General features: G+C 36.6%; 2 protein-coding genes across 3 annotated transcripts; one reads left to right on the top strand and one right to left on the bottom strand.

Annotated features, from left to right (window-relative positions):
- The first annotated feature begins 15,619 nt into the window (after positions 1–15,619).
- Positions 15,620–16,177, top strand: LOC104611364 (uncharacterized). The gene has a single exon (XM_010278384.1). The coding sequence runs from the start codon at positions 15,620–15,622 to the stop codon at positions 16,175–16,177; it is 558 nt and encodes a 185-aa protein (XP_010276686.1).
- Positions 16,178–17,903: 1,726 nt separating this feature from the next.
- LOC104611309 (Homeodomain-like superfamily protein) lies at positions 17,904–43,133 on the bottom strand. Of its 2 annotated transcripts, none has more exons than XM_010278310.3 (8): positions 42,743–43,133; positions 35,348–35,455; positions 34,568–35,236; positions 27,519–27,598; positions 19,745–20,221; positions 19,559–19,642; positions 19,378–19,478; positions 17,904–18,739 (listed from the first exon to the last, which is right to left on the bottom strand). In XM_010278310.3, the coding sequence occupies exons 1-8, from the start codon at positions 42,747–42,749 to the stop codon at positions 18,670–18,672; spliced, it is 1,596 nt and encodes a 531-aa protein (XP_010276612.1). In that variant the 5' UTR covers positions 42,750–43,133; the 3' UTR covers positions 17,904–18,669. The 2 variants fall into 2 exon arrangements, with proteins under 2 accessions (XP_010276612.1, XP_088747904.1); XM_088891778.1 differs by having other exon boundaries at positions 19,745–20,254; positions 42,743–43,087.
- Positions 43,134–63,246: the final 20,113 nt, after the last annotated feature.

Below are 63,246 nucleotides of genomic sequence, written 5' to 3' on the forward strand. Positions count from 1 at the left end.
GTTAGGCTTGAATCTTTTGGCCCAAAAGGTTTGGGTTGGGTTGGATTTGGCTCCGGTTGGATCTACCCAAGTTGCAGCCCTAGTGATAAGTGTTCCATTATACTTTATATGGTTTCATCAAGAACCATGATGTAAATAGGGGTGTCAATCGATCGGTTTTGGATTGGATCCAATCCGATCCAAACCTTATCAAATCAGATTTGGACGGTCCATTATAATTATTGGATTGGGCCAATCCAAAATAAATTGGTCCATATTCTCATTGTTTGAATTTGACCTAAACCAAATTTCCAATAATCCGATCATGAGGCCAAATCCTTGTCCAATTTGAAACCGATCAGAACTGAAGCTGACATAAAATCACTTTTATAAAAGTGCTTTTGATTTTATGAAAAGTACTTTTATGAAAGCACTTTTACAAAAGCACTTTAATAAAATCACTTTTACGGAAGTACTTTTATAAAAGCATTTTTATGGAAGTACTTTTATAATACTTTTACAAAAGCACTTTTGTAAAAGCACTTTTACGAAAACACTTCTATGAAAGTACTTTTACGAAAGTACTTCTATAAAAACACTTTTATGAAAGAACTTTTATAAAAACATTTTTACAAAAGCACTTTTATAAAAGTACTTTTATATACATTCACCAATTAGATTATGGTTGCAATAAAGGAATGATAGCTCAATGCTGTATTATCACCTAGGCTTTGCTTGTAAAAATTGCAAAAACTGAAAAACTCACGTTAATTTACTACCCTCATTTGAAAGAAACACTTTTTGACCACTCATAAGCATTATCCTTTACTATAAAACTATGTTTGGTGAAACTGAAAAATGTGGAGAGCCCAAATTGGCTGTTCAGTCCTATATTGGTTCAGTGAGTCACTTCTGCATTTCAAAACAGCTGAACCAGCTTAGCCGAATCTTCAGCTCCTCCCAAGAAGGCCTTATTGCTTTTCCAAACTCAGTTGGATTAAAAGAAAAGATCCAGTTTCTCATAGATAAGTCTTTACAAGGCGAGTTTTTATTATATACCCACATCTATTACCGAGTGCTTAACTCAGCTAGCCCATAGCACAGCATTGAGCTTTGGGCTAAAGCTCACAGTGATAGCATAATGTTTCATCTTGTGAATCTACAGGCTAATAATAAGGCCATCTTCACTTTTTGGTAAGTTATTTACCCGAGTAAATGTACTTATCCAGGTAAGTGTTTCCTAGAAAAGACTTACTTAAGTAAGTTTATTTACCCATGGTCTTTTATTTCCCATGTAAATAAGGCATTGACCATGTTAACCATAAAAATCTATTATTAATTCTCCGTTTGTTTTTTAGTAGGTCACTTACCCAGGTAGGAAAGACTTATCCGGATAAGTGCATTTACCCATGTTCTTTTATTTTCCACGTAAATAAGGCAATGACCATGTTAGCCATAAAAATTCCATTATTAAAAGGGGCATTTTTGTCCCATCAAAGTATTGGCAACTTTCCCCTAGATGGAAAAGTTAATTTACCCACTTAGGACATGGGTATCACTTACCCGTGTAAATGATACCTAGGAAAATAAATTTTGATTGATCCTCACATAAATCTGAAAAATGAACATGGGTTTCTTGGTCAATGAGAATCAAAATCCCATTAACCAACTTCCCCACCTCTCAAAATCTAAAAAGAGAACACCCCCTTAAAGGGGCATTTTTATCCCATTTAAGTATTGGCAACTTTCCCCCCATGTGGAAAAGTTATTTACCCACATAGGATAGGCAAGTGAGATACTTAGGAAAATAAACTTTATTTGATCCCCACATAAATTTGAAGAAAGAACATGGGTTTCTCTTGGTCAATGAGAATCAAAATCCCATCAACCAACTTTCCCCTTTTCAAAATCTCAAAAAAGAATTCCCCCCAAGGCCTCGTTCTCTTTTCGGTAAGTTACTTACCTAGGTAAATGCAATTACTTGGGTAAGTTTTTCTTGGGAAACACTTACCTGGATAGGTGCATTTACCCATATTCTTTTATTTCCTATGTAAATAAGGTAATGACCATTTTAGTTATAAAAATCCATTATTAAAAGGGGCATTTTTGTCCCATTCAAGTCTTAGCAACTTTCCCCCTAGGTGGGAAAGTTATTTACCCACATAGGAGATGGGGTATCACTTACCCGGGTTAATGATACCCAGGAAAGGTAAGTGATACTCAGGAAAATAAACTTTCTCAGGTCCCTACATAAATCTGAAAAATAAACATGGGATTCTTGGTCAATGGGAACCAAAATCCCATTGACTAATTTTTCCCCCTCTCAAAATCCAAAAAAAGAAGGCCCCCTAAATAGTATGACCAAGCCATTTCATCAAAGCCAACTCTTTTGTGGATATAATGACGTACTCTCTCATTCTTCCAAAATAACTTCTAAATCATAGAAAAGTGATTCGAGGAAATTAGTTGCATCCTAATTTCTAAAGGACTATTTTGCATATAACCTGTGATAGTTTTATATTTGGTTATTCTCTTCCTAAGGTTGTGTTTGGTATTGTTGATATATTAAGTATTAGCATAGACTGTTTTCAGTTAAAATTAATGCCGTTAATACTCAAAACACAAGTGCCGCTGTTTGTATTTGAATCCTGTTTGGTGAGAAATTTTTCATCAATGTCAGCAATCAGCATTACTTCAGTCAGGTCATTGAAACTTTGCCTCCCAAAACAAGAAAAATCAAATTGGTGTTTCTTGAAGCATTCCTGGTTTATGTTTCATGTAGAAACACTATGACTGTTTTAACTCAGAACAGTCTCAACCAAACAGAAAATTGACCATTAAACTTGAAATGCATAGGTGGTGCTGATGGGGCATGTTTCAATTAGACACAGCATGGTTCCAAACAAACATTCCCTAAATCTGGTATTTCAATTTTGACCAAGGAAATGAGATATTTAAATATCATTTAATAATATAATTAATTATTTTCTTAAATTTTATACTACAACTTTTCCCTTGTGGACAGTTCATTTTGATTTATCTGTTTTGATTTAACTTAGAAAAAACATTTCATTAAAATAGTTTCTATGGTACAAAATTGATAAAAGGATTAATGAATAACATTAAGAACTGGATCACTTAATTGGTCCTTTACTTTTTAGAACAAATTGATCCTGATTAGGTATTCTCCTATAGAAGTTTAGCTCCATGAATCATTTACACAAGAATGTTGGCTAATGAGGGAGCATAGCATGCCTTGACAAATTAAGTCAATCAAGATGTTCTTATGATCCACAAACGCAGCCTTAACCTGGCTGAGTGATCAATCACGATGCTGGCCGTGATGACATTAGCTGTTCAGAAGGCTGTGAACAGGGAATCACAACCATTCAACCTCTCAATGTAGGTCTCATGTATTTTGTCACGAGTGTGAAACATTATTATTGGTTTCACAATCTGTTACACAGTTAAAGCGTTTAACTAATCCGATTTCCTGTTATTAGCCCCTAAATAGTATTATTGGTTCTACAGTCTGTTACACGGTTAAAGCATTTAACTAATCCGATTTCCTGTTATTACCCCCTAAGTAGCAGGGGAAAGGTTCTGCACTGTTGTGGCAATTGGAAGTTTTGTTTGGAATTCATAGAGCACCATGTGATATAGCTTGAAAATATTAGACTTAGAAATCTGATAGAAATGAACTGGGTTTTCAAATTGCAAATATTATGTTTACATACAAGCAAGGTTCAAAAAATCGATATGATACGCCCCATATTTAACCCATAGTCAGACCATTTGCCATGACCCCGGACCTAATATTTCCATTTGCTTAAATAGAAACTAGTCGAGGCACGTCTAATCCAATTCTCTATTCAGAGCTTGGGCCTTCTCTCCTCCACTATAAACCAATAAATATCCCGAGTTATCTCTTCCTTTCTAAAGCAGTAAAGTCCTCTTTCTTTCTCAAGCAATGGCTGCAGCTAGGGTTGATGATAGCAGTTTCAAAGATGACCAGCTGGCGCCAGTCTGTACAAGTGTACAACATCACTAGGGCAGGAGAAAAGGGTCAAGGTGGATTGGGTTAAGGGAATCCAATGGATCACCTAAAATGATACATGTTTAAAGCAACACTTACCTCATAAAAGAGAAATAATTGAATCCTCTTTTTATCAGTTTCCTCCACCATCTCAATGCCACATTTAACCCTTTTTTCCCTGAATCTTTAATGAAAAAGAAGTAAGAAATAATTTTGTAAAAACATGATAACTAGAAATGTTGTTCTTCTGAAGGCATAGAGACAATACCTAAAATTTCTTCTGATGTTATTCATTTGATCAGACATGTTGGAAAACGACCAGGGAAATGAAGATTACTCCATTTTTGGCTTGTAGTCTCATTAGAGGAGAATGGTATCGCCTTAGAACTTCTGATTGTATGATAATGTTTTTACCTGTTCTTCAAAAGATTATATAAATTATAACCGTCCAAGGGCATTGAATGATAAATCCGTGTTAGAAGCATGAAATATTCATCTAGGTTGCATGAATGAAGATCTCAAGAAATGTTATTAGCCCGTTGAATCAGTTTTGTTGGCAAACATTGTATGGGTAAATTTCTTATACCTCCCTTGAAGTTTCTGGTTATTGCTGAAACTTTCCTTGAAGTTTGATAATTGCAATAACTTTCCCTTTATTTTTTTATATTGTTGCAAGTAGATCCCCTTTGATAGAATCTTTTAAAAAGAGACATAAAAATGTTCAAAATACCCATGCAGTTACTTTGACAAAAATGTTTATTTTTCATATTTTCTATTCATATAAATCACTACCTCAAATCCTTCTAATCTCTTTTCTGAAATTGATTTTTTTCCAAATTTGCCCTTCATATCAATCACTCAAAGGTAAGATGCAACTTTAGATTCTCTTTTTTTTTTGTTCATAAAATTTGCATTGTTTTTTCTCTAGAAACTAGCCTCAATAGTAACTTCATGGGTATTTTAGACATTTTCATCATTTTTTTAGAAGATTCAACCGGAGAGGGTTTACTTGCAACTGTATCAGAAATCTTAGGGGAGGTGATTGCAACTACTAAACTCTAGGGATGTTTCAGCAACGGTAAGAAACATCAAACATCAAGAGAGGTTTCAGCAATTTACCCAAATTGTATTTATACCCATGTTCATAACATGTCTGTTTTCTTTATTTCTTTATTTCTTTTTCTTGGGGGAGAGTTAGAAAGATGTATAGCAGTAGGGGTGTCAATGGATCGGCCGGTCAGGTTTGGATCAACCCAAACTGACCGACCAAACGAAATGGGTTACCAAACCCAATCCAACCCATTCAATGAATAGGCTATTCATCAAAGAAAGGGAAAAATTCTCCCCTGAGGTTTTTAACAAATTTAAGGAATACTAAAACTTCTGCCAGTTTTATTCTAATCCTCAAGCATTCCCCATTAAAGGATTATAGATTCTACTGTTAATCTTGGCACTTTGACAGAATGGGAGAGATAAAAAAGGAAAAAAAGAAAAAAAGCCTTATGGGGGTTTTGGATGGTTGAAGCTAATTCTCAAGCATTCCCCATTAAAGAATTATAGATTCTACTGTTAATCTTGGCACTTTGGCAGAATGGGAGAGACAATTAAAAAAAAAAAGCCTTGGGGTTTTGGATGGTTGAATCTAATAACAAAAATGTCCTACTTGCAGATGAATCACTAGGTTTCAGGCATGGTCAAATTAATAGCTTCATGGCTAATCAAAACTACATGAAAGTCTTTCCTCTAAACAGGTGGCCTATGAAGTTTGGGCCAGGATGGGCTGGGTTTAAGATCAACCCAGGCCCAACCCTAAGAATTAGGTTTAAATATTGAATTCGATGTTAAGTTTGATCTGTCTAATCCAGAGCCAACTAGCGCTGAAATATAATGCACTCAGGTTGGACTTGGGCCATGGCTAGGCTCAGGTTGATCAATCAGCCGCACTAAAATTTGACATCCGTGTGTTTATGTGTGTAGATATTAACCCCGTTCATTCCAAAATCAATTTAGACTGATTGGACAGACCAATAAGACATTGGATTGGACCAGTCTAACCCAAAATATTTATTAGATTGGATTGGACCTGCTCCATTCGTAACAAATTTATATTGGATTGGGTTGGATTAAACCAATGTCTGGTCCATTGATATAAGATAAGAATATATGTGTCAATGGACTGGATTTGGGTTAAAACCAATTTAAATCAAAATGAATTTGAACAGATTGGATGGTCCAAACATTCAATTGAATCGGTCCAATTGATCTAAAACATTCATCGGATTGGATTGGACCTGATCCATTTATAATAGATTCACATTGGATTAGATCGGATTGGACCAAATCCGGTCCAATTGACACCCCTGCACGCGATGTTGCTCCCAACTACAGGGGGTGGGCAGTGGACTGGATGCCAATCTAATCTTTGGCTTTCTTTTTTGCACAAAGTGATTGGCTGTTTTTCCTTGATCCGCGTTATTAAGATTGTCAATCCTAGATTCTACCATTGCACCAATAAATGACCTCTTGTTCGAATATTGAATACAACTAATAAATTAAATTAAAAATGATGATAAATGAACAAAAAATGACTTCCATATTGTATTATCATGAATAAGATTACTTGAAAATAGTTTCCATGAGACTTCCATATTCTAAATAATAGTTATTTACAGCAATGTATTTTAGTTCGTTTCCTCCCTGTCTGAAACTTGAACAAAAAGACATGTCCAAAGATAGGTATCACCCAAATGGCCAAATACTAATTCTATCATCTTGTGTAATAAATATCATTCCCACCATTCTCAGTTGCATTGAGTGGATGATCTTCAAAGTCAGTCAGATTCATCTGAAAGATAAAATTATAAACCAGTAAGTGACCATGACAATAGAACAAACATAAACATAGAACAAGGAGAGCAGAGAAGCTAGGACTCACCAGAAAAATCCTACTCTGAAAAAAAGACGGCAAACTTGTCGAGGAAACAAGATGCCGGATTTGTATAAGAAAATTTGTTTAGGATATTCATCAGGAATCACAGATTTGTATCCACAGAAGTAGTCACTCCCATTTTTCCAGTTGTGAGAAAGCTCAAACTCTTTATCCAAGGTTTTTCTGTTTCAGTTTTGAGCTTCAAACTAGGTTTTGGCCTGATTCCAAACAAAAATATGGACTAAGTTTTTAAGTGTTTCAATCCATAGACGCAGAGATGATTCCCATTAATCCCCAAGAGACCGTTTGGCAGGTATATTTTCTATAGTGAAGATATGATACAGTTCAAACAAAGTAGAGATTCTACAGTCTCTTTTCCTTCCCCCAATGGAGAGGGGGTTCTTGTTTGTCACTTACCATAATGTATCTGTGGAGGTGGCAATACAAACATGGGAGTTGATGTTCAAGATACATTGTTGCTGTTTCTTAATAGAAGATAACAAGACAAGGGTGGGTAGAAAGTGAGAAAATGAAGAGAAAAATCCTCTTACAAACACCATCTTATATGTTAGGCTTGACACCGTCAAAACACCATCTTGTTTGATGGCATGTAAAATCCAAACCGTGGGGTTTGATCTACATCCAAAATGGACCGTTGGATTCAAATCTGGGTACTTATTGACATGAAAATAAATAGAATTTATCATGTAAAAGGTAGCACTGAATCACAATTATAAGAAATAAAAAATAGTATAAATAAACGGTTAACAAACAGAAGCTTTGGGGAAACGCCTCCTTCAATGCCAATATGGCACAAACAATACCAAACAAAAAAATGCAATATCTATTAGCGTGGACGTTTGTTTTTTTGTAAATAACTCCAATAAACGGCCATACCATCAAACACCGTTTTAGTATATGTTTGACATAGATGCTGCAGAAAACAGTGTTGTGTATGTATGGGTTGAAAGCACCATTTTTTGAGAAAATGGTGTCTTTTTTTTTTTTTGTTTCGAAATGTTACTGCCAGTGCCAAGTAGGACGTTTCCTGGAACAACAACAACACTTTCTGTTTGGTACCAGTGCTCTATATCTGTTTTCAGCACTGGTACCCATTATAGGAAGTCCACGTTACTGCCACATCATGTCCTCATTGGCAACAAGAAGCTCTAATCTAAGAAAACGTCGAATTTGGCGTTGCTTCAAACCACACCTTCTTGATTTCCAAGGCGTGGCTTGGAGTACCGTTTTTTATGAAAAAATGATTCCAAACATATTAATATTTTCTGGAGCAACGACATCGATGCCAAATAGACGCTTAGGCTATGTTTGGTTTGAAGGAAAAGGTAGGGAAAGAAAGGGAAAGACAGGGAAAACAATACAAGGGTTGTAAAGGCTTCCCTACCTTTCCCTACATTTTCCTTCAAATCAAACATAGTATTAGTGTTAGAAGCTTTACCAGCTCTACCTCCCCCATAGTGCTCTTCAGCCCATACCATTTCTTGTAATATTCTGTGAACATAATCAACTGTCACTATTTAGAACTGAGTTCAAATCAGCCCCCAACAACGTCCCACAGCACATCCCCGCCGTGTATTGAGAACTCCTGATAATGACATCAATCATCATTCCGGATATTATCATTAGGAGATATTTCCAATACATGACAGAGATGTGCTATGGGGGGCTGATTCGGTGGTATCTTTAGAGCTAGGGTCTATAAATTTTAATTGCATGATACATATTTAAAGAAACACTTACCTCACAGAAGAGAAAACCAAATTGAATCTCTTTTTATCAGTTTCCTCCACCATCTCAATGCCACATTTAACCCTTTCTCGACTTCTTCCCTAAATCTGCAATGAAAAAGAAGTAAGAAATTCTTTTGTAACAACATGATAACTAGAGACAAATACCTGAAATTTCTTCTGATGTTATTCATTTGATCACACATATTGGAAACCGATTAGAATTTTTGGCTTGTGGTCTCAAACTTTGATTGATTATATAAATTATAACCGAACAGGGGCATTGAATGATAAATCCGTTTTAAAAGCATGAAATATCCATCTAGGTTGTATGAACGAATACCTCAGGAAATGTTAATAGGCTGTTGAATCAGTTATGTTGGCAAAAATTGTATTTATGTCCATCTTTATAACATTTTCATTTCCTTCATTTATTTTTCTTGGAAGAGACTTAGAAAGATGTATGGCAGTAGGGATGTCAATGGATCAGCCGGTCAGGTTTGAATCAACCCAAACTGACCGACTGACCAAATGAAATGGGTTAGCAAACTAGTCCCACCCATCCAATGAATAGGCTATTGTTAATCAAAGAAAGGGAAAATTTCTTAAACCCCCGGAGGTTTTTAACAAATTTAAAGAATACCAAAACTTCTGCCACTTTTATTCTAAGCCTTAATCATTCCCTATTAACAATAAGCCTTAAAACCTGATGGGGTTTTGGATGATTGAATCTAATAATAAAAATGTCTTAATTTGCAGACGAATCACTAAGTTTCTGACATGGTCAAATTAATAGTTTTATGGCTAATCAAAACCGTTAATATGAAGTCTTTCCTTAAACAGGCCGCCTATAAAATTTGGGTCAATCAAAGGTTAGCATATAATCCAAAACTTAACGTCTATTTTTAGAGGTGGCAATCCGACAGGATGGATTGGATTTAAGATCAACCCATGCCCAATCCTAAGAATTAGGCTAAAAGATGTTAGCTTTGATCTGTTCAATTGCATTCAAGTTAGGTTTGAGCCCAAGTTTGGATCAGATTGGTCAATCAACTACATTATATGTATATTAGGTATTTAAGTACATATCTAAGATGTAGGCCTGAGCACAGCCTAAAAAATAAAAAACCAAAAGTATTGGGCCAACATCCAACCCACATGTGAAAATGCGGGCTGGGTCAGTCTGATTTGATTTGGACTTGTCCAAGTTGAAAGACTACTAATTTAACAAAATTTCAATGACAGAATTCATTGGTTGAGACATACATGGATTGGTTACACATACTGTAAAGGCCATTATTATAACAAAAAATGTTTTTGACTTCCATATATATCATGAATAAGATTACATGAAAATAGCTTCCATGAGACTTCGATCTATGACACTTTTAGGAGGTGGTTGCCAATATGCATCAAATAAGCAGTCTTACCAAAAGAACATATACAAACACCATCATATTATTATAAATATTTTATAATAAAATACAGTTATCATAATCATAATCATCATCATCCACTCTCATTCTCTCACAAACAAGTTTGTCATTTTAATCTTTCTAAGTGTTTTGACATTTATTAAGACTAGTAAATTTGTACGTGCTTTGCATGTGGCAATTTTAGATGGTGAAGATAGTAATATACATTCAAATTCTTTTAAATTTTGTATATATTTCTATATGTATAAAATAATTATATATTAGAGATGTTCCAAATGTTTTCTACAAATATTTTGTATTTTTTGTGTTCTATTTCTTTAATTTTTATTATTTAATTATGAAATCATGGCTTGACCCATTTGACCCAGATGGTTGACCTTACCCATCACCTAGACAAAAGGACAATTTCATTTTTTGGTTCAATTTAAAAAAAAAACGTGATCTATATTTTTAAAAGTGTTGGATATAGATCTAATAACATAATTTATTGGTGAGAAAATATCTTAAATATATCATTTAATGGGAGAGAATGGACGTTAGCACCTCAAATATATGACTTAATGAGAGGGATTTGAATGAGGTTAAAAATAATAGTTCAAATTACAATTTTTATCCTCACAATTAGCAAGAGACTAAATTCAAATTATATTTTTAACATTTTTTATATTTCCATGTGTATAAAAATAATCCTTATTTATGACACTTGTTTTTGTTTAATATGATGAATATACAATATTAGAGATGCGCCCAAATGATTTTTTTTTTTGCAAAATTTATGTATTTTTTTCATTTTTTCATTTCTATCATGTTTTTTAATTTTTATTATTTAATTATGATGTCAAATATTGACACATTTGACCTAAAAGTTGAACTGTTGACCTAGACCAAATAGGAAATCAATTTCATTTTTTTGTTGGTTTTAAAATTTGTATTTCATTTGGATTATCAATGAAAATAATTTTTGTTTATGACACTTTTTTCTTTAATATGATTAATATAAAATATTAGAGAAATTAACAATTTTATCTACATTTTTTATTTAGCTATGATATCATGGATTCACCCAATTGGCCCTAAAGGTTGAATTGGCTTACCCACCACTTAGATGGAAGAATGGTTTTGGTTTTTTTTTTTTTTGTTAATTTGAAAAAAGGTAACTTACTGAAACCTCCCCTAAAGTTTCTAACCGTTGCTGAAATCTCTCCAGAAGTTTGGTAATTTCAATCGCCTCCCTTAAATTTTCTAATATAGTTGCAAGTAGACCCCCTCTTAGAATCCTCTAACAAGAGGCACACAAATGTCCAAAATACCCATGTAGTTATTATTGAGTCTAATTTTTGCATAGCAAACAATACAAAATTTAAACAACAAAAAAAGTTTAAAATTGCAACTTTACCTTTGAGTGATTCATATGAAAGTAAAATTTATACAATAAATCAATTTTGGAAAATATTGGAAGGGTTTGGGGTAGTAATTGATATTAAGGGAAAACTTGGAAAATAAACATTTTAGTCAAAGTAACTACATGGTTATTTTGGACATTTACATGCCTCATGTTAGAGTATTATAAGAGGAAGATTATACTTGCAACTATGTTTAAGTTCAAGAGAGGTGATTGCAATTACCAAACTTTAGGGGAGGCTTTCAGCAATGGTTAGAAACTTCAGGGGACGTTTTAGCATTTTACCCTTTAAAAACATGGGTTTCTTATTGTTAAAAATTATTTTTGTATTTGATAAAGATCTAATTATTAGAATTATTAGATAAAAAATATCTTAAATACAAGATTTAATGGAGAGAATTTGAGTTAATACCTTAAATATAAGACATAATGAGAGTGAACTAAATAAGGTGAAAAATTATAAATGATATTACATTATTAGCTCTTAGAGTTAAAGAGGGACTAAATTAAAAAATAGGGGTAGTTTAGTAAAGTTCCACGCCCTCATTGGTACTTTTAATAGTATAAATAAATATACTATATGCACATATATGTATGTATGTATGTATGTATGTATGTATGTATGTATGTATGTATGTATGTATGTATGTATGTATGTATGTATGTATGTATGTATGTATGTATGTATGTATGTATGTATGTATGTATGAAATAAAAGTAAAATATACACGAAAAATTCTGACTTCATGTGGAAATTTTAAATTACAATAAAAATTATTATTTATTAAATTTTGTATTCTATTTCCATCATAAATAAAAATTAACAATTATTTTTATTTGACATGATGAATATATAACATATAACATTAGAAATGTTCCCAAATGTTTTAGACAAAATTCTATACTATTTCATTTTTTGTGTTTTATCTTTTTTTTTAATTATTTATTATTCAATTATGACACCATGAGTTAATTTGAAAAGTTGGATAATTGACCCACCATCTAGGTAGGAAAATAGCTTTGCTTTTAGATCAATTTTAAATTATATATTTCATCTACATTATATAAATAATTTTTACTTATTGCACTTAATCTTTGTTTGATATAATTAATATATTAGAGATGTGCACACATTTTTTATAATTTTATATTCTTTTCATTATTTGTACTTTTTTTACTTTTAGAGATTTATTATTTAACTATGACATCATCAGTTAATCCATTTGACCCAACTGACGATCCAAAAAGGAAAATAGTTTGGTTTTTCGATTTTCTCTAGTTTATTATTTTTGTGATTATTTTTATTTTCTATTTTTAAAATTTTATTATTTTGACTATGATGCCATTTCATTTCTAGGTTGGTTTTAGATTTGACATTCTATTTTCATCATTAATAAAAATACTTCTTATCTTTTATACTTATTTTGTTTAGTATAATGAATATAAAATATTAGAGATATGCCCAATTATTTTCATTTTTTCTATATTTTATATTCTATTTATTTTAATTTTTTATTATTAAATTATGGCATTGTTGATTAACTCATTTAACCCCGGCCAAATGGTTGAATTTCTTGCCCACCATCGAGAGGGAAGAAAATGGTTTTGTTTTCAAATTATTTTTCAAAATATTTATTTTTATACTATTAAAATTAATATTGTGGATTTAATTTATAGATTTTAATGATGAGAAAAATATATCTCGAATATAGAATTTAATGAGATAATATAATTTAGATATGAGATTTAATGAGAGAGAAGGGAATAGAAAAACAGTTTTATTTCCAATTGGTTTTAAATTTTATATTCCATTTCCATAATTAATAAAATTATTTCTTATTTATCATAATTATTATTGTTTAATATGTTGAATATATGATATTAAAAATGTTCCTAAATTTTTCTTTAATTTCTATATATATATATATATATATATTTTTTTTTTGAATTTTTTATTATTTAATTGTGGCAACATGAGTTGGCCCATTTGACCCAAAATGGTTTAATTTCTTACCACCACCTAGATAAAAACATTATTTTTTTCATATAGATTTTAAAAGTATAAGTTTTTGTTATTGAAATTATTAATTTATTATGTATGGATTTAACTAGTGGAATTTAGTGATGAGAATAAATAAAAATGATTTAAATATATGATTCAATGAGGGTGAATGGGAGTTAATACCTTAAATTTAGGATTGAATGAGGGAATTGAATGCATTGAATAATTGTATTCAATTTACATTTTTACCCTCACAATAAAGGGACCATATTTCAAAAAAGGGGATATTTTAGTCAAGAAAAATTCCGAAAATTTTAGAGGCTATTTGTACTTTTTATAGTAGTATAGATATTTGCTATACATTTTTCTAAGATATAATTTTAATATTGATTTTGTATTTATGTGATTTTGCTTGCAAGTTGAACTTGCATGACTGGACGGATCATACATAAATGGATACATTGGAGTTGTGTTTTCTATTTTGACCCTTTGACCCTATGCAATTAAACCTACAAAATTAAAATTAGGGTAAATTATAGATAGGTGCCCTATACTTTGGGGTAGTGATAGATAGGCACTTTGAACTTTCAATTGCAATACTTGAGTACCCTAAACTCTCAAAAATAGACACTTACAACCATCCGTTAGTATTTCGTCAATTAAACATTATATAATGTCAAAAATACCCTTCTCATGGATAACAAATAACATATTCAAATTTCCAATAGCAACATTTTTTGGTGATGATTTTACTCCGTAGAATGATCTAAAAAATACACAATAAGGGTATTTTTGATATTATGTAATGTTTAACTGGCAAAATATTAACGGATGGACCCAGGTGTATATTTTTGAGAGTTTCGGGTACTCAAGCATTGCAATTGAAAGTTCAAGGTACCTATCTATCACTACCCCCAAAGTATAAGCTACCTATATGTAATTTACCCTTAAAATTAACACAATTATAACAATGTTTTGAACCCACTGCTGACCTAACTCCTAATTGGTTGGACCAATTGAGCCAACATCTGGCTAGGATTCTAGGTAGAGATGGCAAATTGACTCATCCCTGTGGGGCTCTACCCCAATTGAGGTGGGGTTTTTTTTACCACAAATTGGGGTTCAGTGCGGGTTCAGGAAAAACCCAAAACTCTAGGGTTGGGGACGGGGCAATGGCGGTATTTGTCCACCCCACCCTGACTATATTATATAACATATATTATAATATTATATATTATATTATATTATACATAAAATAATTCTAGGTATATTTAAAAAAATTAATAAATATACAAGTAAAAATGACCAAAATAGGGCGAGGCAAAGTCGGGGAATTTGAATCCGGGGTCGGGTACGGGAAGGCAAAACCCGGCCCCGCCGTTGCCATTCTTAATTCCAGGTCTTGACTAGCCCCTAAACCGAGTATTCACAAAATAGTATAACTAAGTCAACAATCCAATAACCTGGTCTGTCAGTCAAACGGTTTAACTGTTTAATATGGCAACAATAATTTTCATTTATCACATTTTTTAATATAACAAATATATTATTATTATTATTATTGTTGTTGTTGTTATTAGAGACATATTTTTATTTTTACAATTTTTTATTTTTCTATATGTTAATTAATTTTTAGTATTTTTTAAAAAATTACAATTAACCCATTTCACCTAAACAGTTAAAAAACTGACCTGCCACACGGAGTCACAGGATAAAAGTAATTCCATTTCCGGGTGCTTTTCTATAACACCGACATAATCTTTTTCTTTTTATTTTAATTTAGTAATTTTAAATTGTTTACTATTACAATTTTCTCTTGATTCATGATAATTAAATTTTTTAATATTTATTTTATTGATACATAGTTTCTAAAATTAAAAGTAGCAGGAATTAGAATTCAAATATAACACCTGAAATTCTAATTTTCTTGCATCCAGTGACTTGCGTGTTAAACTTAGTAACTCTGTTTCTAAATCCTCTCAACTCCTATTCATAGTAGAAGTGTAGAACTAAGATCACAAATAAAATTACAGAACCCATCACCTCAAAACCATCCATTAATTCAGTCTGATTAATCTGTGTCCATTATGGTTTCTTGTTGTTCTTCTTCAGCAGAGAGAATTGATGTATCGAGTTTCGACGAATTCCAGATAGCAAAAGCCATGGCAGAACTTCTGGAGAGCTTGGAAAATGGCGGAGGTAAACTTAGTGCGACCTCAAGCTGGAGAAGCAGAAGCAGGCTTGAACGGAAACATCACCCCCAGCCAGGAGTCCCGTGGAAACTGGGTCCAGAAGAAGTGTTGTTTGCAGCGTTGAGTGCAAGAACGGTGGAGCTGGCGAGGCTGAGAGCAGGCCCAGGTGGGGACTACAGAGGAGCTTTAATGGCGGTGGAGTTGAAGATTGCGGTTGAGTTGGGGAAGCTTTTGGAGAAGACTTCCGACCCGATATTTGAAGGGCTGAGCAAGGTGGCGATTGAGGAGGCTGGGCTGGTTTGTGGAGTATGCCATGAAGAGATGGAGGTTGGAAGCCATGGGAGGATGATGGAGTGCAAGAACACGTTTCGTCTCCACTGCATTGTGAAGTGGCTTGAGCGGAAGATGACTTGTCCTCTCTGCAGATATAATATGCCCATCATCATTGATTAAGGGAGAGAGCAGAGATTCGAGTGTTTTTACTGTAAATCGATCACCATTTTCTGTTTTTCTTTCTTATTTGGTTTGCGTTTGTAGTTGTACATTGTAATCATCAACTGTGTATTTTTAATACATACATAAAAGTGAAAGAAACTCTGCTTTTAAATCAATTTGTCAATGCTCTTCACTGAAATCTCTCTCTCTCTCTCTCCAACTCAATGTGGTTCATTCAACAAGATCATTGCCTTGTTAATAAGCTTCTGGGTTTTGGGTTTGAGCCACTAAACGTTCTGTTGGTAGACTAGATATCGTTTCCTTGTCAAGATGGGAAACCATGAATGTCCTACCAGCATCAGCATGTATTATCTCCCATCATATATAGGGTTCTGAAAGGACCAGCAGGGCCATTCCTCAGAGCCTGATGGTCATGATGCATGAGAGGATAGCTGAAGTTGTTTCAACACAGCTTCTACATTCTTGAATGCAAAAAGAAAGAGGATTAATGTCATCAAAGTAGACTTAATTCAGAGGCTCATTTAGATTCTGGTACAACGCCGTTTGATCTTCTCAGTGCCTAACGGAGAGCCTCCGATTAGAGTGTATGACCTCGAATAATAATGGCTCCATAAATATCAAAAGCGACGATCTCAAAAGAAGGCCTTAATTCGGGCTGAGAGCAGTTTATAGAACGAGCATGAAGCAGCAATAATGACACTCTGGTTCTACTTCAAGTTGCAGATAAAGGCGAAGAAAGCTGAAGAGATCGAAAGGCAAGGATGTTGTAGACTGTAGAGTAATAAGTGAATTAAGAGTGTGCATCATCTGACCAATCGCAGAGCACAACTAGAAATTCTTCGACGACCAGAAGCGGTGATTTTGTTGAGACCTTTTGTTGATGAGTCATGGGTGTGCTGACGTGATGGGGTTGGTCAGTTTGCCACGGTGTATAGTTTACATAGGCATCTATCTCACAGGCGCCCTATATGCGCATCTCCAGCACTTATCATTGGAACAGATCTAGTCCTGTCCGGATTTGCTATTCACACTCACACCAAATGTTCCCAATAGGCATGCTCTGTGAAGACAGGAGCAGATCCCAATTCATTGGAACTTGGAAGATGCTTCCAATACAGGGTCGGGATGTGCTGTGATTGTGAGGCCCCCATGGGGTGTACTCTGTGGGGTGCACTGTGCACATGCCAATTCGGCATATAAGATGCACATTTAGATTTGGGTGACACTACGACCGAGGAAGCAGTTTGGAGTGGTGCAAACTGCAAAGCAAGATCTATCCTCTTTATTCCATTGTCATGGCTTACAGCATTGGGATTTGGGACTGCTTTGGTTGTGCATTTCTTGGTAATGGTTACTGTTTTTCATGCATTCCCATTACATTGTTGGGGCTAAGGATTGACCGAGTAATATATATAATTCAGACAATACAAATTTTGCGAATGAAAACTTGGGTGTTTAGGGTTTAGTCGTTTAGAAATAAAAAGAGAAAAAGTGTTTGCACATCTCTATATCTCAAATCTCAATTACATTTACATAATGGATATATAAGCCGAAACACAAATCTGGTTTTTTTTTGGTTTCTCTATTTCCATTATTTTTTCTAGTTTTTTCCATTGTTTGCATTTTTCATGGGGGGGGGGGGTATTTGAAAGTTGAAACTATTTATAGTTGCAGTTGGGTAGTAAAGTGACACCCCTCAGTTAAAATAAAATCCGAGTAAGAATGAGAATCAAAGCTAACGGGAAAGTTTCAAAGCTTCTGTTGATGACACTTCATATGCTTTCTGTTACAAGATGATATTCTAACACTTACTCATAAACATTAACAATAAATCTACAAAAAACAGCAGTAACTCTGCATTTGAACATCCCTTACAATTTGGTGGAACATCTACCAACGTCAGTAAATCAAGTCCTTGAAAAAACAAATGCAATCTTCTGGCAGGCCAAATGCCTGCATCTTCTCTGGCTGCTGGTTAGATGAAATTTACATGCAGAAATGGCATGATAAAACTCAATTTACACTTCAGTGGATCTGAACTACATCTGCTAAAGCATTCTGTACCGCTTTCCACAGTAAAAACATATGCACATACATCAACAAGGAGAAAGCCAAGCATGAGTTGAAACCTCAAGTCACAGTTCTCTCCCATAAACGTTGTTTTTGACACCTGCCAAAAAATAGTGGGTATGAAGAGAAGACTCCCAACTCACCAGAGGGTCAACTATAAGTTGCTGTCTTGATGCTTCAGGCCAATGGTATCGTATACAAATACAATGTGCCAAGGTCCCATTTGTGTGACATGCATATGACATACTTTTCCACTACAACAAATTGCAATCCAATAAATACCATTGTGTTTTCTCTTCAGACCTTTTGGATCTCCCTTGGTTCTATTCCAGAGAAATTTTCTAGGTTTCAACTACCCAACTTCCAACAGTTGCTACCTAGTGTAAATCCTGTACAATTAATCAGCCGCTGAATTCCTCTCAATCCATGGAAGAACTGGTTGCTGCAGTTTCATCTTCACTGAAACTAGTTGGCATCTCCCCAGCAGACCTAGATGATTAACCATGCTATGTCAGAAAAATGCAGAATAATTTCCAGGTAATATGTCACGGAATGCCAGTTTAGCCTTGGGGTTGAAATTTGAAACTCTCATAGTATAAACTAAATGAAGTAAATAGTTATGTCAGGAGATACTTGGCAGAGGGCATCAACCAAACTGCAATAAGTTTAAAAATTAAATATTCTTTGTTGTGCAACAACCATGACCCGAGTTATTTTATTTTATTTTTTTGATCCATTTATAATCAGCAAAAAGAATAGGAACATTCTTCAAGTCTCAAGACAATTTCTAGTTAAAAGAAGACAGCTGAAACGTAGAAAGCCTGGTCTTCCACCATTCAATAGGACCTCCCATCCTCAGCACGTCCAACAACTCAAGTCTTAAGACTTGAACAAAATACAGAGGATGGACAGACACCACAGTGGGCCAGTACCATGACCCGAGTTTCTTTCCATGTTCTTAACCATAACGCCTTATTATTTGATTAACTAAATCTACATCTAGCATACTTCCAAGAGTAACAGATGAAAAAAGATGGACATATTACAAGCATGGTGATATTGCAACTACTTGTATTCATATAATCATATGATGAGGCCAGCTTAGCGCCTTTGGTTTGGATACTAACCCTTTCATGTGGTTTGTCCATGACAGTAATTCCTGAGGAGATGGTGTTTTAGATGCATAATCCCGTGGAATAAGTTCATGACCTCTCATTCTCCTCCCGATCTTCAAATAATCAAAGCAAACATCAGAAAAAGAGAAAAGAAATTCAGAATCCTGGAATACTAACAATAGCAGAAACTCACTCTTATTTCATTTTCTGGTTGCATCCTGACTTTAACTGGATTGGCATACTCCTTACTTGTTCTCTCCCTATAAAGCTTCTCACCCTACACATAGAACACCATAGATTCAATTATAAACCAGCTTTCCAATCCGGAATTGATTACAAGTAGACATACTGCATAGCATAAATTGTCAAGTACTCAAACCTTTGCCATCCTTCCAGACTTTCCTCTTTCCTCTGTATCAAGAGACCCACTGTGCGTAAGTACCAAATTAGAAGATTTAGACCCAATGTAATCATTCCTCTGGAACAAATGTGGGTTAGTAGAGTCATCACATTTATGTAACTGAGGATAGAAAGGTTCACTGGCAATAAGTTTTCCACCATAAACATGTGGTAGATCATTGGCAAGGGCATCTGATCTTATCCCTTGAACAGAATGCTTAGACCTTGCTCCACAGTTCCTGCTGATGTTAAGCATAGAGGTTTCCTCAATGGAATCTCCATCCATATACATGGAGTTCTTATCAGGGGCACGATTGCTGCAACTGGTGAATGAAGACTTTCGCTTTGATGGGAAACTAGAAAATTCATCCCGATGGTCTAACATGGTTCTTCTAAGACATGCTCCTTCTGGATATGAGCCTTGAGTATGCATCATGGAGTTGTATCTGTCATACCTCTGAAAGGAGGGGAGGGGTGAGACATCAGTCATCTACATATGTGAAGAAAAACAAAATCATAAAACAAGAAAATATGAACAATGTATCAAGATGGTTTATGATACAATTGAAAAGAAGATAAGACCAGTACAGATGACAAAAGTTTACTTCCATAACATAAAAAAATTAATGAAACATTTAATTTGCTTCCATAAAATCCACAAGTAGCTCCATTAGTTAGTCTTTCTGACAAGAGAACCTCTTGTCAACAACACAACTTACTTCTATACAGTCCAACAGAAGCAGCATCCAGCAATACTTTACTATCAGATTATTAAAGTGTATCCTGAATACCTAAATAGGACTAGTCTAATCACTTCTATTTCAATCATCCCACCCAGCTAACGGACACAAGAAAGAGATAGATACCCCTTTACAAGCACGAAGATGTGTTTTTCTTTCTTTTTTTTTTTTTTTTTTTTAGGGGGGGGGGGGGGGGGAAATCTTTTCTGTTACAGTAGGGATGCCACGTGCCCTATTAGTTGCAAAGAGAAAAGAATGGACTTCTGCTCTAACACTGATGTATGAACAAATGAGCAGAGTAGCCTGTACTAGTCTATTACTTAATTGGAGGAGTCGTCCTATGATCTTAGCTACGTTGGCATGTTGCTAGGCAGAGACCTCTTCTCTGTAGTCTGTCTCATGTATTCTTTATTTGTAACTGAGAGAAATTGTCTCCATGTAATACTTGGACAAGATTAAGGTAATAATGATGCATCATTCTTCTCTTTTATAATGGCTGCAAAACTAACATGATAAGATGAGGGCCCTACATGTTTGTCTCTACTCTTGTAAAAGCATGGAAACTACATGTCTACAACTGGTAAGCCTTGTCTTATAAAATTGGCCTTGCATGGAGAAAATAACATGGGTACACTTGATGATTGTGTGTGTGTTTATGCTTCTCTGCAAGTACATTACGCAATCTGGGTCTTTGGATGTTTTACCCTTGCATCAGTATCCATGCTCCTCTACCTATGTTGATAACAGGCATAGTTGTCAAGGCAACACCTAGGCGACAAGGCGCCCTTGGAGGCTCACCTCGCCCAGTCGCCAAACAGTTTTGTGCACTGGGTTATAAAATACTTTTATATTTTTAATTTTTTGACATTATAATTATAAAATAGACATTATTAAACTAGAATATTCATTTTATATGTTTATATACTAACTTCTTTTTATTATTTTCTTATTTTGTTAGGGTTTAATCAACGCAAACATTGCTAACTGCTGTATTGAACCCATGGTTCAAAGTATCGATACACTTCTGTGTATTGGCAGATGTATATCAGTACTTATAATGATACTCCCCCTATTTTTTTTATTTCTTTGGTTTTCAATTTCATTTTAATATATATATATATATTATTTAAAAAAATGGGTCCCCAAAAACACCTGTAAACAGGTATCGGGACCCCAAATATACAATACAATACACCTGATACGGAGCGTATCGAATCGGAATTTTGATCCTTGATTGAACCCTCAAAGTTTTCAAAACCTGAACCAATAAGCAAGGGAGGAACTTAAACATTTTCTTCTTCCACATCTTCTTCTTTCTCCACCTTTTCTTCTTCTTTCCTATAACAAAAGTAGGGGTTCAGCCCCTATATTTTTTGATTTTTCTTTACTTTGTTCTTTTTCTTCTCATAAAATGTTGACTTTCTAGACTTGAACATGAAATTTATACTTCTCTTATGAAAATTATGAATAATTATTAAGGAAAGATGGTTATGGAACCTAGGGAACTACCCTAGGATATATGGTTTTATTTAAAAAAAATCCATCGCCTAGGCGCCCGCCGCCTTGGCACCTTGAAAACTATGATAACAGGTAACTAAAACAGATCCATCTAAGTAGAGAAGAAAAATAATCGCAATGATAAAACAAGTTCTAAATATAAATACCAAAAATTTTGTTAAGTATGACCCTTGATAGAGTGGAATGGAAAAACAGGACTCATGTAGCTGACTCCATACAGTTTGGGATAAGGCTTTATTGAGTTGAATTCAGTCCAAGCATCCTTGTTTTCAGGGCTTGCCAAGTCATACTCCAAGAGAGACAAGCATCTAAATCTGATTCCTGTGCCCAAGTCCATGCAACACTGCTCTAATGTCTAAAGAGGGAATGAGGAGTTCAAAAAGCTTGTCAGTTCAAGTAATACTAATAAGAGAATAAAGCAAGGGCTTTAAGAGAACATTTGTTTTGGGCAAATTTATAAACTCTTTCTACTGCTAGGGTGAATTTTACACCCACCCTTTTGTAATTTTCAAGTTACATTAATAAAATTTCATTCTACTGATAAATAATTCAAGGACTTGCAGTTTGGTGGAAGATAGAGACCTTATTGACTGGAATGGAAAAATAGGGTTCCTTTAGCTGACCTCACGTAAGTTGGGTAAAGCTTAGTTCAGTTGGTGAAAATGGTCTGGTGGCCAGGTCCAATTCAAGTTGAGTTACTTTTTCACATTACTTCTTTCAAAAGAAGACCATTTAGAATCCCACCAAATTTAAACTGACTATTCTTCTTCATCTTCTGTTTCTACTTGGAAACAGCACACATATTTTTATGAATCACAAGGCAACGAAAAAAATAGCATACATAACAAGCAGGACCTCCCAAGTAGAAGGACCAAGCCCCAAATCTGAAACCAGAACTATGAACAAAATACAATCACAAATTTGAGCCCCAAAATAAAAGTAAGATGGGATAGATATCAACCAACACAAATCATGAAAAGCTGTGCACTAATATATCGATTCCCATACATTGGAAAGGGAGTAGCAACTGATTGAGAAAAGTCTAACCTGTACCCGTTGATACCTAGATACCTGTAACATGATCATTTGGAAAATTATTCTAGAATTGATTTGAAATTATACTTTTTGCCAGCTGAACAATCTGGGGAAAAACCCAGAAAGGACATGAAAGTTCAAGTTCATAATAAAAATGATCAGGGTAATGACTGAATTGTTATCTAAAATTCTAAATGTAATATTTTATTTTAAAACATACAGCAAAATACAAGAGGGATTGAGGGGAAGAGAGATTAAAAATAGGAGGAAAAAACATTACTCATAAAAAAAAGGAAGAAGAAACATTGGCGGAAACAGTAGCAGAATCTATGCATAATGTGATAGTAAAAATTGAAAGAAGATATGCTTGGATGTCAATAAAAAGGAACACAAGAAATAAATAAACACTTGTAGTTCCAGCCGTCTTCCATAAAAAAAAAAACTGTAAATTAAATAAAACAATTTAAACAATGTATACGTTTCATTCAGTGACTTTCTTTTCTTGAAGAGTAAAAACCAACGACTACAACAAAAAAAGGCCACTATAGACTGATATATATCTGAAACTCCATCACACGCCAAAAATTCCCCACAACTGTCCTGCTTATCTTCTCAACTCAGGAATCGGAATAATCCACTCCAAGACATGATGATCTACTGAAGCCACCAGCAGCTCAAACTTTTGGAATAGCCTTCCAGACAACGGACTGACTCAGGATCACTGCGACTGAGCACAAACCTGACCACTTCTAATCTGATTCTTCTATCTCAAACCCCTAAAACTCCAACTCACCACCCTCGTCCTGAAGATCCTGCCTACCTTTATATCAGACTAAAACCCTACTCCTCACATTCCTCCCCCAGAAACTCCTCCTCTCCCCCCCTTCTTTGTCCCAGTCACTGTTCTTAGGACGGTCTTCCTCTTTCTTCCTCTCCTCTCTTCTGTTTTTTCTCGAACTTTTCAAAAGCATTCCTTGCGAACTCTTCCCCTCCACAGAAAAACAAACCCAGCGACTTCCCCACTGACAACTCCTTTTCTACCAAGGTACTTATCATCCCCACCTCACCCTTATTTTCCCTTATTTTTATTTTTTATTTTTTTTATCATCAAAGGAAACTTTCATTTGAAATTAGATTTAAGAAGTTTTACAACTTTGTGTATGGGACTAGAAGTCCCATACGATTACATATTTCCGTCCCTTTTACAATGCAGCCCAAAACAATTGTTGCCTCAAAGCCCCTTGTTTAGCAAGATGATCAGCTAAGCTCATTTGCACTCCTTCTAACCCATTTGAATTCTGCCACTACCTCCCTTGCAACCTTTTCCACTTCCCTTATCACTTGTTTGAAGGTCCACGGAGTAGTTCTATTGTTATTAGCCCAAGAGATGATCACCTTGGAATCCCTTTCAACCTCAATTTGCCTCATTCCAAGTTGCTTGACTATCTTCAATCCTTGTAGCAAAGCCATTACCTCAGCTTTTAGAGAGTTGCCCATGCCAAATAGGTCCAGAGAATAATGCTAATATCCTCCCTTCAGAATTTCTGATTACTCCCCCAAGACCTGACAATCCTAGATTTCCAAATGAACTTCCATCAAAATTCAGTTTAATTTTGTTACCATCTGGGGGTTTCCATTCCGTCCTTACTCTCTCTTTCACTCTTGAAGATTGTGCTACTTCTGTCCAGGATCATATAATGTCTGTAACTGAGAACTCCTGGAAGATATGCAAAGAGCTTACCCAATGGGCTACTTTAGGGGTGTTCACGGGTTGGGTTGGGTCGGTTTATTGGGGTTTTCCCAACCGACCCAACCTGGTCGGATTACCTGAGGTGGAAACTGAAACCGACCCACTGATAGGCCAAACCGACCTAGTCGGTTTGAGTCGGGTTGGGTCGGTTTCGGTTTTGCTCCTGTACAAAAGGACACCTAATTGAATTCTAATTGTAATTGCCTAATGGGTTGCCTATTTGGTGTAAAAGACTATAGAAAGTTAGAAACTATGATAGATTGCCTATTCTAATTGTAATTGCCTAATGGGCCTTCTATTCTAGTAGAAGACTAGTTATAGTTAAGTAGGAAACTACTCAAACTAGGAACTACCGAACTAGTAGAATACTAGTTCGGTTCGGGTCGGGTTGGTTTCGGTTTTCACACAAGAAAACCGAAACCGACTGGTACTGATGAAAACCCGGCCAACTCGGGTTGGGTTGGTCCGGGTTGGTCGGTTTGGTCGGGTTGGGCATTCTTATGAACAGCCCTAGGCTACTTTAATTTTGATTGTGTCAATCACCTCCTCCGTGGTTCTACTCTTTTCCCCTTTTTTTTATCCCCTTGCCTTTTTGCCCCTCCTGTCACTCTTTCCCCTCCCTGTTTGTCCTCTACCTCCCTCTCTTTCCCTTCCACACCAGAGTCAATGTCCCCAACCCTTCTTTTCCTTTTATAGGCCAAATTCTTCTCACTGTCTCTCCCTAGTCCCTACCTCCTCTACAGCTTTCCTCTTCCTCTTTTCCACCCCCACTTCACCAATCTGGCTACAGGAAGGAAACTCTGGACGAGCCCCATTCGCCGCCCTCTCCAACGGAGATCCCTTATAGTTGAGGATACTAACCTCTCCACTGGGTCCAATACAGTCATGTACCTGTGTAGACTTTGTACCATCAGCTGTATCTGCCTGACCTGCAAACGCCTGCTGTTGTGGTGAAGCGGATTGTGCGCTTACAGAGATGGGAAGAAACAGCGTTGGACTCAGCTTTTCACTTGTAATTGGTACCTTCAACTCCCTCCCTTTGGTTGTTTTTAGATTCCTTACATGATCCACTGCCTGAGTAGCCATCTTTTGCTTTGCCAGCAATCGCTGTCAAACCATTTCTTGACCGGAACTCCACCTTCTTCGTATCTCCCCCTGCATCTTGCTATTACCCATAACCAATCATCACTTCCCCTTTTCAAATTCCTCAACCTTTTAATCGAGTTTTTCAGTCTATCCCTTTTTAATGACATTTTTCCTATTCTGCCCCTCCCCCTCCTGACCCCCAGCCCAATCGATGCATGGCTATGTCAAAATTTTCCCTCCCCTTGGACTCTTACTGCAGGTCCCAATAGCACCTAAATTGGCTGAGGTTTCTTTTGCCCTCCCTGATAAACCTTCTTCCTTTTCTATGTCCCGCATCGATTGAGTTTCTACTCTCCCCTCCAACTCCCCTCCCATGTGTCCCTTCTTGTTCCAAATTCCTTCTCTTAGTTCTTGTGAAATCTCAAAACTACCCCCCATCCCCTCCACCTCTGCATCTTTGCCAACCTTTGAACGACTCTTCGTCTCCTAATTACCACTCTCGCTGTGGGCTCCGTCTCTGCTGTCAATCCCGTTCTCTGGACTTCCAGCCTCGTCTCTGCTCCCATTATTCTCTTTGAGCGATTCCAGGTAGGTTCCATCTTCTCCTTCCACAATTAATCTGAGGTTGTAGCGTTCCTCAGCAAAGATTAACTTCATCCTGTCTGGAACCCCTGCGACCTCCACTTCTACTAAAATCCTGGCCATGTCAAACCTCTCCCAACTTCTGTTTTAGTCATCTATTTTCAGGAACCTTCCGCAACGACCACCTATCTCATCGAGAGTGACTATACTCAATGCATGAAGGGGTATTTCAACCACGCTATCTATACTGCCCTTTTCCTCCTCTTCCTTTCTTCGCTCAGAGCTCCAGTTGCAAGAAACCACCATCCCCGTCTGAGATCAAAGCTTCTCCTTAACCTTCTCTCTGCTTCTAGCATATTCTCAGCCCACTCCCTACAGTGAAACATGAAGAGGTAAAGCCCAACGTGCATCTTTCTAACCCCCATAATCTTATTGTGAGTTCGTGACCCCATTCAAGTCTTGCCCAGGCTTCCACTTTCTCTGTATCCATTTCCTGCCCAACAAAACCTCCCCACCGGGCTGGCACATAACATCATCATTCTCTCCATCTTTCCCACCTTGCTGACATCAACTCTCAACACCACTTCTTTCCTTCTCCCAGCCCCTCTCCCATTCCCTTAGTGGATCATCGGAGCACCGACTCATTATCCTTCAATGACTCACTTCTTATTTCCCAAGGACACTGTGAATCTGACTCCTCCCTTTTACTCCCCACTATTGTATCCTGGTGATTAAATTATTAACAACCTCCTTAATCCAATTATCTGTCAAATGCCATGGCTGCCTCCACACGAGGTACTGTATTAGTTTGGTTTTACATATTTAGTAAAGTTTATTATATGATATGCTTGATCATAGCATACAGTTAATAAGCCCAAACAAATTCACCTCCATATAGCATGACTGACATTCAAAATAAAGAGAAGTTGTAGTACCATTCTTAATTTGTGCATAACATAGGCATAAATATAACATTGAAAAATACTTATACATCATATCAGCGGAGATGAAGAATTTGATTCAAACTTCAAAGTCACACTTACCGTTCCAAGAGTAGGATCCTTGCAAACACTTGGTATGCTGTGAGAACTCTGCACTATAGGATCACCCACATAGTATGGTTCTGCCAAATTGGAAGAAAAGAAATATGAGATACTGCAAGTCCAAACAATTATGGTTCATATATCAGGACTTTACATTTGAGACCAAAATCCAGAAAATAGTTAAAAAAATGCCCTATGCAAACAAAAAAAATGTTAAAAGAGGAGGAATACATTTGTAGATCCCTGACCAATTTGGCATGGAGAAGTAAAATATGATGCAACATATGCAGAGGCAAAGGCAAAATAATAAAATTATTATAAGGTTTTTACACAGATATCCCTTCCATGCACACACACAAATCATGCACAAAGAAGTAATGTAAATGTGTACATATACATAGTTTTTTTAAAAACAAAGTACAAGGAAGGTGATAAGAAATCACCCAAAGGAAAAAAGAAGCAACGCCCCAACAAAACCCCAATTCCAATCCAACAAAATACAACACTTGCCCTAAGAAACAAGACAACATCAATCCAAAAAAGATAGAAAACAAACACCTCACAACCCAAAATCTTATAACCACCACCCACTCACTCCTAAATCGCCAATCTGAAACCCCAGGACAACCAACCAAACACCTTGTTAACAGCTGTTATTTTTTCCTACGTATAGTACCGCAGGGGTACTATTGTACTTTTACTCCTTTTTATTTTAGTTGTTGTTGCCCTGGTATATATATTAAAAAGCTGCACCGCCAGCAGTAATCTTTTTGCTCTCAGTTCTCTCTTCTCTCTTCTTCTCTCTCCTGCATAGCAGGACTACCAGATCTGAAAGGAGAAGTCGAGCGAGCAGTCTTTTTTTTTCTTCTTTGCACCAGATTTCCAGATCTGCCGCCCTCATCTGCTGTTCGGCTGATTGAAGATCTCACACATTGAAATAACCTTTCTCTCTCTCTCTTACCTTTTTTCTGGTCGTGTGCCAGGGCAGAACCTGTACTAGGTCTGCCGATTGGATGTGAGGTGATCAGCACCTCTTTCTTTCCTTTTTTGTGGGGTCGACTGATCATTGTGAAACTATAGGTCGTGAGGACCTTTTTGTGTGCTGCAACAGCAGTTTTTATGGTGAATTGTGGGTCAGAAAGTGACTAGTACTTGCTGTAACAGTAGTCCTGTTGATGCGTATGTCAAGAGATGACCTGTATGCACTGTAGCAACACTTGTGTTGAACTTGTAAGTCAAGGGATGACCTGTTAGTGCTGTAACAGCACCTGTAACAACACTTTAAGGCTGTGTGCCCCATTTAAGAGTTGTTTTTTGAATCAGAAATCACGAGTGGTGAAGATTCTGCTACATCTGGTGTTTCCTCAATGCTGAATGGAATAAGTGGGGGTGTGGACCTATCCTTTCCCATGGCTGTTATCCCCTCTTGATGGTTTAAATTATTTAGAGTGGTCAAGAGGGATCAAGTTGTACATCACTGCAAGGGGAAAAATAGGTTATATTAATGGGAGAATCAAAGAACCACATTCTGGGAGTTCTGAATATGACAGATGGAACCAGGAAAACAGCACGGTCATGTCTTGGCTTTTAGTTTCTATGCAACCTCAAATAAGAAGGAATTTCATGTGGGCTGAAACGACAAATGAGATCTGGGAACAAGCAATATCAACATATTCGGAATTGCGACACTATGCAAAAATCTACCAACTACAGGCAGAATCGTCTACTTGTAAACAGGGGGAGAGGTGTCTATCTGTGTACTACTCAAACTTGACCTCTGTCTGGAAGGAGTTAGATCATTATTAGAGTGTAGACTGGAAGTGTGATGAAGATGCAAAACTGTACAAAAAACTCGTCTCCTAGCAGAGAATGATTGCATTCTTACATGGTTTGAACCCTACATATGAATCTATCAGAGTCCAGATCCTAGGTAGCAAGGATCTTCCATCAGTTCAGGAAGTTTATGCTCTTGTACAATCAGAAGAAAGCAGAAGGAATTTGATGAACAGTTCTGGAGGAGATGCAGTTGTGTTGGCAGCGAAAGGGAGTGTTACTACCGGTGGGGGAAATACTTCTAGGAAGGGAGATCTTCAGAAAAAGATGGATGACAAGGACAAATTGTGGTGTACTCATTGCCAGAAACCCCGACACACCCGAGACACATGCTGGAATCTTCATGGGAAGCCAAAATGGGCTCAAGATCTGAATAAGAAGCAAGGTTCAGATATGAATAAAAAGTCAGGACAGCAAGGTACAAGAAAACACACTATGGCAAACATGGCTACTCGGGAGAATCAGCTCCCCATTCATACTGTGACTCAGACACATTCATTTGGATCTAACGCAAGGGAGGATATTATAAATTCCTTCCGTGACCATTTAGAGCTCTATGGTAGAGCAATTCGTCAGATGGATGCTCCTCCCTCAATTTCATTTGCGTCTACATCAGGTAACTCTGCCACATCTTTCCATGTTGCTTCTCATAACCCTGGCACTCCCTGTATCATTGATTCTGGAGCATCAAAACACATGACTGGTACGTCCTCTTACTTTCAAACCTATCACCTTCTTTCTAGAAGAGACAAGGTGAGACTAGCTGATGGATCATATACTACCATAGCTGGTCAAGGAACCATTTCTCTCCCTCTCGGCCTTACCCTCTTTGAGGTTTTACATGTTCCGAAATTTCCCATTAATTTGTTCTCTGTTAGTAGTATTACTAATTCCATAAACTTCTTAGTGACCTTTCTCCCTTCTTATTGTGTGATCCAGGATTTGGCCTCGGGGAGGACAATTGGTAGAGGATGTAATGGTTAATGGACTTTACATGCTGGAGAATAAGGTTGGTCTTCAAGTCACAAAGTCTAAGAGTCAGTCCTGTAAGAGTCAAGTTTATTTATGGCATTGTCGTCTTGGTCATTTATCTTTTGAGTCTTTGAAAGTGGTGTTTCCAGAATTGTTTAAGTCGGTGTCCGTTTCAGATTTCTCTTGTCAAACTTGTCAATTGAGTAAATAGTGTTGAACTCATTTTCTTTCAAAAAATAATAAATCTGAATTTCCTTTTCACATTGTTCATTCTGATGTGTGAGGCCCTGTTACTTTACCATCTGAGAGTGGCTACAAGTATTTTATTACCATTATTGATGATTATTCTAGATATACATGGGTATATCCCATGCGGACCAGGGATGAAGAAACAAAAATTATCCAAGATTTTCAGCGGATGGTCTTCACCCAATTTCAAACTGAAATCCAAATTTTTCAGTCAGATAATGCCAAAGAGTATTTTCATAGTGATCTCACGGAATTTTTTGCGTCACGTGGTTCACTTCACCATAGCTCTTGTGCCCGAACACCACAACAAAATGGTGTTGCTGAAAGAAAGAACCGACACCTCCTTGAAGTGGCCCGGGATTTACTACTCCATATGAATGTCCCAAAACGCTTTTGGCTTGAGGTTGTCCTTTGTGCTACCTACCTCGTCAACCGTATGCCCTCTCGTTGGTTAGAGTGCAAAGCCCCACATTAGCTTCTCTTTCCTAAGGCCCCCCTTCTTCCCATTCCTCGTGTGTTTGGTTGCCATTGCTTTGTCAAAAATTTGCCCCCCACTCGTGGGAAATTGGATCCCCGTGCTATTCCTTGCATATTCCTGGGGTACTCCTTCACTCAGAAGAGATACCGTTGTTTTGATCCTGTTTCTTGGAAATTCTATGTTTCCATGGATGTCTCTTTCCTTGAGAGTGAGCCTTTTTTCCCTGTTTCTCCTCAGGGGGAGAGTAGGAATGAGGAGAAACTAGTTCAGCTCCCTCCTCTTCCTGATCCTCCTCATTTTCGTGTCTTCTTCTGTCGTCACAAAGGCCAACCAAATTCAAGAGTTGTGGAGAATCCAGAAGTTGTACCTCCAGTGCCATTAAACTCTTTGGGGGAAAATCATACTCACTCAGGTATCTTGGTTCCCATTGATGTCCCTGACCCCATTGCAATTGATACCTCTATTGATAATGACCTTGACCTTCCTATTGTTCACAGGAAATGTGTTAGATCGTGCACCACTAAACACCCCATTTCCCACTTTGTTTCCTATGAAAACATTTCACCCTCTTTTCGAGCCTTTCTCACATCCATTGACAATGTCCCTATCCCTAAGAATGTGGCAGAAGCTCTTTCAGTACCTGAATGGATAGATGCTATGAAGGAAGAAATTAATGCCCTTCATAAAATGGCACATGCGAACTTGTAGATCTTCCTAAGGGAAAGGATCCAGTTGGATGTAAATGGGTGTTCACAGTCAAACATAGGGTTGATGGCACAGTGGAGAGGTATAAAGCTCGTTTAGTGGCAAAGGGGTTTACACAAGTGTACGGAGTTGATTATGCAGAGACTTTTGCACTCGTTGCCAAGATGAACTCCATTAGAGTTCTATTCTCTCTTGCTGCTAATCTTGACTGGGATCTACATCAGCTTGATATCAAGAATGCATTCTTGAATGGTGACCTTGAAGAGGAAGTTTACATGATACAACCCCCTGGTTTTCAGGCTCAAGGCAATGATCAAAAGGTGTGCAGGTTGAAGAAGTCTTTATACGGCTGAAACAATCACCGATAGCCTGGTTCAGCAGATTCCATGCAGCGGTTCAACAGAAATGATACAAGCAATGTCAATTTGATCAGACATTGTTTGTGAAAAGAGGAGAAGGTAAAATTGTTGCTTTGATAGTATATGTTGATGATATAATTATCACTAGCGACTGGAAGGATGAAATCCAAAAGTTGAAGAGTTTTCTTGCCACACAGTTTGAAATAAAAGATCTAGGTCCTCTAAGATACTTCCTAGGAATTGAAGTTGCCCGCTCAAAAGGGGTATCTTCATTTCCCAAAGGAAGTATGTCCTAGAGTTACTCCAAGATACAAGAAAAATGGAAGTGAAGCCAGTTGATTCCCCCATTGATCCTAACCATAAATTAGGTGACAGCCAAGGTGAACCTATCAAGGATGTGAAACAGTTTCAGAGACTTATAGGGAGATTGTTATATCTTTCTATGACCCGCCCAAACATTGCTTATGCAGTTGGTGTCCTTAGCCAGTTCATGCATGCCCCTATGACCACTCATCTTGAAGCAGCAGAAAGAATCCTCCGATACCTTAAAAGGTTTCCAGGTGCTGGCTTGTTGTTTCAAAGGCACGGACATTTGAAAGTTGAAGTGTATACTTATGCAGATTGGGCAGGATCCCTAAATGACAAAAAGTCAACTAGTGGCTATTGTACCTTCATAGGAGAAAATCTAGTTACCTGGAGAAGCAAAAAGCAAAGTGTGGTACTAGATCCAGTGCTGAAGCTGAATATTGAGCAATGGCTCATGGAGTGGCTGAAATTATGTGGATAAAGAATCTGTTGAGTGAGTTGGATTTTCCAGTGGACAGACCTATGACCCTATTCTGTGATAACAAAGCAGCCATAAACATTGCTGCTAACCCTGTGCTACATGATAGAACTAAACACATCGAAGTCGACAAGCATTTTATCAGAGAGAAAGTTATCACAGGGGAAGTGTGTACTCCCTATGTCAGCTCTGAGGATCAACTTGCAGACATCTTTACAAAAGGACTACACCACTCAAGACATCATGATTTATGTGATAAGTTGGGCATGATTGACATCTATGTCCCAACTTGAAGGGGAGTGTTAATAGCTGTTATTTTTTCCTATGTATAGTACCGCAAGGGTACTATTGTACTTTTACTCCTTTTTATTTTAGTTGTTGTCGCCCTAGCATATATATTAAAAAGCTGCGCTGCCAGCAGTAACCTTTTTGCTCTTCTTCTCTCTCTTTTCTCTCTTCTTCCATTCTTCTCTCCTGCATAACACACCTCTATATATACCAACTTGACTCACTGACCACACCACTTAATATACAGAATCAGCTTCTGCATAGGCTTGTTTGTGGTCACCTCTACTTCTCAAATTAATCTTCCTAGATTTCTTCACCTTCTCATTACGTCCAACATCAAACAATCCCCCTTTCACCCTGGCAAAAACTTTTGAGGCTTGAATTAGCTCTTTGATTTTGTTGACTTCTGAACCTTCTTACAATGCATAGATGAATCCATGTATAAGACACTCGAGCTAATTCATTCTGCTCAATGCTCCTAAACCACCAAAAAATATCTGTTCTTATTATCCAATAAAAGAAGAAAAGAAGTATGATGCTGTAGATTATGAATGAGTCTATAGGAATTGAATCTTTTTTTTATCAGCAACAGGTATTCTTTTTTTTTTTTATAAGTTTGATCAGCAACAGGTATTGAATCTGTCATCTCAATGATTGTGACTCCCTGACATATAACAGTGGATGATCAAATCCATATCATTTGTGCCACAAGCACAAAGATTTTTTATTACCGCAGGAAGTCTTTGTGGTATTTTTCCTGTTTTCTAAATCATTATTTAACCATAATACCTCAAAATTTTATAACTACTACTGCTGATCTTTATTCTTAATTAGTTAATTTGTTTTTTTAGTTTCTCATTTGGCTAATCAATATTTAAGCCATGAATTTTTCTTTATGCAATCTTGTTATTCTTATTTCTTAATATGCGAGTTTGCATGAAAACATGTGATCAAATAATTAATAATTTTACTCAATATATGTCGATATATTAATTATCAAAAAAAAATATGTCGATATATTCCAATTTCTAAGATTTATATAATGTAAGAAAAATGACAGCCACTTAGGTTACTAATCTTCAATTTGCAGAACAAATAGCTCTCTAGATCCCAGTTTAGAACACAGATATACTATCACCAATGATCTTTAACTAGGCCTAAGACAGGTCCTTCTTGCTTTTAAACTACACCCCGCCTATAAAAAAGGAACAAAATAGATAAACAGAAGCAATGTAATGGTACAGTACCACTAATAACAGCTAGACAGTGATGATACTGTAAGATAACGAAATTCAACTTAATTAAAATGAATAAAGGAATCAGATTTCCCTATCTAGTGGAATATTTATATGAAACTCAGTGACATCTATATAGTTATTACCATGGTTTGGATTAGTAACCGGTGAATCAAATGCACCCGGAGGAAGTGGCTGAAATTCAACACCAAGTGGTGGACCATCTTCCCGATAATGCCTCCCTAGTTGCCTCTTAACAGCAGTAATAGCAGCATTTTCAACCTCATCCTGCACGTTCAAATATCCTGATGACATCATATGCCCCCTGTTCTTGATGCCCTTGGAATTCATCAACAAATAGCTGCCATTCTGAGATGAGTACCTCAAAGATTCCATATCATAGGGATCCTCACTCTGAGCAAACAACCTGTCCTGTGAAGCTGAGCTACTTCCTGAAGATGAATTCTCCATGGCATTATAATTCCCAGTATGAATATATTGACCCCTACTCATGAGAATCATATCTCCACTTGGATATTCTTGGCCATAAAGCCTTCGACTTTCCACCTCCTTAGGATCAAAATGCTTGTATTCCCCTTGCTTGGTGCTGCTACATGAGTCCTGCCTATGTCCACTGCCCCGATCCTGTATAACACCACTAGAAAGATCTTGCCTTGCACTTGCATATGCTTCATCTTTAGATAGCTTTTTGTCCTTCAACCTTCTATGGCAAAACCATCCAGATACCTGCTTTTCCGACAATCCTATCTCCTCTGCAAGCTGTAATTTCATTGACTCTGTGGGGTACTTGTGTTCTGGGTAAAATAAAGTTTTTGGTAAGAGACGCTTCTTACAAGAGTTCAAGTGAACTTAACAGCAAGTCAGAACAGTAAAATATGTTAAAAGGAGCAGCAATACAGCAATACCATTATAAAATTTCTCTAAGGCCTCAACTTGGAATGGTGTCTTTAGCCTCCTTTTCTTGTTCTTCTCAGGAACAGCTTTGTCCTCTTCAGAATGAATATCACAGGATTCTGAAATGTTGACATATGAAAAAATAGCATTAATTTTATTAATGATGACTGTGACAGGTGAAATGGCATTAAGTACCAAGCAATATATTTTACTTCATCACTTGTTAATAACTTATTAGTGATTGTACCTCAAAGGCGTAAATAAGCAATGCACAGGAACAGGAACATGAAGCCTATCTTTAAATTAGGAAATAACATGCATAACAGAAATTGTGACAATAAAATAAAATAAATAGTAGCCAATAGAAGAGCCCACACTTAAATTGGCTTTCTCTGTTAACAAAGGGATTTCAATAGGAGGACGCCAAGTGTTATAGCAGAGATATTAGAAGATTTCTTGTGCCATGACACGGGAGAGTCGCAGCTATGAATGCACAAATGGATAAAAAGAGTCCCTTCTATTTGTTTCCCAGTTCATGATTATCCCTTTATTTATCAGTAACCTTAACTTTATCATCCATGTTTTTTTTATCAGTAACTTTATCATCAATGTTAAGGGACAATGCTTCTTGTGAACTCAATATGAAATTTGGCTAAGAGGAGCATGATTTTGTAAAATTAGAATACTGAAACAGATGTAACACGTAGAACCACTTTCTATTTCAAAGTCCATTGTTAGGTACATACTAGCTGATCTAGAAGAAAAGAAATTACACATATTCCATAAAATAGAGAAATAAAAACCACATTCTTAGTTCCTTCAGAGAAAAAGAGACAGAGAGAGAGAGAGAGGCTTTGACTAAATAACATAGAAAAAATTTCTTCTTCCAATATGGACTGAAACCCCATTTTTAAGTACTACTATCAGACTCATGTTTGGGTTATTGCAGCTTCTTGTTTAATAAGTCACTTCATCGTTTTGTTATTGTTACCGATACTTCAAATTTCAAATTACTAGCCACCACCAACAAAGCACTTTTCTGGATATCTACATTGTCATCAAAACCAATGCCTTTTTGTGATCATTAATAAAATCTTTCATTAAAAAGGGCGTAAAGTGCAATATGAGAGTCATAAGCATAGCAGGTACAGCGCAAAAAATGGTCCATCATTAGACCAAAACCCTGTCTGCCCTGAAGGCTACCAAATAGGAAACATTACAGCCCCCCTATGGCATGGAACTTCCCAAAAACAATTTATTCCTGTTTACTCCTGCTCTGTCTATGTTACCAGACAACTCATTTGCTGTTCTCCTGATCCAAGTGAACAAGAATATTTTTTTTCAATCAGCAAATAAGACTTTTATTAAGATCAGAGAAATATTGAATTACAAGAGTTAGGTTTCAGCACTGCATTGACCCAAGCTGCAAACGCATACAAAGACATACAAACAGTTACAGTTCTGCCCAGAACAAGGTAGATCGATTTGCCCCCTGTTTTGCTAGGGTATCTACAAACCATTTGCAGTCCTTTTAACCCAACCAAACCGAGAGTTGAACCTCCTTGCAAGTATGTCAATTTCCCTATAGATAAATTTGAGCTTCCAAGGTGCTGATGTGAGTTGTTTAGCCCAAGAAATGACCAGTAGTGAGTCTCCTTCAATTTCTAAATCTGTTGCTCCAATCTGCTCAGCCAGCTTTAATCCTTGTAGGAGAGCCAGAGTTTCAGCCTGAATTGAGTCACCAAAACCTATTGGTCTTGAGAAAAGTGCCACAACTTCTCCTTGATGATTTCTAAGCACACCCCCTATACCTTCCCTTCCCGGGTTGCCAAAGGAGCTCCAATCAAAGTTTAGTTTTAGTTTATTTAGTGCAGGTGGCTTCCACTCCACTCTCACAATTTCTTTGGGTACATCTGTTTGTGCCACTTCAGTCCAGTTCCTTAGAATGCCATTCGTGGAGAAGTATTTGAATAGTTTCATGGTCATCACCCAATGTGCAGTTCTGATTTTTATGGCTTCAATAACTTCCTCCTTTTATTTGCTTTTTTCAAAGAAAATTCTTTGGTTTCTTTCCTCCCATATAGTCCATACCACAGCAGCTCTTGCTGCTTTCCATAAACACTTTCTTTTGTTGCCTCAAGAAAGAGGCATTGAAGAAAGCAAATAAAAGGTTTCTTTCCTCTTTCTTTTGTTGCCTCAAGAAAGAGGGGCTAAAGAGACTTACTACATCCTATGGGGGAGCCCATTTGCATCCAAAGAGAGAACAAACAATTTCTCAAATTCAAGAAACAAAAGAGCAGGATAAGAGTAAATGGGGGTAGGGTTTCACCACAAGCCTTACAAAGGACACACACATGAGGAGAGAGGCATTTGTTTGGCCTTCTTTTCTGTAGCACATCACAATGTTTACCTTCCCTAGAAACACCTCCCAACAGAAGACTTGTACTTTAGGAGGGATCGGGTTGCAATAGATTTCTCTCACTGGGAAGTTTACCCCCAAAAATTCAGAATGAGTGAGCAGACTGAAGAAAGGTATTTTGGGGACCAAATTCTACTATCAGTTGTATTTTGGTCTAAGTGGACATTCTCTAAGGTTGCAATCAAGATCAATAGGGAAGCACATTCATTTTCCCTTAGACTCCTTCTGAAGCCAAAGTCCCAAGAGAGGCCCAAGTCGGAAAGCACGCCAACCCTAGCAACAAGTTCATTTTTGAGGTTTGACAAGGAGTAGAGGTCAAGGAATTAAACACTAAAGGGCAAATCCCCTACCCATAGGTCTTCCCAGAATAACACTTTATTGCCACACCACACCCAACATCAAAGTAGATAAAGTTAAGAAAGGTTGGCAGTACCTCAAAGATTGCCTTCTAGGGGGAGTTTGGAGCTGCATTGGAGGCTAGTTTTGCATCCCAGCCGTTTTCTACTTCACCACGAATGCTTTTAATGACCCTATGCCACAACCTATCTTCTTCACAAGGGAATCTCCACAGCCATTTCCTAGGAGGGGCATATTCTTCTTTAAAATGTTCCTTATACCTAGGCCACCTTGCTCCTTAGGTTTGCAGACTTGTTCCCACTTCACTAACTGATCCCTCTTTTCATCACCGGGTTCCCACAAAAATCCCTTATTATCTTTTCCAACTTCCTAGCTATTTTCATCAGGATCCTAAAGGTGGAGAGGACATAAGTGGGCAAATTTGCTAGGGTGGATTTTATCAAGGTTATTCTTCCCCACAAGGAAATATAACTTCTCTTCCACATTGCCAACTTCTTAGTGGATCTCTCTAAAACTGGTTTCCAGAAGCTTTCAGCTTTCGGGTTCCCCCCCAAGGGCATACCTAGGTATTCTAGAGGCCAGCTTTTCACTTCACAGCCTAGTAAATCTTCCATGGCTTAGATGTCACCCTCTTCTAAGGTTATTCCAGCTACACAAGTTTTTCCCCAATTCATTTTTAGTTTTGAGGCCTGCTGAAACTTACCCACCAAAATTTTCAGATTCCTCAAACTAGGTTCATCACAACTCTCACAGAAAATGATAGTATCATCTGCAAATTGCAAGTGAGACACCACTACCGCTGATCTACCAATCCTCTAACCTTTAAACTGATTTTCTTGGTCAGCCTTAATGATTTGTCTACTCAAAACCTAAGAAACAAAGGTAAACAAGAAGGGGGATAAGGGGTCACCTTGTCTCAGTCCTCTTTTAGCCAGGAAGTGCTACCCCATTTAAAAGAACAGAAAAATGTGCTGAGCTAAATACATCCTTTTATCCACAGTCTCCATCTTTCACCTAGACCCATCTTTTCCATGAGATTCAACAAGAAAGACCAACCCACCATACCGTAGGCTTTCTCTAGGTCCAATTTACAAATCAAGCCTTTGCCACCTTGTTTTTTCTTCGCTGTCACACATTCATTTGCCACTAAGATTTGATCCACTATTTGTCTCCTTTCTACAAAAGCTCCTTGATTTTGAAAAATGACGAAGGGCAAGACAGTGTTCAGCCGACCAGCCAAAACTTTTGCATTGATCTTATACATACTACCCACAAGACTTATCGGTTTGTAGTCCTTAGGGGTTTTGGCCTCTTTCTTTTTAGGCACTAGAGCAAGAAAAGTTGCATTTACTTCTAAAGAGATTTCCCCTTTTTTTATGGAACCCAACAAAGACATCCATTTAAATCATCTTTTAAGATTTCCCAGCAATCTTGATAGAAAGCCATTGAGAAACCATCTAGCCTTGGAGATTTAGATCTATCCATCGAGAAAACTGCTTCATGGACCTCCTCTACACTAAAAACTCTTTCTAAGAGGGTGGCTTTGGATTCCGGCACTCTATCCCAATGTAATTCTCCCAATTCCAAATTGCTTTCAACTGAGGAGGCAAGGATTGACTTGAAATGATCCACAAAGCACCTTTCAGTTTCCTCCTTGGAGATTATTACTCTTCCCTCCACCTCAATGCTAGAGATTTGATATTTTTCTTCTCCCATTTGCTAGTGAGTGGAAAAATTTGATGTTTCCATCCCCAAAAGCCATTTACACCTTGATTTTTGTCTCCAAGAAATTTCTTCCTTCCTCAGGATCTCCTCTAGTTGCACTTTTAAGTTCCATCTTTCTGATCTATCCTTAGACCCTCACTCTTTATAGGCTTCCTTTAGGTTCAATTCCTCTATTTTCCTAGCTAATTCTTCCTTTATGACCTCGAGTTTTCCAAATTCTTCTCTGTTCCACTCCTTAACCTTTTCCTTTAATCTTTTCAACTTCTTTGTGAATCTCACCCCTTTTTCTCTAGCCCATATTCCACCTTCTAACCACCAATCTTTTACCTTTTGCAAAAAGTTTGGGACTTCCAGCCACATATTCTCAAATCTAAAGGGTGTAGGGCCTCCAATAAGGTTTCCTTGGTAAAGACTTAGGGGGCAGTGGTTCGAGGTTACTCTAGGAAGGGCTTTCAGTGTTAAGTTTCCCCACAATCCCTCCCAATCAATGGAGAAGAGGAACTTGTCCAACTTTGAGCACACTTGACTTTCCTGAAGATTTGACCAGGTGAAAGAGGCTTGTGACAAGGTGGGTTCTCTTAGTTATAGGGACTCAATCAAGGAGTTGAACTGTCTCATACTTGTTGTTATAGACCGGTTAGGGTTGTTTGTCTCATTTGTGTACCTTATCACATTGAAAAATCCTCCAACCACCATGGTCCCTCCCAAAGGCCCCTAACTGTGGCTAGCTCTTCCCATAAGGTATCACTTTCTCTATATGAGTTAGGGCCATACACATTGGTCAGCACCCAGTGCCTCTCATCATTCATCCTCTTGATTATTGACACTGAGTATTGTCCTATCAACTCCTCCTGACAATCTACTTCCTCGTTCTTCCAAATTGTAAGGATACCACCCGAAGCGCCCCAAGATGGGGCAAAAGACCAGATGGCTTCCCATCCATATATTCATAATTGAGGTCTCGCAATTCAACACTTATCAAACTTAAGAAACATAATATTCACACTTCAATAACAGAACCAAACCTTCAAGTTGAAAATATTGATTATTTCACTAGATAATACCATAGACACCATCCATCAATGACTCCGATAGGTCCAATGTAGGCAGATCCTCGTCTGAAAGTAATAAAAAATAATGGCCCCTACGGTCCAATGTAGGCAGATCATTGTAGCCACTGGACAGCTTTCTATTAAAGATGTTTCCTTTCCTTCCATAGGTTCCAACAGATTGAGAAAGACATTAGGTTCCACAAGATAATCTCATCTTAGGACTTGGTAGACAAGATGACACCAAAGCTGCAAAGTCTTCTATGATAATCCATTTAGAAAAAACTGCTGGAAAATGGGTCCAGACCTCATTGATGGGAAATTGCTCATCTAGTGCTACTGACTGCAGGGGAGGTAATTGCTACATTATATAAAACTAAAACAATTGATAAAGCTATAACATAGTAATAACATAAGGCAATAGACATATGATGCAAATCACCAACAGCTCCAGTGTTCTACCAGCCTCTCTACTACTTTCTTTTTTTGATAATTCATCCTCCCTACTACTTTGTGCATGTATCATTATCATCGTTTGCCTTATCCACCTAAAAATGGTCAACAACACAAATTGTCTCCCTCCATTTGCACTATTTAAGGTCATACATTCCATTAAAGAACAAACCAACAAATCTTTTCTCACTACTTGAAGTAAAGTTCTTTTTGTCCCTCCCCTTGTCCTTTTAGAATCTTTGACTGGACACTGGAACCAAAATCATTCCTCCTCGATATTATATTCCAAGTATTGCTATACAGCCATCATAGTCTACTTTCGCCTTATTCTGTAACTGGTACTACCACTACATTATAGCCAACTTCTCCTGCCTCTAATACTTGTCTATCTCAACATCCTCATTTAGGCTATACCATTAACTGGATGTCTTATTTCTTTATTTTCTTTTCTTCTTTTTTTTTTCAGACAGGGGGTTCAATAACAGAAGGTTTGTTGCCAAGGCAAACGAAATGGAGTAAAATCATCAATTCTTCTCAAAAAGGAAAAGACAAGACAAAGAAGTTTAAATGATAGGAGATGAGATTGAAAATAGTAATAGCAAATTCGAAAAAGAGAACGGCACTAGTTTAGTTATGTTTTCTTCCTCAATATAACAATTAACAACGTTAGTTATATCAAAAATGCTTTCTAATCAAATTGTAATAAGTTACCAATAATCATAAGTTTTTCAAGTAACTGAAACTCCCATGCTAGAAAATTTACATATGGCTTATATGTTGGGGAAAACCTCTGAATCTTCAGAAGTCACAAACTCATTTCAACAAAAAATGACGAGTTATCATGTAAGTTTCCATTCAGCTACATGTGTACAAGCATAAAACAAACACCATTCCCCACACTGAAAAAAGACTGCACTGATAAAAACAAGATAGCTTTTCTATCATACAAATGATGGGTCCTTTTGTAAATGAAACTAAGAATATTCATTATTTTCTTAGAAAAGTCATAGTAAAACCACCATAAACCCTAAGAAATACTCCACGCAACAGAAAACATAACTTCCCTTTACACATTTTAAACACAAAAAGTCAGAACGGGATCTTATGTGCTAATCCTGAAACAATTCGCCCATTCTTATCATCAAACCAACCCACAAATCAACCAAAAAAGGAACAAAAAAGTCGGAAATAAATGCTACCCAAAACATAATATGATTCCAAACGAAAGCATGACGAGCCAGACATTCCAAGTCTCCAATTACATACGTCAAAGCAGAGATTAAACAGAAAAGAGACATAATGCCAGAACTAAAATTCTTCGCAGTCATTCACAGGGAAAAAAAAAAAAAAAAAACTAAATAAAAAAGGGGATCGCTGATTCTGAAGATTGTAAACAAAAATACCTCCCATTTGGGAAATCTTCTAGGGTTCCCTCCTCCTTCCTGTTCTCTGGGGATCTGTATTCCTTTCTCTCCTCCAACAAGCAAACGCCAGTAGACCAAGATTGAAGAAGATAAGAATGCAATAACCGATGCCAAAGATCTCAGGCGTTACATCTTAACTCTTAAAAGAAAAAACAATGCGGAGAGAGAGAGAGAGAGAGAAGAGAGGGAAAGAGAGAGAGAGAGAGAGAGAGAGAGAGATTAACAAAATGAGAAAACTGGGAAATCCTTTCTTGTTGCCATTTACTTCCCTCCTTCCTCCTTTGCATCATTCTCATTTGTTTTTTATTTTTTTTTCAGTTGATTAATCATTAATTCTTCTGCTTGTCCATTTTGTTCTTGTTGTTAGAGGAAGTTATTGGGGGCTTATCGCCCTTTGAAGTTTAAACCCACCCACGGACCTACCCGGCTACCCATCAAAATAAAAAAACAAACCCACCTATAGGATTAGGGCCCACCACTTTCTTTAGGGACCTTCTGATCTGATGACAGTGAAAGAAGACCACACGGCAATGATGATATGATCTTCTTCTTCATGTAGTGCCCTTATATGGTCCTGGTATGATCGACCATCTCTTATAAGGAAGCTATGGGCTTATGGCCCTTTAAACCCACCTATAAGATTAGGACCCACCACTTTGTTAAAGACCTTTTTGATCTGATGACATTGAAAGAAGATCAGAAGGCAATGAAGATAGGGTCTTATCAACTTCTTCATGTAGAGCCCTTATATGGTCCTGATCTGAACTATATATTATGGTGACTTGTGAGGAAGTTATGGTGGGCTTATGACCCTTTAAACCCACCTATTAACCTATAGACCTGCCCATCAAAAAAAAAAAAGTAAACCCACCACTTTCTTTAGGACCTTTTGATCTGATGGCATTGAAAGATCAGACGGCAATGACGTAGGGTCTATCATCTTCTTCATGTAGAGCCCTTAGGCCTATACAAATGGTTAAATGATCCAAGTCAACGTAAGAGTCGAGAGATATCTTAGTGTAGGAAATTGAAAATTTCCTTTATTAGAAATTAGATTTTTGTTTGAATGATCTAAGACAATCAAAAGGTTCCATATTAATGGCTTATTTCTTTATTTTTTTCATTCTTTTGAGTGAATAATTTGATTCCATTGGAGTTTTCATTTTTTTTTGTCTAGGGTTCTTAGATTTTTTTCTTTTTGTCTAGCGTTGATGTAGGATTTCATGTAAAATGTTACTATTTTATGGATGGGCTACATTTACAAAGAATCAATGCATGCATCATCCATGATCCACCCATGCATATCAAACCGTTGATTTGAAATATTGACATTAATTTTGTTAAAATTAACAAATCACATGGGACCCATTGCAATTAGTGGACCGTTTTTCCAAACCATATGGGACCCACATGCATTAGATAGGGGTAGTATTGACAATTTTGATATCCAGATGGGAGGGAAAGGTTAAAAGGTTTTCCAAATGGGCTGCTCACAAATTTGGCTAAAATCTTTCCGGTTGGTGGTGGCTTTTGGAATGCTGCTGGTAAGGTCTTTTAATGCAAAGAGTAAAGAGTTGAGATGGAAACCCACCACATTCACCCTAGAGCATGCATCGGCAAGAATTAAGGCCTCTTTTAGACTGTCAACAACTGCTTTTATTATCTCTTTATTGGCCAAGTCTCCCACCACCACCACCATTACAAGGACAACCTCACCAATCAAAACACCTTTATAAAATTTGATGAACACCATGGATTGGTCAACTCCTTTATGATTGACTGTAATTTTCTGTCATCTTAGTCGAATCCTATTTTAAATTGATGATTGGTATCATTGTTCTATTTTAAATTAATGTTTTTAAAATCGGACCGGACTGAATGATTAGACCAGAAAAACCAGGAACTGATCATATGATCGGTTCTATTTTACCCCAAAACTATTATTTGGCCAAAAACATTGATTTGATCTACAAATCATTAATTTGGGCGGTCAAACTGTTGAATCGTTTTATCTAGGAACAGTTTTTGGCCATTTTTTTGGTTTTATTTATTTATTTATTTATGTTGTCAGAACAGGCCATCCATTTGGACTGGGCAGTCGAACCATTCAACTTAGAAACTGAACCCCAGAACAGTTCTGTCCAGTCCGATTTTAAGAAACTTGATTTTAAACATGATAGATTGATTAATGCAAATTTATGAGAGAGATTTTTATTTCTACATAAAATGTTTTGTCAATCAATACAAAAGTGTTGTTTTACATGAAAGATCAATTTCACATTTCAAGTATAAATGTCAATGATCCCAAACATATATTTTTCTAGCTAAAGTGATTCACAATTGTTCTAACCCCAAACTTTACTCTGGATGAAGGGGCAGTCACCTTAAAATTTTATTACCCATTATTAAATGGAAGAAGAAAGATTGCCGCAAGCCCTAGATCAGCGTTTTATTGCTTTGGTGTAACTCCAATTGTAAACATGTCTGTACCTTTTTCAATACCTGTATTAGCAAGATTATCAGCAGGTATATTAGCCTCTCTCTGTAAACTTGAACAAACCTGATATTAAGGGTATTACAGAAAGATAATCTGTTGGACATGTGATTGACAATACATATTTCTCACCAATTTGAATTAATCAATTAATCAACCCAAAAGGTTTCACGTAGAAACATCAATAATTGTATCAATTACCAAATACAGCCTCAATTAGTGTGTTCATTTTAGGGGGCTTTAGCTATTCAGAATGATTTTACTTTTCAAAATAAAACAAGGGTAATTTGAATTCAGTACACCTCAGAATTCATAATGCAATCAAATAGTTCGGGTTAGTGCCAATGGGGGAAAGATTCCCAATTCACAGGGATATTGTTTATAGGGGTGGATTCGAGCCGAGCCGAGTCGAATAGTATGAGGCTCGAGCTCAGTTCACCAAGGTAGTATAAGGCTCGAGTTCGGTTCGAGCCAGAACCTTGAGCTCGAGCTCGGCTTGAGTCAAAACTCGTAAGCTCGAGCTCAATTTGAGAAAAAATATATCTATTTGATATTTAAAAAATTAAGAATTATAATATTTTTATTATATATATATATATATATATATATATATATATATATATTCGAGCTCAGCTCGCAAGTCGCAAGCTCTATTAGGCTCGAGCTCGGCTTGTTTATTAATCGATCCTATAAATTGGACTCCAACTCAGCTCGAAGCTCGGTTGAAACCGAGCCGAGCCGAGCTCAAGTAGCTCATGAAGAGCTTAGCTCGTGGCCACCCCTAGTTGTTTATAGGGGTGGGGATAAATACATAAAACATGGGGAATTAATAAATGTATCCTGAGGTAAAGTGGACTATAAAATGGCCACAAAACAACTGCCATATGACTCATATCAACAAAATAAAACCATGCATGTAGACCTTTCAATGGACTCGGAAAGGCGGAAATCCAATCTGATGAAGATCCAAGACCTATTGAATTTTACGTTATATAATTACATATTATTTCTAATAATAAACTCAATGTTCAATATTTATATAAATTTATTAGGTATAAGTTAAATAGTAATTAGCATTTTTTATATTTTATATTTTTTTAAGTTTCTTCTTTACTTTCAAGAGTTATAAAACTAGCTTGGGTTAAATCTGAGTCTGATCGGAGTTTGATAGGAATTTCTAATCTACCAATCACATTTGCATTCTAATGTTTAATAATCAGATAAAAAAACCCAGCTTAGGCCTCGTTTGATAACACTTTTTAGAGGTCTGGTGTATGAAAAACTTGCTTTTTAGACACCAAGCTCGTTTGGTGTTGCGTTTCAAAATCATTCAGAAATCTTTTTTCATATCTTAAATTTTAAGTTAGTAGCCTGACAGTTATGCGTTCAGACGTGATTGAGATGTGTGTAAAAGACATAAATGCCCTCAAAGAAATTTTAATATTACATGTTTTTGTCCTTCATGTAACTCGAACCGAACCCTCACTACGACCTACGAAGCTCCACCGCCACAACCGCCGCTGCACTCTCTCTCTCTCTCTCTCTCTCGTATTCCCGCCACCGCCGTTGTAAGGTGGTTCCTTCTCTCTCACTCTCACTTTTCTCTCTCCCCTGTCGCGGTTCCTTCTCTCTCTCTCTCTCTCCCATGTCTTCCCACCACCGTTGCTGCAAGTTGCAACAGTGACAATTCCTTCCTCTCTCTCTCTCTCTCTCTCTCTCTCTCCCTTATCTTCCCGCCACTGTCGCTGCAAGTTGTAGTGGCGGCAATTCCTTGTCTCTCTCTCTCGTTCTCTCACTTTCACTCTCACTCTTCTCGCTCTCTCTTTCTCTCTCTCTCTCTCTCTTATCTTCTCGCCACTGCCCGATGAGTAGAAATAATAATAATATTATTAATTATAAATTTTAATATTTTTATTAATTATTAATTATTTTTATTTTTTATTAATTTATTAATTATTAATATTTAATAATTATTTTTATTAAATAGTAATATTTAATTATTTCATTTATTTTTAAAATTTATTTTATTTTTATTTGTGTAAATTATTAATTATTTTAATATTTTTATAGTCATTAATTATTTATTATTTATTTGTATTATTTCAATGTTATTTTGAGGTTGAAAATTATTTTTAACATTTACAAATAGTATATTCTAGGGGTAAAATAGTAAATTTTAGATGGTAAAGGGTTGATCCAACACAAACAAACTTATGGATTCAGAGCCTCTAAAAAGTAGAAAAGCATTTATGCCTCTTTTCAGATTTCAGACACTTTTAATATCTTTTTAACTTTTCAGATTTATCAAACACCACCTTACTTGCATGCTGCTAAAGCATCCTTGAATAAGTTTTAGAATTTTTAGACAAAAACAAGCTTCAAAATATCGACACTCCTGACACCTCAACACTTGAACCTTACAATTTTTTTAGTTTTTTTTTTTTTTTTTTTTAATTTTACAGGTTCAGTCTTAGCCGAGCCTATCCTTAGTTATATCATCAAAACTTATAAAAAAACCTAATATTTCACGTATAGAAGCGGGGCCAATACTTCTATAAGATTGGATAAGTACTTTTTCCTCAATCAACGCTGACAGAAATTGCTAAAATTTGGTGCAAAAAGCATTTGTCCAAATAAAGACATGTGGAAACCTATGATATAAGTCATGTGGACTATGGCTCTTTGTGTAGATTAGGGCTGTTCATAAGAAGGCCCAACCTGACTAACCCGAACCGACCCAATCCGAGTCGGCCGGGTTTTCATCAGCACCGGTCGGTTTCGGGTTGAGCAAAATCATAAACCGATATATCGGGTCAGTTTCGGTTTTCTTATGTGAAAACCAAAACTAACTCGAACCAAACCGAACCAATTAGTTTTCTAGTTCGATAGTTCCTAGTTTCCTACTTAACTAGTCTTCTACTAGAACTAGAACAGCCCTATCTTCTAGTTCTTACTTAACTAAATTGTATCTATCCTAATTTCTATAGTCTTTTACACCAAATAGACAACCCATTAAGCAATTACAATTAGAATTAGGTGTCCTTCTAGTTCTAGGCTTCTCTATCATTTTTGTACAGGAGCAAAACCAAAACCGACCCAAACCAACTCAAACCGACCTGGTCGGTTTTGCCTATCAGTGGATCGGTTTCAGTTTCCACCTCATGTAACCCGACCAGGTCGGGTTGATTGGGAAAACCCCTGTAAACCGACCCAACCCGACCCGTGAACAGCCCTAGTGTAGATCATGGGTGAAATGAAAACAGATGTCAGATGCAATGATAGAGTGTAATTGAATGTGCATTGAAATTCATCAAATATCCATGACCTATCTTGAACATTTCATTAGGCTCCATTTGTTTGCAATGCAAAAGTTTGAACCAGCTACAAATTTTGCATCTATTTGTTTGTAATGCTGTGTTTGGTTGCAGTGCAATTTTATTTTAATCAATACAAATGCAAGAGAATGTAAATGAAAGGAATATAAATTCTGGTTTAATTTTGTTTTGGGTTTACTTTATTCGGCTTCAGATTTTATTTTACTTTGTTAGTACTACAAGCTAAATTTTGAAACAAAAATAAATCAAAATTTGAATCTAAATCATTTGCACTGTCATGGTTTTGCATCAATGCTAATAAATGTGCACTGCAACTAAATGCAACTATCATTGCAGCTCTAGCTGATGAAAAGTTTGCACTTCTTGTGTCCTTTGCACTTATTGGCTGTGCAGATTTTACATCTAAGAAAATGGTGCAAAAGTTGCACCTCCTTTCATCCTACCTCAATTTTCCCTCCTATAAAGATGGGACCACACCAAATTTGCTTCCTACCTTACTCCTAAACAAATAACAACCTTCTTCCCACTTCCATTCTCTTTCATATAAAGTGGGGGTCACATTATTTTACTTCTTGCTAACAAACAAAAACCAACCGAGGGCTGGCTCGTTGATGCGTTAGCTAATTTGTTCTAACATTGATGCGGAATCAAATCTTACAACTATCACTTTGAGGAAAAAGAGGTCAGGGGGAAGTTATTAATGATGCATATCACCCAATACCAAACAAAACAAAATCAAATACAACATAAAAATAAACTAGAATTTACATTCAGCCCATTTGCACTCCTATTTATTTACACCAGTGCAAATGAAAATTTTCACTGCAGACAAAATTGTCTTAGTTTCAACTTTCAACTCTAACAAAACACAGAGTCCCAGACCCACCCCATCTATTATTAATGAAGCCCAACTAACACCAAGCCTCAGCTGCAAGCAAATAAGACGGTTGAGAGCTCTTGCATAATGACTTGTTTTGCAAAAGTGCTCCTAGCAACATTACTGCTTTTGCTGCAGAAAGCACTTCTGTGTATATATCATTGAATAACAAAGTAGTACAAGAAGACCCTCAAAGTTAACTACATTCAGAATTTAACCATATGAAGACCCCTTTTTACATTGCATAGTGCATAGTAAAAGGTGGGGATAGAACAGGATGTACTTGAAGCCCACATGAAAGCCTGTAATTCTTCAGGTTTCCTGTGCCTCCATCTATGGATACCTAGTGACCATCTCAACTATTGGATTATTTGTAGAAAAAAAACTCAATTCTTTTAAATTGTAGGTATAATCGATTTGTATTGTTGATGACAAGGCTGCGCTTCATTGTTTTTATAAAAAAATTTTGAATATTGGGTGAGGTGGCTTTAACATCTACCGTCAAAAAAAGTAATTATGCATACAATTAAATTTAATAGGAGCCAAAGTTCTCTAAAAATAAAGACCCTAAGGCTGTGTTTGGTTTAAAGGAAAAGATAGGGAAAGAAAGAAAAATGTAAGAAAATCTTTACAAACCTTGTATGAATTTCCTACCTTTTCCTTCAAACCAAAGATAGCCTAAATAACATCAGAATCCTCATTGTCTTCAATTCTAATAGCACCCAAACCCACCCTATGTGTTCTCAATGGAGCCCACCTAACATCAAGCCTCAGTCTTAAAAGCAAAGTAGTGAGTTGGGAGCTTTCATGGACAATTGCTCTTAGCAACATGGCTCATTTTAATACGACACTGCCCAAACTTTTTGCCACAAGGCAGTAGGCAGTAGGTGTTGGGTTAAAACTTGACCCATGTAGGGAGGAAGGCAAGCACATTGCAGCAGCTTTCTTGGCCTCCATATCAGCTACTTCATTAAAGATTCTTTGGTTCTCTCTCTCTTATATTTATCATGTACACAACCTGTCGCCTTTGAATAGTATTGAACTATTGTCCAATATTGATTCCAGCTATCTGAAGTCTTAGAACATGTAAGATGGATATAGACCTAACCTTTGATTTCTTTTTCCCTTTTTCTCTTTTAGTACAATGTGACTGTTAACCTGCATTTTTACCCTTATCAGCCCGAAATTTTACTATTACACCAAGCAATGGATCATGTGTGGAATTATCAACATGATTATGATGATATTCAAATTATCATATCATATGCTGAGACTCCATTTCCTTACACAGAGTTGACTGTTACTACATTGATTATGATGGTACTTAGACTATCAAAGTGTTGAGATATTGATTAATAATGTCAATGTCTTAACTACAGACCGCCCCTTGTGAGGTGATCTTATCTTGGGCCATGTTTAAGCCTAAAGAGAACTATTGATAAATGATTCAATTATGAGGTGTCATAAAATCACATGGTACAACTTTTTCTTGATATTATACATTCATAATCCGAGATGGGTTCATTGGATGAATGCTAATCATGAATCCATTTTACGATTCCAAGAAAAGAACTTTATCAACTCATAAACAGTCCATTTTAGGTGTATGTTATAATCATCATCATCAGCATCCAAGTGTTGCCCTAACTGTATGGGTCAGCTACATGCATAAATCATGTTCAGCTACGTGCATAAATCATGTTCTATCCTATTCTATTCAGTGTCATATCTATCGTTAAATTATAGGTCTTTAAATCATCTCTTATTACATCCACCCAACTCCTTTTCAATATGTTCCTAGTTCTCCTACGTCCTTCAATTTATAATAGATCATTTTTTCTAATACATGTCATGGATGGTCTTCTATGCAAGTTCAGCTTTAGTCGGGGCAAAGCCCTTCGAGCAATCTTTACTGTTATGCATTGAGAACATCTTCATATTTGTGTACTTTATTTCATGGAGAGATATTCTCAATGCAAGGTTGCAAAAAGCTGTTAGAATGGTGTGAGCACAGATTTGCCCTGATAGAAGCTGATCTCCTTCTATGCATGCGTCCAAAGCCATCTTAATCAACTTTCTCAAATTCCTTTAGGCCCCGTTTGGTTTGCAGGAATAGGGGTCTGGAATCGGAATCGGAATTAGAATGGGCTATTCCGATTCCAACTGTTCGGTTGGGTGGAATCGGAATTCCATTTCCATTCCTACTAGAATGGCATTCCCCCATATAAGGGAATGACCATTCCCTGCCCCTCCCTTGGGAATAAAACTTCATTCCTTCTAGTTCCAATTCTCATTCGCATTCCTGTTTGAACCAAACACACTATGAGAATAGATAATTCTGATTCTGATTCCGAAGGATTTCAATTCCGATTCCGACTGCAAACCAAACGGACCCTTATATGATTTCATTTCTAAGCATGCCCTTTCTAGTTGTACTACTCATCCATTAGGTTTAAATAGGGGTGTAACTTGGGAACTCGAGCCTGAACTGACCCAGCCCACAATATTGTAAGGGATGGGCTTAGATTTTTGGTCCTTGGACCGGGCCTAGGCCCAAAGTTCAGGCTTTTTAATTTTTTGGGTTGGGCTCGGGCCTATCCCTTAGGTAGCCCAAACCTAGCCGGACCTTATACTAACTTGAGTCCCACTTGATTATATACATGTATGTATGCATATATAGACACATATTTGCATACATACATGCATATATACATAATTTCTTTAATAAATCATACATATACGTATACATGGATACATATACACATACATAGGGGTGTAAGTTGGGAGCTCGAGCCTGAACCGACCCAGCCCACAATATTGTAAGGGCTGGGCTTGGGCCTATCCCTTAGGTAGCCTGAACCTGGCCCGGCCTTATACTAACCTGAGCCCTCGCTTGATTATATACATGCATGTATGCATATATAGACACATATTTCCATACATACATGCATATATACATAATTTCTTTAATAAATCATACACATATGGATACATATACACATACATGTATATCAACTTTTAGTGTGGATTAATTGACCAACCCAAGCCCAGCATGCACCGGAACCCAATCTAAGTGCATCAAATTTTTGTGCAAGCTGGACTTGACTTGGATAATGCAGACTTAACCTCGAGCCCAGGCCAGGGAACTCGGGTTTTAAGCTCAATTTTTAGTGTTGGGCCTGGATTGAGCTAAAACCTAGCCTAGTCTGCCCAACTTGCACCCTTAGGTGTAAAGGTGCAATTTGGGTGGGTTTGGGTTGGACCTTTTATTAACATTTGAATGGACCTAAGCCAAGAATAGTGTAAAATATTAACTTGGGCCAACCTGAGTTGCATATCTAGTCAGGTGCACATGTTCTAAAGAAAATAATTGAACATTATGATTACATTTAATTGCATGTAAAATGAAAAGAAAACAGATGGTTTCTTTAGAAAAAAATTATAAGAAAATAAATAATTTTGTTAATTTTCCTAATGTTTGGCTTAAGTTGGAGAATAGATCTGAATGGTGGGAAATAAACATGAAAATCATGCAATTTCAATTAAGAGATGGTCGTAGAATTAATTATGAATCAGAAAGAATGTCATTTCCTTACAATTATAAGGGTCCATTTGGTTTACAGTCAGAATCAGAATCGGAATCGAAATCTTTCAGAATCGGAATTAGATAGTCTATTCCCATAATCTGTTTGGTTCAGACAGGAATGAGAATGAAAATTGAAATCAGCAGGAATGAGATTTCATTCTCAAGGGAGGGGCAGGGAATGGGCATTCCCTTAAATGGGAGAATGCCATTCAAGAGAATATGATTCTGATTCTGCCCAATCAAACAGTTGGAATCAGAATAACCCATTCCGATTCCGATTTCATACCCCTATTCCTGCAAACCAAACGGGGCCTAAATATTTTGAAAAACATTTATATTAATTCTACAACCATTTCTAACAAATTACTAGCTTATTTCCGGTTACAATTTTACATGCAAACTAACAAAAGTTAGCATAACCCCGCAATTAGAACTACAAGAACACAAATTACATAACTCTAGACCTTAACCTGAAGCATCAAATTATAATTTCTTACTCTATTCTCTCTCAACGTATGCAATCTGATCACCTTTATACCCAAAGTAGAAAAGAAAAAAATATCTCACATATATGTTCTATTTGCTTGCAGTGGAAAGTTCTTGCATATAAGGAAAAAAATCAGAAAAAAGAAATTACCAAAATGTTTATTAAAGGAAAAAAGTGCAAATCGTAATATTGCATTATTAAGATAAATGAAAATATACATAAAAGAACAACTATTTTTCTTAGAGGATATGAAAATGTAGAAATTATAAGAGTTTCTTTCTCCTTCACTTACTAATTTTTGTTTGCTTCAATGTAGAACTGTAGAAGGAACATAATCCAATTTCATGCTGAAGTAATTAACTATATATTTTAATCAATGTTTTAATATAAAGTATTATTTTTGCACCCATTTGGCACGAAATATGCAGCTATAAGAACATTTATGACGGTACCATAAAAATCAATATTCATAAAATCTAGCTTACCCAAGAAAACAAAAACTATTCATGAAAACAGAAACTACAAGCAAAAAAAAATAAAAAATAAAAACATAGGAAATATGTAACTAAACCCATCCAGAGGGGAATTTGCAACAATGCCAAATAAATTTGAAGATTCAGAATTGGAAAAACAAATAATTAGAAGAAGAAGAGGAAGAAGAAGAAGAGGGGGGGGGAAGAAGAGAAACAAGATGAGAGAAATGAAGCTTGAGGCTTACATAATCACTTGATAGTAGGTCAGTTCATGGGCCGGGGTTGGACTTAATTTTTACCAAAATTTGAATGGGCCCGGACTAAAAGACTGAGACCAAAATAGTGTAAAATGTCTATGGGCAAATCATACGCCGGCCCATGAACAGATCTATTTGATAGTCAGAAATCTGCTTTTTGATTTTTATGGATGATGACTGATGAGGTATAGCAATATTCTATGGGTTTGAAACCGTGCCTCCTCAACTCAAAGGGAGGGATGCAGACTTGCAGAGTGACCAACTAAACTACTTTGATTGGAAAACACACAGAAAAGAATGACATGAAAAATTAGAAAGAATGCCCTTCTCCATTTTTATATGCAACCAAACGGAGCCTTATCGTTGAATGTGAATCCTTTGATGTGATTAACTGTAAAGTGCTCAAAAAGACGACATTGTCTCTGAATGCAAGTGGCTAGCGTGTCTCCCTCCTTTTTTGTTGATTCAGTCCTAATGGAGCAGCCCATCCACTTGCATGGAGGGCTTACCATCTTATCAGGAGATTAATTGGACGGGCCCCCATCTTGGTCCAGAGTGAGCCCAGTCTGGCCATTCTTCCTTCCAAATAAAATATAAGAAGAGAAAAAGAGGGCAACGTGCTAAGGGCTTCTGTCATGTTGACAGTTGACACTTGCTCAACTCCTCTGTAACAATGTAGAGAGAGAGAGAGTATTCATGTGCAATGGATTCATAGGTCTGCAAGTTGGTCCAACAGGCTTTGATCAGCTTTAAGGAATGGTTTCCTTTTGGTGGCACTCAGACCGAGGTACTATGCTTGCGATGCAAGAATGGACCTCAGCAAAAAGCTCAAGTTAAAACAGAAGACCTTTAGATCAAGTAGATCAAGACCTAATCTATATTTAGGTATATAACATAGGCCCAGATATCCATAAAAAGACCATCAATAAACAAAAGGAAAAAAAAAAAAAGATGTATAATAGTGGATCTGGGTCCATTACTAAATGGGTCAGGGCTGAGAGATCATCTGGGCCAAAATTGAAGTTGGTTGGATGACTGCACCACGTAAAACTACATCACAGTTTTTGCTCAAGAGGTCCAAATCCAACCATGCTAGTTTCTTGGACAGTTAATCTCTTAACTGGGCCCAGTCCTAAACATCTGTTGGTCTATTGCTTGGTCTACAGTTCATTTCTTGAGCTAAAAGTCTCCTATTGTAGCTCTTGCTTTGTGTAACAGTAATCTTTTCAGGCCCACTTTTTTGTCGGACCAAGCTTGGACTGTAGGGGACATATAGAGCAGGCTATAGTAACAGAACCTCCAATAGGCCCAGTCTAGCATGTGTTTCTGTCACTGGTTTTTTTGATCAGATGAAATATCAGACCTTGTAAGCTCCTTGAGTCTTTGTACTCACTAGTCACTAGTGGGCTAGGTTGGACTGGGCCTGGGCCTACATAAAGACTGAGGCCCCGTTTGGTTTGTGGGAGCTATTCCGATTCCAACTGTTTGGTTGGATGGAATTGAAATTCCATTCCCATTCTTGTTAGAATGACATTCTCCCATTTGAGGGAATGGCCATTCCTTGCCTCTCCTTTGGGAATGAAGTCTCATTCCTACTGATTTCAATTCCCATTTTCATTCCTGTCTGAACCAAACAGACTATGGGAATGAACCATTCTGATTCCGATTCCAAAGGATTTTAATTCCGATTACAATTCCAAATCTAATTGCAAACCAAATGGACCCTGGGTTTGTTTAGAGGTTTCCACTTTCCACACCCGAGGTGGCCCTGACCAGGCTGCTTGGGGTACTCGGTTAAATTGGGCCAAAACCCAATTCACTGCATCTCAACCCATTTGCAATTTTGTATCCTAGCTCATGTAAAATTTGAACTAGAAATCACAACTGGGTATTCACCCATTAACGCATCTGTTTGTTTGAAGTGTAAATCTGAAGTAAATACAAATTTTGCACCCAGTTCAATTTCACATCTGTTTGTTTATAAATTGTAACTCTGATTCACACCGGATCCTATGTATCCCAAAAATTGATTCATAATTTGCACCACTTTCCTGTTACCTAAATTCTCCCTCATATAATGTGGGGACCAAGTCATTTGGATTCCTATCTTACTTCTTATAAACAAATAATATAAAATCAAATCTGAAGCAAAAGTAAACTAGAATTTACATTCAACATATATGCATTCCCATGCATTTACACCAGTGCAAATGAAATTCACACTGCAAAACAAACTGAGGCTTAGTTTGGAAAGAGTGCAAATACAATTAGTTAATGGCAAAAACTTCTAGACGGTGTTTCTAAACCTTGGATGTGCACTATTACCGAACTTGGAAGGAGTACAAATACAAATATGTACCATACAAAATAATATAAAATACAAAATTTTGCATTCTACAAATTTGTATTTGTACTCCTTCCAAACTGAGCCTTAGGGATGAACAGGCAAAGTAGTGAGCACCGAGGCGTGAACATGGTTTTCACTCTGTCTGCTTGAGGTATTGCTTCAACATGATTGTGAAATACTAGGGTTGATCTTGGAAAGACCTTAGGCTGAATGAGTGCATGATGCCAAAGTATATTATAAAGTAGAGTCTAAAGAGGGCAAAGTTTAGGGCTTCTCCGAGTCATCATGGGGACATTGTGGCATTATAATATGGGGTAGTTGAAAAATAAACTAAGTATCTCCTAATAAAGCATTCCACTTTTCCCAATTTATGAACATGAGAGGCACCCCAGATGGATGTCAACTTAGCAGAGTTCTACAGCACCAAATGTGAACAAATGCACTTGGGTTAGGTTCTAGGTTGCTTAAGCACAAGCTAAGGGTCCTAATTTCTACTTGGCATGATTCTAGCATTGATTCTAGAGGCAAGAGAAGGCAAGAGCAGGCCAGAGGCAGACATTGCTTTTGCATCAGAATAAACTAGTGCTAGCAGTCATCATTAAGCTGCTTGACCTAAAGCACATTGTAATAGGATTAAAAAAGCCTACAGAAAAGATTTTCATGTTGCAAAGCCATGCTAATGAGCATCACTTTCCTCAATGGATAGAAGAAAGCTGAGATGACGACTCTTTCTGATGAATCATTAGCTTTTATGGGTGTCTCAGCTTTCTTTGATAATATGCTTATAGAGGCTAATGACCTATAGCTCCATTGGCCAAGTGTGGCCTCCTTCTACCGACAAAACCCAATATCAAACACATAGAACTATATGTAAAAAGTGTTAGTGCTTCAAGTGATCTCCCTCACAGAGAAAACCATGAACTGTATCTTAGAAAGTGTTCACTGTGTGGGTCCTGTTTGAATTCTTGTCTGCTAGTTCAATGAGCATGTTAAGCTTTCTGCTTCATTGACCCTAAGTTAAGGGCCCTGCTCCAGTTGCAAACTGGGGAAGGGGGTCATTATTAAAAGCAAAAAAGAAAGGAAAAAAGAAAGAGTGATTGATGTTATAGTATTGTTATCAATGCTCACTTATTATAAACAAATTAGGATCAAGGAATTAATTATTTTGTGAGCAGATAGACAGAGATTGGATCTGTACAAAATAAAACCCTTGATGAAGCTCACCTTTTTGGCTGCAGAAACCTATCATTCTTATGTGACTCAGGCTGTCTCTGGAGCATTTAAGCAACAACCTGTAAAGGGGTTTGCATGTGGTGATACAAATCTAGTTCATCTGCTTAGATTCTTAGTTCAAGGTCTTGTTCACCAAAATTCTCCATTAACTTTGAGTCTTTGACTAATTTGCAGAAAGTGAAGGTTTAAAGTTCAGAGAAATATTCATTTAAGCAAATTCTCTAATACCCAAGAACTTTTATTTTGTAAACAAGAAACAAGTGGGGGAGCTTTGATGCAACTTTCTTAAATGCCCACGAATTTGTTTTTGTTAGTGAATTTTAAAAAAGTGGATGAGTTTTCAATATGTTTCCAAAACAGTGAGTAGTTTAGTTTAAGCATCAAACATAAAATAGGTCTGCTTTCTCATGGGGTTGCTTAAAGCCATCAATTGAGTAAAGTCCCACCTTATATGGGAAGGGGGTCATGGAACTTCTAATAAAACAAACAGAGACGAGAGACTACTCTACAATCTTTCGATCACAACTGGTCAGTTGTTTTTTTTTTTGGTATTTTAATGCAACTCACTAATAACTCCCAAGGTAGGTAGTAACAGGTAACAGGACTCGAAGCCACATCTCCGCTGGGACTGTCCAGCTAACAACTAGGGGTGGCCATGAGCTGAGTTCGAGCCTAATAAAACTCGGCTCGTGAGGCTCGCGAGCCAAGCTCGAATACATACATACATACAATAATAATAATAATAATAATAATAATAATAATAATAATAATAATAATAATAATAATAATAATAATAATAATAGAATTATAGAAAATAATATATATAATAAAAATATTATATATATAATATTTTTATTTTTATATATAGTAATAACTAATCATTATAATTCTTAATTTTTTAAATGTCAAATAAAAAATATTATATATATATATTTATTTATTTTTATAAAACATTTTTCTCAAGTTGAGCTCGAGCCTACTTTAACAGCTCGAATCCACCCCTAGGACCAACTGAACCACCACTCAGTTAGTCTATTGGGTGCTTTTGTTTTAGAAAACAAAACCATTCACATTGACAAACATTCCTAAATCTAATAACTCTTCCCAATAGTCTCCTTGAAGCCTTTAGCCCTAGGGCTATAAGTCATGCCAGGCTAGGCCAAGATGAGGCCAATCCTAACCTTAACCCAACTCAACTTTTTTGGGTAGGGTTGAGATCAGGTTGGCCTGGTTTCTTCACTTAATATTGGCACATTAAGGTCAGTAAAGGACAATGACATGATGCTTTAAGGGTACTAAGCTGATATTAGACAAAAAAAGTGCTCTTAATTTGCCTACATGAATGCACTCCAATATAAATAAATGCATATTTATAAAATATTTATACAAACAAATATGAAGACTTGTCTAATCGGTCTTATATAATAGTTAATATTTTTAAGTTTTTATATGTATAATAATAAATAATTTTTATATGTATAATTTTTAATTTTTTATATCAAAATTGGCACGCTGTCAAATTTGAGCTGAGTGGAACTCAAATTTATGAGACTTTGAGTTGAGTTGAACTTGAGCTCCTGTATCTAGTTTAAATCGAGCTCAAGCCTGGACTCAAGCCTAAGCTTGAATAACCAAATATTCGGTTCGGATTGACTTAGACCCACTCCTAACCCATTCTAATTCACTGTGAAACAGAACCAAACTAAATTAACCCATTCCAATGACCAACCCAGGTCACCAAATAATAATGAGGCAAGGGTAGACTAGAGGTTGATAGTTGGTCATCCCTAATTATAGGTAGGTTCCAGAAATCATATATATTCATTCTCTCAAAAGATAGGGTTCCTTCTTCTCTCTCTCAGGTTTTAGGGTTGCTGTTAGAGATTACTTCCCTTCCTCTCTCTCTCTCTCTCAATTTCTCTCATATTACAGATAAAACCATAGGAACTATGTCAGCCCGATCCCTTTCCAAAGGCTACGTAGTTCAGCCCCTTCAAGGGGTCCGCCTACCGTTCATCTTCCCCAACCCAACCATCTGTTGGGCCCAGCCCATTATGGGATATTGACCCATATTATAGCCCACTCTCTTCAGCCAACTGTTTTTTTTGTTTTTCAAAAAAGAAAAACAAAAACTAGGGTTAGATCTTTTTTGCGCGCGGCGTGTTGAAGAGAGAGAGGAAAAGAGAGAAATCGAAATACTGTGCAGATTTCTCAGTGTGTAGAGTTCATCAAACGGCCGGAACTTTCCGATCCACCGTTCGATCGAGCAGAAATTTGAACAGTAAGTGGATGACTCATTTTTCTTCATTCTGAACGGTCGGATCTTTGATCGGAGCTCTTAATCGCCGGTTATTTGAGATCGAACAGAAGAAACTCGTAGTTGTTCGGGAAAAGAAAACATCTCGCGGTAGTTTTCATCAATTACTCTGATCAATGGTCATTTGTGGTTTGATTTGGCTGAAATTTGGTGAAATTGTTCGAAACTCAAAGATCTACGATCTGAACGGTGGAGATCTGATTTGGAGTAGTGAAGGTCTCCATGTTGTGGCCTGAACAGTAGCCGCGTTTGTGAGTTTTTCTAACTGTTATTTTCACCGCTTTTGGTATTCTCGTTTGTATGTTTGAAAACCTGTATTTGCTCTAAGTTTGTGAGCATATTGTAGTGTTTGAGTTGCTGTAATTGTTACCTCAAGTTATTAGTGGAAATTTTTGGTTGGGTCTCCTTGGCCCTGTGGTTTTTTACCCTTCACATTGGAGGGGTTTTCCACGTTAAATATCGTGTGTGTCTCTCTTTGCTTGGCTTATGATTGTTTTTATTGAAACAGAATCAAACTAAATTAATCCATTCCAATGACCAACCCAGGTCACCAAATAATAATGAGGTAAGGGTAGACTAGAGGTTGATAGTTGGTCATCCCTAATTATAGGTACGTCCCAGAAATCATATAGATTCATTCTCTCAAAAGATAGGGTTCCTTCTTCTCTTTCTCGGGTTTTAGGGTTGCTGTTAGAGATTACCTCCCTTCCTCTCTCTCTCTCTCTCTCTCTCTCTCAATTTCTCTCATATTACAGATAAAACCATAGGAACTATGTCAGTCCGATCCCTTTCCAAAGGCTACGTAGTTCAGCCCCTTCAAGGGGTCCGCCTACCGTTCATCTTCCCCTACCCAACCATCAACTCCACTACTATTGGCTTACACCAAGAAATTGTTGATTTTCCCCTATAAAGCATCAACCACATATTTTTGAATCAGAGTAATGAGTAAACCACTAAGGCTGCCTTTGGAAACGATGCAAATGGAGTGTAAATCCTGGTTCAGGGTAAATTCGTACTCTGATTCACTTTTGCCTGTGTTTGATAACATTACATTTATGCATTGACAAATGATAGACCAATGCATATTTACATTGATAATAAGATGTAAAAATACATCAATAAAAAATAAGTAAATGTGCATTCAAGTGGGCTTTTGATAAATAAAACATATGCTTTATTAAAATTCATGTTTGCATCCATTACAGCTTAAAGTCTGTTTGGTAAGAAGATAAATTTATCAGTGCAAAATTAACCCAACTTTACAATTTATATGAACCATTTTACATTCTACATATTTGCATACACACTTATTTGCATCACTTCCAAACACAGCCTAAAGATCACCATCCTCTTGTCCGAGCAAAAGAAACAGTTTCCAAAATGGCTCCTAAGCTTTGCCACCACACCTAATGAACCACCCTCAGCTATCAAAAGAAAAATGAAGAGAATTAGTATAAACCCAAAAACCATAAATGCCTTTATTATTCTTACTCAACCCCATGTACTTGTGTTTGGTTTCAATGCAAATAAATTTGCACTGATGCAAAACCATGGCAGTGCAAATTAAGTAAATTAAGACATGAAGCAGAATAAACTAAAATCCAAAAAAAAAATTAATTAAGAATATGCATTTTTGTTACGTTTGCATTCTCCTGCATTTATACCCGTGCAAATAAATTTGCATTACAATCAAACTCAGCCTTAGGCTCAGTTTGGAAGGAGTACAAATACAAATATGTATACGTGCAAATAAATACAAAATACATAGTTTTGCATTCTATATATTTGCATTTATACTGTACATATTTATATTTGTACTCCTTCCAAATTGGAAAGAGTTCAAATACAAATATGTAGAGTGCAAAACCTTGTATTTTGTATTATTTTGTATGTATTTGTAATGGACATTTGTATTTGTACTCCTTCCAAACTCAGCTTTAAGCTCAATTTGAAAAAAGTACAAATACAAATATGTACAATGTAAATATATACAAAATGCAAGGTTTTACACTCTACATATTTATATTTATACTCTTACCTCAGGGAGCCTTAATATAGTCCCTCCTTAATTCTTCATTATTACCATAAGATTTTATTATATTAGATTGGCCTTCACCAAGACTACTATGAGCCTGTTTGGGAGGGCTTCTGTCATGACTGAGCAGCTTTGAAGAAGCTACCAAAACTAGCTTAAAGTCGAGTTATCAGCTTAACAATAGTATTTTTCAGCTTTCTGGGCTCTACATATCGAAGTTACCAAAATATTTTGCATAAATTTGAGAACCCAATAACAAGAGTGAACAATGCCAAACTTCCAGATATAATAAAATGCTAAATTCGACCAAGCCAAAGGAGCATTAACATCTTGATTTTTCATCCCGGAATTCAAAACAAAAATAATAAAAAAAATTTTAAGGCTGTGTTTGATTTAAAAGAAAAAGTAGGAAAAAGAAGCAAAATATAAAGAAACCTTTACAAACTTTGTATAAATTTTCTTATGTTTCCCTTCCTAACCAAACATAGCCTAAAAGGTTGTCATTGATCCTCCCTTACAGTTAGAGACCAAGGGCTAAGCAAATGAAATCTCCCAAGCAAAAGGACAAACAAAAAACAATTCCTTTTCCATACAAATCAAACTTTACAACAGCAAATTCCCTACAAAGCCTCCATAATAAAAAGTCGTAGAAATCTACGAGGAATTACTTTGCTTGAGGTTCTATTTTACTTCATCTACACTACAAATACAACAAAAGAAAGCCTAAAGTAAAAGTAAAACCCAAATTTGCAGTCAAATTAATTGTACTCTCACGCTTTTGCACCACTGCAAATGAGATTGCATTGTAAGAAAACAAGCTTAAGAGTGCAAATAAAAATATATTCAGTGCAAAACCTTACATACAGTAATTTTAAACTTTGTATTTGCATGCTTCCCAAACTGAGCTTGTTTCAAAATTTTAACTCTGATTTATTTTTCAAGACTTGCAATGGACCAGATAGTTGAACGGGTGACTAGTGATCCAGTGGCTATTAAATTATGATTTTGTATGTGTTTGATTCTGTTTACGTTTTTTCATTCA

Source organism: Nelumbo nucifera, chromosome 7 (genome assembly GCF_055504915.1).
Source record: "Nelumbo nucifera cultivar China Antique chromosome 7, China Antique-T2T, whole genome shotgun sequence".
NCBI lineage: Eukaryota > Viridiplantae > Streptophyta > Magnoliopsida > Proteales > Nelumbonaceae > Nelumbo > Nelumbo nucifera.

What these genes read in the sequence shown, in the direction of transcription:
- LOC104611364 (XM_010278384.1), top strand. Translation starts at nt 15,620, where the DNA reads ATGGTTTCTTGTTGTTCTTCTTCAGCAGAGAGAATTGATGTATCGAGT.
- LOC104611309 (XM_088891778.1), bottom strand. An exon ending in CTTAGAGAAATTTTATAATG is followed by an intron (nt 35,237 to 35,347) that starts GTATTGCTGTAT and finishes TATTTTACCCAG; the next exon opens with AACACAAGTACCCCACAGAG. An exon ending in AACCAGAAAATGAAATAAGA is followed by an intron (nt 19,479 to 19,558) that starts GTGAGTTTCTGC and finishes GATTATTTGAAG; the next exon opens with ATCGGGAGGAGAATGAGAGG.